At 55.1% G+C, this 70,403-nt stretch overlaps 2 protein-coding genes across 2 annotated transcripts in view; one reads left to right on the top strand and one right to left on the bottom strand.

The window, feature by feature from the left end:
- Window positions 1-13,513: 13,513 nt before the first annotated feature.
- On the bottom strand, window positions 13,514-48,555 carry SLC16A2 (solute carrier family 16 member 2; the record flags this gene model as incomplete). Its single annotated transcript, XM_084213117.1, has 6 exons — window positions 13,514-14,746; window positions 15,990-16,218; window positions 17,349-17,492; window positions 17,877-18,339; window positions 22,154-22,298; window positions 48,168-48,555. 6 exons carry the CDS (start codon window positions 48,553-48,555, stop codon window positions 14,526-14,528), a joined length of 1,590 nt encoding a protein of 529 aa, XP_084069243.1. The 3' UTR covers window positions 13,514-14,525.
- An 18,836-nt stretch (window positions 48,556-67,391) lies between these two features.
- LOC311158128 (actin-binding protein WASF3-like) overlaps window positions 67,392-70,403 on the top strand; it is a gene marked incomplete at both ends in the record, with an annotated part of 7,247 nt that continues 4,235 nt past the window's right edge. Inside the window, one exon of the mRNA XM_084213299.1 lies at window positions 67,392-67,524. Within this exon, the coding sequence (XP_084069425.1) occupies window positions 67,392-67,524 (133 nt within the window). The remainder of the gene's footprint in view (window positions 67,525-70,403) is intronic.

Here is a 70,403-nt window from a genome sequence, read left to right as displayed (position 1 = left end):
ACCCAAAGTACAAATACGTGGTGGCGTGTTAAAAAAAGAGGTTTGCATCTGTTATACCAGGGCTTCCCAACCTCTCAGACAGACTATCTCTTTTGTCTTATGAGGAAACATAACATTGAATTTATTTGATTTATGTCCGGTTTTATTCTCTTTAGCTACAATATTTGAGGCCCTTTCTGAATTTCACTCTGCTGGGAAGGCTGTTGGTTGGGAAGCCCTGAATTCCACTGTGAATGTAACACTTTTCTTTATTATTTTTTTCCTTTTTTTTTTTTTTAACAGTGCTTTACATTTGTTTATACTGAACTTGTTTAATACAAACTGGTACTCAGAGGTTGTTGGACACCGTTTGACCAGGTTTGCCAGCTAACACTTAGGAGGAGTTTGTTCCCTATGTAAGGTGTTATAATGCAAATTTAAATAGACTCAATAAAATGCATGAAGTGTTCATTTTGTGCTGGATCATCACTCCTTGGGTTTATTTTTATTGTGGGAATGCACTGGAGTACACAGTGGTGGATGTGGCAGGAATCTATTTCCTCCATGCACCTTTCCCTTTGAGGCAGAAAGGAAGGAGCTGGAATGGTACAGAATTAACTCCTCAGAAGAATTTATTGCATCAGGACATAAAACCAAAGAAATAAATACCTCTGTGTCCCAGACTTTGTCAATCTGGCAGTGGATAATGCAGGATACAAAAGCAGCATCTCCAAGTTGTCTTGCAAGGAAAAGCTGGGCCTGTGCAGGGCTGGCAGGGCTGAGTCTCCCTGCAAATGCAGCCAGGATTCAGGGAGAGTCTCACATGTGGCGTAAAGCTCTGTCCTAAAATTAGCAGCTGAGGTCTGTGAATGGGAAGGAAGTTTTTTAGGGTGTGGGAAGCTGTATTTATTATCTGTGCTTCCCCCACCTCAATCCCATTCCTCGGGTAGGAAGTGGGAGCCGCTCGCCGAGAGCAGCGCGATGGCATCGGTGCAAAGGGACAGGAAGGTGGCGTGTCCCTGAAAAAGGGATTGGCACCCACAGTTTTGGGTGCCAGGGCAGGGGCTCAGTGCCACAGCTGGGCTGATGCTCCTCTGCACTGCCAGCCACGCTCTTCTCCAGCAAGGAGAAGTTGTGGGCTGCTCCAGGGATGCAGGAGTTGGGATTCTGTTCAGCTTCACTTTCCAGAGGGAGAGCTCTTGGATAAAGGGGGGGTTTCTCTATTCCCACATGCTTCTCGCTCTTTGAGACTTCAATTCAGTCTGAAACTGGGTGTTTAACACCGGCATAGCTTTGATTTCAGTGACTATTCATGAAGTGACTCCCACACTTTGTGTGTCAGGAGCTCTTTGCCTGGTAGCTGTCTCCAACCCCTCGTCTCCCTGCAGGATCTCCTTCAGTTTGGGTAACCCTGGATTTGTTCCTCACAAACTCTCAATCAACCCCCAAATTGTTTAAAGAGCCCAAGCCAGCCTTGGCACTCGTGTGTGGCTGACTTCATCCCTCTGTTTATTTTCTTTAATATATTTGAGGTCTTTGTCCTGACCTGTAAAACTTTATATAACCTTGTTCCTCCCTCTTGGTGCTTAAACTCTGTAACCTTTTACGTTGTCTTACTCCTCCCTTCAGGATATATTTCCATGGCACATCCAGACCTTCTCAGGGGAATGTGTTTGGCTGCTTTGCTGGTCCTGCTGCTGGCTGGGAGGAGAAAGGTTGTGTTTGGTGACCTTGTGCATCCCAGAGCCATGGGGAGGGCAGGAATAGCCACCCTTTTGGGGGCTTCTCCCTTTTCTGACCCCTCCTCGGTGGGATGGAGTGTTTGGAAAGAGAAAGGGGGGAGAGTAGCACAGGCTAGCTGCTCCTCCTTGCCCTTCCCAGCTATTTCAAGTGTGATTGAACCTGTTCTGGGACTTTTAAGACAATAAATCTAAACTCAGCCGTTTTGTGGCTCCCTTAACTCTTACAATAAATCCATATAGGAAAAATTAACCCTACTTTTCAGTCTTAGACTGGCTGGGCATTGTCTGTGACACTAATGAGATGCTGCTGCCACATGCTCCAGCTGTGCCCCTGAGTAAATCCCCTGCTAAGCCGAGCATGTGAAAATCCAGGCGTCAGGTCCCCTCAACAGTGATTACTTCATCCCACGTTTGTGGAGGGTTCCTGGAGCTCTGCCTCCCTACACCAGCAGCGTGCTGGGATTCCAGTGCAAAGGGCTGCAAGGAGGTGCCTTTGTGCTTTGTTGGGTTGCACATGTTCCCTGTGACCCTGGCACAGCCAGGAGAGCAGCCAGCCAGGCTCCTGCTGGCCAGCAGGGATGGCTTCACACTGCTTTCATTTCTCAGGATGCATGTGCAGAATGGGATTTGTCCAGGCTGAAAGTTTGAGGCCGGTGGATTTTAGCTTTGCTTGTTGTTTCCTGTAGAAAATGCCTTGAAGGACAAAGTGCCTGGTTGGGTTTCTTGGCTTTAATACCTTCTTTAATCTTTCCTTTCACAGCATTGAAACAGCTCTGGCACCTCTCCAGACCCAAACCCCAGGGTTTGCCCTGTGTCTGCCGAGCCAGACCTTAGCTGGCCAGTGGGTTTGGAGGTACCAGAGGGTTTACAGGGGTAAAAACTCGAAATAACTTCATTGCAGGAGCCCATAAGGTTCCTCTCCAGAGCAGGGATTTGTGGAATGGAGATGGGACCGCTGTGTGCCTTCCCTGAGCTTCATTCACTGCTCACCATGCAGGTCAAGGGCTGGAAAAGATGCAGTGGAAGAAATAGGTTAATCTCTCTGGGTACTGCTAAACTAAACAAAAGAAATCATAAATAAACTTGAAAATGACTCAGCCTTTGCTGCTGGCACCTTTGGGATGGTTGTGAGTTTATTTGTAAGGATACATCTAAATAAATTGAAATATTTATGGGATGGAAGAGAGGGGGAAATGCCCTGAGAGCCTCTTGCTGCCAGTGCTGGTTGCCCATCTTCCCTAAAAGTGTGACATGGCCAGGAGGGAAAGGTGAGGGTGGAAAAGATGGAAAGGGATGAAGGACAGAGGATAGGAAGGGGAATAAGAGGAGAATTAAACCCAAGGAAAACTAAAGGGTGAAAAAAAATCCTTTTGAACTGTGCTTGTCTGAGTGGGATTAAGCATCAACACAGGTGGAAGAAGAGAACGGGTGAGATGCAAGCCATGGAGAGATGCCAGTGGTGGTGGGGATGGAGAGCAGGCCCAGGAGCAGAGTCTGGGCACAGCCTGGGCACAGCCTGGGCACAGCCTGGGCACAGCCTGGGTCTGTGGGGCTGAGCAGGGGGCAGCAGGCGCTGCTGGGGCCGTGGGGTGATGGATTTGCTGGGAATGCCCCAACCAAGGCAGGGATGATGCATCTGACTCCATGTTCTCAGAAGGCTAATTTATCACTTTATGATACTATTTTCTATTAAGGAATGCTATACTATACTAAAGAATACAGACAGGATACTTACTGAATGCTAAAAAGATAATAATGAAAACTCCTGACTCTTTCCAGAGCCCTGACACAGCTTGGCCCTGATTGCCCAATGAGTGAAAACAGCTCACAGCAGAATGCAATGGAACAATCACCTGTGGGTGAACAATCTCCAAACACATTCCACATGAGCACAACACAGGAGAAGCAAATGAGATAAGAATTGTTTTCCTTTTTCTCTGAGGCTCCTCAGCTTTCCAGGAGAAAAATCCTGGGTGAAGGGATTTTTTCAGGGAATGTGAATGGCACAGTGTGGTGTTGGCCATGCAGAGTAGGCTGGCCTGAGCCATGCTCCAGGTGAGCCCAGAACAGATTATAAAAATCTGTAAATAAATATAACATATAAATTTAAAATATATATAAGCCAGCACAGCCCTGAGCCTGGCCAAGACAGTGTTCACACTCCAAGGGCAATCCTTGCATCCAAAGGGATTTCTGCTGCCACTCTGGGACCAGCTTGGGCTGCCCCCACACCTTGGGAGGGCATTATTTTAAAATATTACATCTTATTTTAAAGTATGAAATCTTATTTAAAATAATAAATCTTATTTTAAAAGAAGATTTTTAAGAATAGTAGTTATGACTATAAAGTTTGGATTAAAAACTAATGAAACTATTTAGTAATTGAATTTTTTGAAGTTTTTTTTTGTAAGATAGATTTTTTTAATATAGTAAACTTTTTTTTTAAAGATTTGAAAATTATTATAGATAGATATGTATATATATAGAGAGAGATATGAGTTTGGATTTGGACACTGAAAGTGTGAAGATGGAGGAAGTGCAGTTGAATGGGAGATTGATTGCTTAGTGTGAAATTTAAAGAAAGAAGTTCATGTTATGTTTGATTTTTTTGTTGGAGTATTTTTGTAATAATAATTGAAGAAAGTTATGAGATTAGTAGTTTGAATAAAAGAAATGTATAAGTAGTTAGAAAATGAAAAGCAGGATTTTGAAGAGATATGTGTTTTGTAGGTGTTTATATAAAGAGGTGGTAAAGCACATGAAAGTTGGTTGTGATGCTTTGTCTCAAAGGGCCAGGGGTCTGTGAACCTGAGATGTTCACAAAGTCTCTGTGCAATCGAAGGATGAGTTGGAGTTCTTCAGTTTTTGGTCTCAGAAATGTGTATTATTTCTTATCTATAAAAAATTTTCCTCCCGCCCACCGAGATCCATCCAGCAGGACAGTTCCAGGCACTCTGCCTGCCCCCAGGGTGGTGTTATCTCTTTATACTAAAAACTGTGTGTGGCATGTTTACAATCACTTCCCAATACCCATCACCTATGTTAGACAGTGAGCTTCTACTCTGAACCAGTCTAAAAGTGCCACCATCACAGCAGAAGATGGAGGGAGAGAAGAAGAAGAAAGGCTGGACACACCCAAATCCCTCCATCTTGCCCCCAAAACCCCCATTCTAAAAATCCCAAAATCTACTTTTTCACCCGGTGATAATTTTTATTATTACACTAATTAAACTGCTGGGGCTTGCAGGTCTTCATGCAAAGCTGGCAGTTTGCTCCACGGGTGATAATCAAACCCACAGGTGTTCTGGGCTCCGTGCCAGGGTCTCTGAGCCCCCTGGCAGGGCTCCCAGCCACTCCAGAGGGATGTCCTGAGTTCTGACAGCTTTGTAATTCGGAAGGGACCTGGGGGTGCTGGTCAACACTGACTGAACGGGAGCCAGCAGGGTGCCCTGGTGGCCAGGAAAGCCGAGGGCTCCTGGCTGGGTCAGGAATGGTGTGGCAGCAGGAGCAGGGAGGCCACTGTGCCCCTGTCCCTGCTGAGGGCACACCTGGAGTGCTGTGCCCAGCTCTGGCCCCTCAGCTTGGGAAGGACCTTGGGACATTGAGCACGTCCAGAGGGGCTGGGAACACAAACCCTGAGAGGAGCCCTGAGGGAGCTGGGGGTGCTCAGCCTGGAGAAAAGGAGACTCAGGGCTGCCCTCATCACTCTCACAGCTCCTGAAAGGTGCCTGTGCTCAGCTGGGCTGGGCTCTGTCTCCAGGCACTGACAGAACCAGAGCACACAGCCTGAGCTGCACCAAGGGAAATACAGGCTGGAGAGCAGGAGAAAGTTTTTTACAGAAAGGTGATCAAGTTCTGGAATGTTCTGCCCGGGGAGGTGGTGGAGTGCCCATCCCTGGGTGTGTTTAACAAAGCCTGGATGTGGCACTGGGGGCCAGGGTTTGGGTGAGGGGTTGGGGCTGGGCTGGACTCGATGACCTTGGAGGTCTCTTCCAGCCCAGCGATTCTGTGATTCTGTGATGTTTATGTTGGTTGCTGATGCTTTGGGTCCCCCTCTTGGCTCTCAATCCCCCTCTGCTGTGCGGTGTTTCCCTCAGATCCCGCCCCGTTCCTGCTGTTCCCCTGCCAGGGGATCAGCGCTTTCCCCCCGGCGTTCCAAGCCCCGGTGCCGCTGTCGGGACGCGGCTCTCCCCGAGCCCGGCGCTCTCCCCGTCCCTCCCCGCGGGCGATGCTCGGGGCCGGTACCGGGCCCAGCCCAGCCCAGCCCAGCCCAGCCCGCCCTGCCGAGCCTGCCTGCGGCCGAGCAGCCTCGGGAAGGGAAATTTCCCACATTTCTGCTCCTTTGAATAACGACAGCCAAGCAACGGCTCTAGGAAAGATTTGCATTTCAACGCGGGGATGATTTAAAAAATCTCCTGCCGCTCCTCGGTGCATCCTTCAAGTCCTTCAAAGGCGCTTGCAAATGGGGGTTTTGCCTTTTTCTTTTTCTATTCTTTTTTTTTTCCCTGAAGGATTATAATATTTAAGTCCTGCAAAAAGAAAAAATATGGAGAAGAAGACAATGAAAGAAAGCAAACCCAGCCCAGAGCCCGCAGGGAGAGGAGCAGTGGCTGGGCACAGCAGAGCCCAGCTCGTGTACACACTGCACATCCATAAATAGATATATTTGTGACTGAACCTACGTGCAAACTTAAAAAAATCAATAGATAGATAGATGCTGTTTGCACATATTGGCCTAAATCATATTTAATTTAAAACTATTAAATTAATATGAAACATTGACATGTGGCTCATATTTGATCTAGAAAACACACATCATTATGTATATTTAATATGTAAAACACACATGTGTTTTGTAGCACAAATATCAGCCATTACATCTAATTAACTTGGTTCAATCCATGATATTTCAATGTTAATGTACAAATAGATATCTAAATACTGAACCGCTGAGTTACAGTAATGAAAACACCCTTGTATTTTGTTGTGGTTTGGGTTGGTTTTTTCTCATTCACAGCCTTTTTGTGGAAAAACTCAGGGTTTTGTCTGATGCAAAATGCTTTTCCCCCCATTTTTTCCTGTAAATTAGGGGAGATGCAGCAGCCTGGCAGAGCAGGAGGAGGTGGCTGGTGCTCCCTGCCCTGTGCTCAGCCAAGATGAGAGGGGATTTCCAGGGCCCCATGCACAAACACACCTTTGGAGATGCACCTATACATCCACACGTGTGTATGTGTGTATATTTATTTCTCTGGAATTTGTGGGGATGGGCTGGGATGAGCTGCTGCTCCTGGGGGTGCTGGAGGAGCAGCAGGGCAGGGTGTCCCCTCCATCACCCCCCCAGTGTCCCCATGGATGCACTGCCCACGTTCACCCCAGCACCCTCCCAGTTCCCCCCCAAGTTTCCAGCCATCCCAAGAAGATAATTTTGATATCAAGCTAAAATTGCCACTTTTCCTGGAGCCTGTAAGCGAAGGGCTGTGCTTCCCTCTCTCAGGAATGGGATGCAGCATTCCCTCTCCTTGCTCCGTCCCTGCATGCACAGCACAGAGTCCTCTGAGGAGCTCACTGCTGTACTCTCATTCCCTTTGAATCTCTGTTTACCATCTCTTATCTCCTGATGGGTTTTTTTTAAACACTATTTGCAGTAAATATCCCCAACTTGAAAAAGAGTTGAGGTGCACATTAAAAAAAAAAAGCCTGAGTTATATAAAATTAATGCACGTGTCAGCTTTCATCTAATGGCAATTAAAGCACCTCATATAAACAAATCATTAATAGAAAAGCCTGGATGAAAGCTGTGTTTTCAGTGTCTCACAGCCTCTGTAACCTCACTCATGAATTATCACCCCTGATCTTTCCCAGCCTTTCCATGTCTTCTCTTATAGACAAAAATGATTAATTCTCTTGTGACCAGGAGGTACCTGGAAGGCCTCGTTGTGCCTCTCACCCCCTGCCAAGTGGAAGAAATAATATTAATGACACTTCCAGCCAGCCCTGGTGCTGTGGCTGTGTGAGAGCCCCCAGGGAGTGAAGAGGCTGCAGCCCCTGGAGATGCTGGGGGGTAAAATCCGGATCCCACCTGCCCCCCCCCAGGGGAATGGAAAGCATCCAGGAGGCTCTGGGCCCATCCTGAGCACCTTCTGGGCACCCAGATGTTCTCAGGGTGGATTTTGAAATCATTTTTACTTCTAAATCCCTCAGTGGACAAGGACCATCTACTGCCAGCAGTCACCCCTCACCAGCTCATGGGAACATCTCCCCTTTTGTGTTCCAGCCTTTCCTCAAGGTGCATCAAACACTTAATAAAAATAACTCCCAGGATAAACCCTTGCCTCTCCAGCCCCTCTGGAGAGCTGGCAGCACCTGGGAAAGCTGCTGAGAGCCGTGACCAGCCATAAGGAGAGACCTGGCAAAACACAGGAACAAATCCCTTTTCTTTTTAAACTGGTTTATTCTACACAAATCTTTTAAACAACGTTCATAAAACATTAATTACAAACATGTGCTAATATGGGGTAGGTTTCTTTCTTTTTATTTTTTTTATTCCAACAATCAGAAATTCACATTTTGAAAGGATAGGCATACTTTTAAGAGACACATTCACTTTACTTCCAGATACAAAAATTTGAGGGATTATAAATCACTTACAAGGAACAGATGTCAAAAAAACAAAAAGAGAAGAAAAAAGTAATAATTTTAAGCTTCAGGATCTGATTTCAGGATTGAATTGGGCAGCTGCTTTTGGACCACTGGCTCTGCTGCTCTGCCCAGGGTGCCCGGCAGGCCTGGGCACCTCCCAGGACCAATTTCAGAGCCACACACAGCTCCTGCTGCTCCAGAGCCTGGAGCACAGCAGAAAAAAATAGGATTGCAAAGCTACCAACGGTGCTGCAGCCTTTTATTGAGTCTTTCTAGTGTGTAGAGACACAGAGAGGGCGCATCCCACCCCAGAAACCCATGGGCAGACTGTTTTCCATCAACAACAGAGCCAATGCCAGCTGTGACAGGGCCTGGCTTTGGAATCTGCTGAGCAGGGTGATGGCAGCAAGCTTGGAGGTCCTGCTTCAAAAACAATTACCCAAAACGGCCAAAATTCGAGCCTCCGCCCCGGCGCTCTCATGTGGAGCCAACTCCAAAATCCACCCATCCGAAAGCAAATATTTGGCTTCATCCTGCTGGATCCCAGGGCAGGGGAGGGGGAGCAGGGTAATTTCCTAATTGCCCTCAGTCTCCCCAGAAAAATCCTGCCTCTGGCTCTAACGGGTTTCGATGGCTGAAACAGGATATGCTGGGAAAGTTCAGGCCTGGGGAAGCCGAGCTCTTTCCCAAAGGATCGGGTTGGCAAACCCCAGCCGGGCTCAGGCGGCTTGGCCGTGGCCCACCTGACGGGGAGCATCACCTCAGTGCAGAAACCTGCTCCAGTAAACGACTCCTCTCACACACCACGATGAAAATCTACGAAAAGGACAGAAAAAGAGCTGAATTCCTTGGTGGAACAGCCCCTAAGGCTGGTCTCTAAAGCTACAGGAGGGGCTGCACTTGCGGGGTGGGCAGAGGTGGGTGCAGGGAGAGCCTTGGGGAGCAGGGTACAAAAAGAGGAGAAACTTTGGAGGTACAAAGCCTCCACGTTTTGCAGCAAACAGGAGGGATTTTTTGTCCTTCCTCTTGGCTGGGAAGGTGGATCCCAGCCCTGCAGCTGTAGGGTTTCATCACCGAGGTTCACGGAAGAGGGGACGCGGGGACACTCGCAGGGTCTGGCCTTGAGGGGAGCGCTAAGGGCATGGCAAAATATTTGCAAAAATAAAAGTACAAAGCTCCCTCAACAGGGGCTGTGCCAGTGGCCCCACCAAAGGCCAGTGATAACCTCCCTGTCACCAGGGCTGAAGTCCACGCAGTGGCCGTGCCAGCAGATAAAGCACCTGGAGCAATGGCACAGGCTCACCCCTGGAGACCAAAGCCCTTTCAGAGCTCCAGCTACCTCTGTGTTTGCTTTCCTGCCAAGGGCTCTCAAAAAGAAAGGAAACAGCTTCATTTTGGTTTGTTACTTGCCCCCTCTCTGTGTCAGTTCCTTGCCTGGTGTTACTCAGAGCACCTTGGAGCAGGATTTAAGGAGCACTTGTCAACCACATCATTGTCCCCAAAGGTTACAAGTGTGCTTGTAAGCACCCAAAAGAGCTCAAGTCCACATTTGGTGACATAAAGGTGGAGGGAGGGAGCTGCTCTGGTTGCCTTGGCTTTCAAAGTCATTCCAATTTTCTGCTTCCAGCTGGAAAAGGAGAAGCAGACTCTGCCAGCTCAGAAATAATTGAAGCTAAAATAATCAAAGTGACCCCAAACAAAACTGTGGGGTGCAGGAGCACACAAAAACCAGCAATGGTTTGCAGTGCAGAATGGAGAGACAGCAAAAGCCTCAGCTGGATCTGTCCCCCTGCATTCAGAGGATTTGATCCGAGTTCACCTTTACCCAGGTGAGGATTACGTGGCCACTTATAGATGCAAGTGTCAGCCAGGGGTCAAATCCAGAGCAGGTGAGATCCTCAGCACCAAATCAGGCTGCCCAGAGCAAATTGCTCTTGGCACCCACGTACCAAAGAGAGCCTCTGCTGCCATGCAGAACATTCCCAGGGCACTGCCGGGGAAGGAAGGGCAGGAATGTCCTTGCCCAGCTGCTGGCCACCACCCTGCTGGCTCCTCCAGGCAGCTCAGCCCAGGGGGTGGTGAAGCTCCTTGAGTGGCAGCCCCAAAGCACCACCATGGTGGGAGGCAGAGCCAAAACCTCCTGAAATTGGGGGTCTCCAAACCCCTCGGTACCACAGCAGACCTGCAAAAGCCCTCTGCTTGGCTGGCAATTAGGATGTGGCCTTCCCACAGCTCCCACAGCAGAGAAATGTTAGGAAACCTCAACCCCAGCTGGAGAGAGGCCAGAATTTGATAAATTTAAGCTCTGTGATTTAGAAACTTGCATTTGCCTGGCTGCAGGACCTCAGGGCAGGGCAAGCTGCTGTGAAGCAGCTCCTGCAAATTGTTCCAAAACTGAAAAAAGCACCAAGCCATGAATCATGGCACTTCCCAGACAGCTCCCAAAGCCCTCCTACCCTTCCCATCACAACCACAACCATCCTGGGAGCCCTTCCAGCTCAGCTGTCCCCCTCCATCCCTCAGCCAGAGCCAGAGGAGTTAAACCAAATGCCTCATTCTGCAGTAGAATAATAATAAAAGGAAAAAAAAAAAAGACAACAAGTTGGTTTTGAACACCCTTAAGGTAAAGATTTAAGAGGCAGCCCCAGCCCAGCCCCGAGCAGGCGCTGCTGGGACATGTCCTGTGCTCCCTGCACACTTACATAAGGCTCTGCACTCTGCAAACACCCAGCCAGGGGCTGCACTGGGGCTCTCCCCCTCCCTTCCACCCAAGGGGCTCAGCTCACTCCCCTTCCCTTGCTGGCTCCCAAAGCCTGGGTGCTGGGCTCCCCCTTCCCTTCCCAGAGCAGGGAGAGGGGCAGGGATCACAGCCTGGCACTCAGGGCAGGGAGAAGGGTGGGTTTTTAGTCAGAAAACTGAGTAAAAGGCAGCCCCAAAGGGGATGGGGGTGTGCTGGGCTAGGACAAGATGACCTTGATGGAGCAGGGGGAGCTTTGGGATGAAGTTTTTTGCAGCAGTTAGGGACCCATTGGCATCACAGCACCAGACCACCAGAGGCTGAGCAGATATTTTGAGAGCAGTGCAACTCCTCCCTGCTCACAATCCCACCTCTCACATACAGAAATTCTTGCAAACTGCCTGATGTTCAAAAGGGCCAAATGAGACCCACAGCAGCAGCAGCAATCTGGCAAACAAGCCCCAAATACTCCCTGTATGTTGACACTGCTCCAACCTTTGCCCTTCCCATTCCCATCTGTGTTTGCTGATGAGGAGACCTTTCATGGCTGCTGTCCAAACCTGCAGAATTTGTCCTTGTGTCCACCAAGGGCAGGATTTTGACCAGACAAAGACACTGAGCGTGGTTTTGGGAGGCTGGTACCAGACATGGGTCTGGGACAGGATGAGGGGTGGCCAAGAAAGCACCTCATCACTCCAGATCTCCTAGAGGGTCAATAATAAAAGCCCTGGGGGGCAGATGTGGGTACCAGCACCCCTCCTGGGCTGACACAGCTGCTCTGATGCCACTGCAGTGTTAAGCACCCCTTGCACTGAGTGGAGGCTCCTCAGGGCCTTTGCAGGCGTATAGGGCAGTGAAGGCAAGTGGAATTCTGTAGAAATTTGGGATTTGAACCATAAATCACCTTAGGAGCCATGGCTGCACCCAGACTTTGCCACACAAAGTCTGGGTGCAGCCATCAATGGGCTCTGCTGTGCAGCCACTCCCTCAGCCCAGATGAGGTTTGGAGACAGCTCTGCTCATGCTCTGCTTGCTCTGAAGAAGCTACTTCTGGAATTTAAACCTCTCATAATCTCTCCTTTGGGGGGCATTAAGGTCCAAAGTATGATTTAATGAGCTTCATCAAATTCCAATGTGAATTAATGCCCCAAAACTCACAGAAGGAGTTACAGTGGGAGTTTTTTATTTCCTTCAGCTGTCAGAGGGCTTTGAAGCTGCCCCACTTCCAAGGCTCCCACCCAAAAAGCACCAGATTAATGCCCTGCCCTAGGCTAAGTCTGGCAGATCCCAGCTGGAGCCAGGGTTAGGTGGTTCAAGCCCTGCCTCCTCCTGCAGCTTCGTCTGCCTCCCATGGCTCCCAAAACTCAATGATGGCTCAGCAGAGCCACAGCAGAGGATGCAATACAGGCCATGAAGGGTGAGAACAGTCAGGGAAAAGTGTATCCAAGAAGGAGACAAGTAGACATCTCATTTTATATCATAAACAGACACGTCACAACACACCAGGTAATTTTCCAGCTCGTACGGGGACAGAAGGGCCACGAGACCACAAGACTTTACAATGCATCAGCCAACAGGGGTTAAAAACAGGGCCAGAGGGACATGCAGGGTCCTGAGCCTATTATGTACAAAAGTCCCACTGCTGCCTGTGGGAGGGGCCTCCACTGAGCCCAGATTTCCACAGCAAAGACATGTCCTGGTGTCACAAACCCCCACACTCGCCCGGAGACCAAGGGATGATTCCCACGACACACGTCCCTCTTCAGACATCTCAGACTTTTAGTGTCAGGTGAACAAAATGAAAATCTGGTGAAGGATGGGTTTGCAGTCAGGATAAATGTGAGTTTTGTTTCTTGCTCTCTCCCAGGTAAAGGTCCCCCATTCCCAGCTGTCTCCTTGTTCACACAGAGACCCACTAGGGCAGGAGAACTTCCCTACTCACTCATTAGCCATGCTCATTAGCAATCCCTGGAGATGATCATAGAATCATGGCATGGTTTGGGTTGGAATGGACCTTAAAGCTCATCTCATTCCAGTCCCTTGCCATGGGCAGGGACACCTTCCACTATCCCAGGTTGCTCCCAGCCCTGCCCAACCTGGCCTGGAGCACTTCCAGGCATGGGGCAGTCACAGCTTCTCCAGGCAATTTGAATTTCTACAATTTTCTGTGGGCAGTGATGGATTCCCGCCCGAGCTGGGGATGAGCTCTGCTGCCACTCAGTGTGGTGGGTACCCACTGGCTGTGTCATTTCCTTGCACTCTCTCCCTCTCCCCCCGGATCAGCACTGACTCTGCACCAGCTCAGTGACAACACACAGGCTACAAGTTAAACGCTACTGGGGCTGTCAAACCCTTTGGAAAACTGGGATTCCCCACCAATACTGACTCATGCTTATTGCTGTATAATACACAACTGGCCTCCAAAAACAGCAGAGGCACCCTCTGCCCTGAGCCAGCAGCATCCCCACACCTGTGGGTGCCCCTGAGCCCAGCAGGGAATCCACCTCCCAGCGCAGAGCTGCTCCATGGCACAGGGGCTCTGTCCCAACCCTGTGTGCCCCAAAGCCACCAAGGTGCCCTTTTTGGTGGTGATCCCATGGATTTGGCCCCACAGAGCCGGGCACTGTGGGCTCTGCAAGGAGCTGCCCCTCTCTTTTGCAGCTCAAAAGCCCAATCATTAATTGCTGGGTGGGAAAACGGAGGTGGAAAGCGGCCAAGGGACCTGCTGGTCTCATCCACGCGTTTTTAAGGCATATTTTGCAGGAAGGGTGTGCTCCCGTGTGACTCCGATGGCTGGAGCCAGCTGAGCTCCCTGTCATCCCAGCTGCAGCTCCCTGGGGGTGTGGGAGAGCAGCGGGAAAGGAGGAAAGAGGAAGATGAAAGCGGGACTCGCTGACATTTATTTGGTTTGTGCATCAGACTAAAGCAGCGTTTCCTCCTTCGCATCTCTGGCTCCAAAACAGCCCCAGGTGCTGGACGGGGAGGGGGCTGTCTCACTTGGATGTGACACCCGAGTGACACTGGAGGAGGAGGAGGATGGACAGCTGCAAGGTTCAACAAGTTCCATCCGTGGCCTGCTTGGAAAAGGCATTTATTAGCTGTAAACCTCTGTCGTGACGTATAGAAAACCGGGAGAGGAGCAGGAGCTCGATCAAGTTTGAATCCTGGCGAGAGTTCTCCTTAGAAAAATGGTTAGGGGGAAAGAAAAAAAGGTGGCTTTGAAATCAAAACTGTCCCAGAAAAAAAAAAAAAAAAAAAAAAAAGAGCATTTCTGCTAGTTAAAAGCCTTTAACTAGAAGAAATGTTTGTGTTTTCTCCTTTACAAACATAGTGCATCTGCGATCACTGGGAATTTCGGTCCGTCTGGGAAAGGGCCTGTGCTGGGGCTATGGAGAGGCTGCTGGTGTCCCGGGAGAGCCAGGAGCGGCTCACATGTGCGCTTCGGAGGCCGGGCAGCCGGGCAGCAGCTCCCCGTTCACCACTGCCTCCGACACCAGCATCTTGTCTTTGCCAGAATCCAGGCGCTGCTTCTTCAGCATCCTCTGGTGGACCAGCGGCACCACGGAGAGCACCAGGCCGCCGATGATGGGCGGCACCCCGGCAAAGTAAAAGGCCGCGTCGTAATTCCCAAAATAATCGTTGAGGTATCCTGGGAGAGAAAAGAGGTGACGTCAGAGCCTCGTCAGTTTAATGAGCTTGTTAGTCTAATGACCTGCTTGTTCCCTCCTTCCAGTGTAGCTTGCGTCACCCACCAGAGATTTGGGGAGATTTGGGTTTTTGAAATAATCTGTTTTTTTCCGTTTGCATATCTTGGAGTTTTTACGCCCTGGATTAAGGGATGTGTGCAGCCAACACTGTGTACCAAGGGAGTGGAGAAGGAAAGCCTCAGCCGTCCTTCCTGTTTCTCCAGAACAGGACACGACCGTCCACATCCCAGACAATCCCAAATGCAAGCTGAGACGTGTTAAACCCAACACCTCTTCCCAGAGGCTTGCCAGCCAGGAGGCAATGGAAAAGTGGGCAGGGGCTGTTCCTCTGCTGATTGTCTCCATCTGGAAGCCCTGCCCCGATGGATGTTTTATCTCCAGCTGTGAAATACACGCTGCCAGTTACAAACAATAGCCAAGCCTTTAAAACCCAACAAGGTTCTACATTTGTCTGGCAAGTTCCAACACAGCCAGGCATCCTTGGAGAATAACACATGGCCATTGATCAGCCCTGGAAAATCCCTATGAGTGTCTCCTGCGTGGATGCTTCCCTGGGGATTAGGCTGATGCAAAGGGCCCCTTCACCCAGCAAGCCCCACTCAGGGGGTCCTGGTGCAGCACCCTCCCAGTGAGAGGTCTGTGAGCCCCATGTTCCGTCCCGAGGGCGTTACAGTGAACTTTGCTGCCGGAAGCAGAGAGATCGGAGGTGCTTATCCAGCTTTGGCTTAGAGCTGCTGATGCAGAGGTCCTGCTGCCCAGGGGCAGCTCTGGCAAAGCCCTCGCTGTTAAGGACGTTGGGGTCATTGCTGTGCTGGAACACAGACCCAGGTCTTGTGGATGCTCAGGTGTCTCCATCTCTAACTTCAATTCCATCTAAAAGGACCTCTTGAAAATTATTATCTGCCAATTTTTAGCTCAGCTGCAAACAGAAATCACTTGGCTCACTGTTCCCCCAATGACCACCTTTCATCAGCCTTCAGAAAAGCCCTGAGATGCCGCAGGACGGGGCATGGAGTGATGCCACCCCCATTCTTCAACCTCCACGTGACCTGATAAGCCAAAAAACTCAAACCAGCGCTCCTGGTCTCACACCAAAACCACCAAAACACCACCATGGGTGAAGGCTGCCACCACCACGTCCCTCCCACCCGCTGGGTCCTGGAGCAGCCCCGTGGCGTTACCAACCTGCAATGGGTGTGCCTGCAGTCATGGGCACAGCCATCAGCCCCATGAGGTACCCTATGGCCTGGGACGCCTGCATGGGCCCCACCAGCTCGAAGGCAATGGGGGCCATGATGGTGGTGAAGAAGCCGTCGCAGAGGCCAAGGAAGAGGCAGATGACAATGACGCCCTCGAAGCCTCGGCACTGGGGGATCATCATGCACAGGAGGCCCAACAGCATGAAGGACGCAACCTGGGGGAACAGAAGTGGGCATGAGAGTGGGGACGGGCAGCAGGAAGGGTCATGGAGATGGCACCGAACAGGTCAATGCCACTGCTCCCTCCCCCGGACCCAGCAAAGCCATCCAGCTGCTGCTCCTGTCTCGGAGAGGCCCTTAAGAATAACCTTTTAAGAAGGGTTAAGAAGGATTAACTGGTGGATTAGCTGCTAGATTTCAGCAGTTTGTTCTTCAAAAACCACAAGGAGGTTAAAGGGTGTCGGTAGTTTGGGAAGAGTGGCTACCATGGAGTCTGATTGCTGAACAGACACCGATCCCTGGGGTCAAGTGTGTAACTCCTCTTACACATTTCTGTAGTCAATTTTCTTCCCTCACAGCAGACAATGGTTGGTAAAGGCTTTATGACTGACAGTTATTAAGTAGAGTGTGGACACCAATGTAGAGAGACCATCCCTGCCCCACTGTGGTTGGCCAGCACGTCCTTGGAGGGCTGGACAACACTGTACCTGCAGGTAAATCACACTGTGCCTGCAGGTAAATCACACTGTACCTGCAGGTAAGTCACACCATACCTGCAGGTAAGTCACACTGTACCTGCAGGTAAGTCACACCATACCTGCAGGTAAGTCACACTGTACCTGCAGGCAAATAACACCATACCTGCAGGTAAATCACACTGTGCCTGCAGGTAAATCACACTGTACCTGCAGGTAAATCACACCGTACCTGCAGGTAAAGGACACTGTGCCTGCAGGTAAATCACACTGTACCTGCAGGTAAAGCACACTGTACCTGCAGGTAAAGCACACCATACCTGCAGGTAAAGGACACCGAACCTGCAGGCAAATCATACTGTATCTGCAGGTAAATCACACTGTACCTGCAGGTGAATCACACCATACCTGCAGGTAAATAATACTGAACCTGCAGGCAAATCCCACCATAGCTGCAGGTGAATCACACTGTACCTGCAGGTAAATCACACTGTACCTGCAGGTAAATCACACTGTACCTGCAGGTAAATCCCACTGTACCTGCAGGTAATTCACACCGTACCTGCAGGTAAATCCCACCGTACCTGCAGGTGAATCACACCGTACCTGCAGGTAAATCACACCATACCTGCAGGTAAATCACACCGTACCTGCAGGTAAATCTTCTTCAGCCCAGGAATGCAGTCGCCAATGCGGCCCGAAACCAAGCGCCCCAGCCCCGACATGGCCCCGAGGCAAACCAGGAGGATCCAGTCCTTTTTGGTTTCCTGGAATCGCTTCTCCACGTATTTGACCTAGGATGGAGGGAAGGACACAAGGACATGAAGCTGCAGTACATTGATCCCTCTCATCTCCCCAAAAGGGATGGGATTTCCCGCAGAGGGCTCATGGATTTGGGCCGGTTGTGTGACCCACTGTCCACCCCACACTGACCTGCACCCTCCACCCACCCCAAACCCACCAGGCCCTTCCTCTCCTGCTACTGGCACAGAGGGCACAGAGAGGGCACAGAGAGGGCACACAAAACCATATCCATCACTATTCCTGTCTACAGGATGTGCACCAGTTTTGAGGCTTTTGGTGGCTCTGTCCCTACTGCCCATCTCCACCTTCCCACCTCCTCCTGACTCTGTGCAAAGGGGCCTCCCTCCCCTTCCAGCCCCAGCCATGGCTCTCACCAGGTTCATGTAAGGTACGAGGTATCCCAGGACAGCAGTAGCGATCCCAAAGGCCCAAATCCGGTAGGTCTTTCTCCGGAAAACCCTCAGGTTGAAATACTTGCGGGTCTGGGCCCAGCACTGCTGCCTCACGCTCCGGCTGCCCAGCTTGTCGTGCCCGTCGTGGTGAGACTCACAAGAAGGCGTCAGGATGGGCCGGTAGGTCATGGACAAGAAGATCTGGATGAGCATTAAGGCACTGAGTACTTGGAAAGTGTGTGCCAGCCCGATGGCACCCCCGACCATCTTCAGGAAGAAGGGCAGCGGCACGGAGATGAGGCAGCTGCCCCCGGCCACGATGCCGTTGGCCAGGCCCAGGCGGCGCTTGAAGTAGTGGCCGAGGATGACCAGCGAGGGCTGGAAGGCGAAGGAGCTGCCACAGCCAAAGAGGATCCCATATGTGAAATAACGGACCTCCAGGGACCTGGAAGAACACACAAGGGAGCGGGGATGTGAGGCAGAGGTGGGGGAGCCTCCTGCCCCGCGGTGCCGCACAGGCCCGGCTCTCACGCGCCGCAGGTACTGCACAGACAGGCCGGCCTCGAGGAGCTTATCCCCTCAGCAAAGCAGGATAATCCTCACCTTACAGCTGGCACATGAAATCTGCAGCAAAACTGAGCTGGGAAGCGCTTCCTGCCACCAGGAGAAGGCAGCAGCCAACCTGGCCTCCTCGGGAAGCTGACCTTACTTCAATGGTTATTCAATTACAGCAAAGATTTTCTAAGGTAGGGATGGTGGGTTATTTTTAGCTAGAATTCCTTTTAGTTTTTCCACTGAAAGGACTAACTGAAAACATTCTCCACCCAGTGTTTGGAAGGAGAAGGCACCAACCCTGCTGGTTATTAGGCACGCAGGAAGGAAATGTGGTGTTTCTGCCCAGGCTCCAGGCTGGTTAATTAAGTTCTTCTTCTTTAAGCTCCTCTGGGAGCTTTAATTAGACAGTTAATAGATCTCATTTGTACCTTACATTGGTGGCTGCGCTCGAAGAGGGAGTGAAGTGGCTGCTCTACAGAGCAGATGGAGAGTGCTGAAAGCTCTTGGAAGGAGCTGCCTCCCAGTTTCCAGCCCAATTTTCCCAACAGAGGCAGCTGACAAAGGAGCCTGGATTTAGGCAGCACAAACAACCTGTTGTGTTTCTCTCCAGATGAAGGAATTTTTTTCTGCGTTCCCATGCAATCCATCCAGCTGCAAAGATCTGCCATGGGATACTGCCTGCGAGGAAAGTGTGAGGAAAACCTTTGGGCAGCTCAGAGCGTTGTACAAGCAGGGTCCGTGCTCCAACCCTCAGAGCAAGACTGAGTGCTGCTCCCAAAGCGAGTGAGGAGACAGCAGCCCACATCTCCCAGAGCAGCTGGAAGTTGGGAAAACCTTTACAAGCACATCATGCCTTCCATTACACGCTCATCCCTCCAGCCTGCCGGGCAGAAAGCAGAACACGGTTGCCGTGCCTGACGGCGCCGACACAAATGACTGTCATGAAAGGCAATTTCCATCCTCTCCAGAGCAAAACCACATCAGAAGCCCCCTCTGTGGGAGCCAGGCAAGCAGCTGGGCCTGGTGGGCCGTGCCCAACCTCCCACACACCGGCCCCGGCCGGGTCACAGCCGCCCTGGTGCCGCAGCTCAGCTGACGCGTCGGATAACTGGAGACAAACGCCACGGCTCCCATCTGCTCCCCGCTGAGGCTCAGACACCCCTGCATGAGCAGGGGCTCCTTTCAGCCATGCTTATAAAGAGCCAGGATTTCCCAGCCTGCTCGCTGGGAATCGGCCAGCAGCTGTCCTGTGGGAAGGGTGGCATCGTCCCCTCGGATCGTGAGGTTGCCGATGGATAATTGTTTCTCCTGGGACAAGGAGGTCTCCCTCCATCAGCTTCCTTTTGCTTCCAGCTCCCAGTGGGGACAGCCCTGGTTCGTCCTTGCTGGCAGAAGTTTGGGGGATTCCTCTGTGCAGGAGTAACTGGGCAGAAATTGTGGAGGGGAAGGAGAAGCAGATGAAAAGGGACCAACCCTCCCTACAGAACACTTAGTGCAGAGGAGGAGGGCTGGGAGGGCACTGGGGGCATGTGAAGACAGCCCTGCTGAGCTGACCATTGTCTCCCATTCCTCATGCTAAACCAACCCCCTTAAACTGGAGGGAAGCTAAAGCCTTAACTGGGATTTCTCTTTTTTTGAGAGCACACAAGATCTCTGGTGGCTTTAGCAGGAGACACCTCAGAGCATGGCAGAAGAGAGGAAAAACCTCACATTGAACCCACTCAGCCTTCCCCATAGCTTTGCTTTTCAGCACACTTGGTTTCTTTAGTGTTTTCCATACAAAATTCCCAATATTTTGAGACAGGAAGCACTGAGCTGGGCGCTGGGGTCTCGCCACACAGTCTTGGTGGCTCAGAGAGCTTTTGGAGCAGCTCAGTGCAGTGCTGGGAACTGCTGCTCCTCCATTTGGACAAAATAAACCCATTTTAGAGAAACTAGGAGATAAAGGGGGGGGGGGGTGAGCCTTGATCCAGCTCCTCCTGAGCCCACCGAAGCCAGGCTGTGTCCCTCTGCATCAGTGCTTGTATCACAGGGGAATGACCTCCAGCTGTGGTGGAGTGACTTGGCAGGAGGGACCAAAAAAAAGCTTATCCATTGTTCAGGGAGAGCTAGAGCCACAAGCCCTGAATTTCAGGAGCAGCCTTCACCACCCGGGTGGAGCGCTGCCAAATCCCACAGGATCCCTGCTCTGCCCCGGCCCCGCGCGCTCGGCTCTGCCCTCGCAGCTCCCCTCGCTCCGGTCCAGCAAAGGGGCTCCTTTCTCCCTTAAAAGGCAGCCAGAGGAATGTGGTCTGAGAGTGAGAGGCAGGAAATGGGGATTTCAGTCCTGTAGCTCTCCTGGAAATGATATTCCTCTCTGCCTCTACTGTTTGATTTTTTTTTTTTTTTTTTGCAGCCCAACACAACAAGCCCCTGGCAGCGGTGTGGTCCCACGAGTCCTTCTTTGCACAGACGTTTTGCAATAGAGGGGGCAAAAAAGTCCAAGCTTTGTTGATTGGAAGGAAAGCAGGATTACATAGGAAGCTCCTGTGATCTGCATGCCAGGGCACAGCTTCCCCCAGGACCCACTGCACCTTTTGCCATTATCTTTGGAAACACAAGGGGTGGCGCCTGAGGAGGAAGCTGCAGACACCGCTGTCCAAGATGGTTTTAGAAACCCAAAAATCCCATCTGCAATTGGCTACAGCCCTGGGTTTGCCTGGGAATCAGAAGTGATCCCCACTTCCAGCATGATGGGGGGGATCCCACAGATGAGGACTTGGGGATCCAGGGAAACAGGGCTGGGACGAGCACAAGGGTCTCACTGAGCAGGAGGAGCACAGCACGGGCAAGTGGCCCTCTGGAAAACTGGTGTGTATTTGCTTTAAAAACCCACTCCTTGAAGCATTTTAATTAAAACAATATTGATTTTAACTGAAATCCAACCCAAAGCAATGTTTTTATTCTGAAAAAGTGGGGCAAATGCTGCTTTGGAGGTGTCTCCATGGAGCCTCTGAGACTGTGTTTAATAAGTGTCACATAAATTACCCCAGAGGTGACCTCTTTTTGCTCCCACAACGATGCCAGCTCCGATTTCTGGGCTGGAAAGACACACAGGGTACACCTGCCACTGGCCAGTGCCTGCCAGCAGAAATTCATGGCATGGGATCAGGCATGGAAAACAAGGAGCAGCAGTGGCCCTGTGCTGCCGCAGACACACGAGCCAGGGCAGGAACACCACAAACTGCTCCAAACCCTGTCTGCCTTCCCCTCCCTGTCTGCCCTGCACAAAAACTCCCTCTTAGGCGTAATCCACCAAATATTATTTTAAGCATTAATTTACTTTCAGCACCAAATGTGAGAATGGTTGCAAAGGAGAACGGTTTTCTCTGTGAGTGCCTCTCTGGAGCTGCCCGTGAGAGGCACACCAACCTCTCCTGCTGTTTTAAAGATCAAAGGAGGGACCTGAGTGCTGAAATCCCCAAAAATACAGTCCCTTGCTTGGGTAAAATTTGCTCTCTTTTTACCTAAGGACACAAGGTTCAGTTTGGGGGGGAACAGGCTGAGCACACGTGGGCTGCAGGGATGCCAGGACATCTCTCATGCGGATGGGAACCACCAGCTTTGCCCCCAGAGGCAGCAGCAATGTGTTGGCAGGGGGATTGCAGGGAACAGGGAGGAAGAGGAGCTCTCCAAGGAGCTGGGTGTGCCTTCCACAGCCTTACTTGGTGAAGGAGCTGGAGAGGAGCCCGATGAAGGCGATGGTGGCTCCCATGGCCGCCGTGGTCCTGCAGCCGATGCGGTCAGTGAAGATGCTGACGATGGGAGAGCAGAAAAAAATCATTCCCATGGCCAGGGAGCCGACCCATGCTGGGGAGAGAGAGGAGAAAGGTGATGGTCAGGGTGGAGCACACAACAGGGGCAGGGAGGAATCAACCAGGGACCAAGCACAGCTTTGGAGGTGTCTTGGCAGAGAGGCAGCCCTAGCACACAGTTAATTAGCTGTGTTAAGTGCTGTTAATTAACAGTGCAACTCATAAATGACACAGAGACCTGGTGGCACCACAGATGGGGCATGATGATGGAATATGGACAGGTTTTCCTTGTATTCCTCTCTGCTGGGTTACTGTGTCCCAGGGAAGGCACCAAGTTTCACAGCTCTTTCCAAACAACCTTGGCTGCACGTGGGAAGATGCCCCACTGACAGCACTTCCATCGGGAATCTCCACAGCCAAAAGTCCCCTGAGCTCTTCCAAGCCCTTTGCTCCCCAGCCTGGGCTCGGGAGAGGTTCCTGTCCTGAGCTAGAGCCCTGCATTCCCAGGAGCACATCACCCACCCCCCCTCACTCCCCAGAGTCAGCACTCCTCGCCTTCCCCTCTCCCCACGGTCAGTGAGGGTTCCTCATTGCAGCTGAGCTGATGGAGACACATGTTTATCCCAGGTTAAATTCCACCCCTGACCTTGCCAGGCAATGCCCAAGTGGGACCATCATGCTCTGTCTCCTTCCAGGCCACTCTGGAGAAAACCACTGTCTGTCTGTCTGTCTTTTTTTTCCCAGAAATGTTAATTATTCACAGATATTTTTTTTTTTTGGCCCACCATAGAATCGTTAAGGTTAGAAAAGCCTTTCAAGATCCTCAAGTCCAACCATTCCCCCAGCACTGCCAAGCCCAGCACTAACCCATGCTCCCAAGTGCCACTTCCACACGGTTTTTAATTCCCTCCAGGGACAATGATTCCATCACTGCCCTGAGCAGTCTGTCCCAATGCTTGACCAGACATTTAGTGAAGAAATTTTTCCTAATATCAAACCTAAACCTCTCCTGGCACAACTTGAGGCCATTTCCTCTTGCCCACCATCTTCTCCCTGCCCTCCACCTTCTCCTTTTAATGGTTTATGGGACTGTTTTGAGGAGGAAATGCAGGATTTCAAGAAAAGCAATGTGGGAAGGAAAAGAATTTCAGTTCTAACAGCTCTGAGGAGAAGGAGGAAGTACCCTGGGTGGTGTGTGGGGCAGAGTGGGATGGACAGAGGGACAAGAGGCTTCAAACTCTACCTGGCACCAAAGTGGGGGGACCTCCTGGAGCATCTCCAAGCTCCAGGTTCTGGCTCTGGTTTGCCAAGCACAGCCACAGGACATGTGGTCCTTTAACCTTTTTTTAATCCCTTTTTTAGGTTTGGGGTTTTTTTTTCACCCAAGCCAAGGACTCTGCAAACCTTTTCATCGCATCTCTGCATAAAAACCCTCATGGTCCTTCCAGAGCCATAAGAGCTTCAAAAAATAGCCAGGTCCCTATTAAAAGCAAATCCCAGCTATAGAACAGCCTCTCCAACCTCTGCCTTTCACAAAAGGACCACACAAAGAAGCCCTCCCCAGGCTAGGAAGAGCTGACCCTTCCAAATTAATTATAAGTTCACAAGTACCCAATTTACTTCAAAATCTTCCTTAATAAATGCAGAGTGGAGCAATAACATGAAAAGCAAGGGCTGAGCAGGAACCTCGTGGGACTGGCTGGGCTCTCTTCTCAACTGCAGGCAAAAAGATGGGAGAGGGGAAGGGAGAGGACCCCCCTCTCCAGCTGATTTTCTTGGTTACAAACACAAGGCACAGTGTAACGAAAGTCCCTCTAATAGGATTAGGTGGCACGGATCCAAAGAGCCGTCCAAAGCAGCTCCGAGAGGGGGTGAGGGGTGGGAGCCACGCCAGGATGGGAAAGGCTCGTTAAATTGGATAATATACTTCCAGAAATGTTCCTTCTACTCCCGCCAAGGCAGTAAAACGTTAGATGGCCCCGTCATGTTTGAAGTTTGTTATTTTTGGAAATTACTTTAAGAAACGCGGAAATAAAAGCATAAAGTGGAGTATTAAATTTAAAGGGCCAGATTCGGATCTTAATAACCTGGGGATTTACATGCAAATAGGCAGGATCAATCTCTGGCCCCAAAAATGCACACTCACCTGCAGAGATCAAAGCAAACCCAGGGCAGGAGGCTCAACAACGGGTGCTTAAAAGCTCCTCCAGCTCTGGGTTTGTAAAAAGGAGATATCTCTCAATTAAAATTGGTAAACACACCAAAAAAAAAAAAAAAAGAAAAAAAAAAGAGTCCCGTGGCAAATTGCTCTACCTTAGAGAAAGGGCTTACCACAAGCAATGAATAAAAATAGGCTTGGGGAAGAACATCCAGTTAAAATTAGTAAGAACAATAGCCTCACTTCCAGAGCGGGGTTTTGTCTTCCCAGCGCTTCCCAGCGAAGCCCCGGGAAGCCGGGAGGGCTGGGCCAGCTCCAGCGCTGGAAGGAAACCTCGGCAAAACCTGGGGGCAGCACAAAACCGCCTCGGTGCCGGCTCCCATCCCGGCGTGATTCACACCAAAACACCCCTGCCAGAGCGGGGGAACAGTTTCCCCCTTGTTTTATCCCCAGTGATCTCCTTTCACCTGGGCTGGGGCAAGGATGGAGGGAGGTGATGGCAGAAAAGCACAGGCTGGGAAAGAAATGAGCTCAGGTGAAGCCTATCCCAAACCCACTCCTTTGGGCACAGTCCTTGGACCAACTCCAGGGAAAGAAGGGTTTATTTTGGGCAATCTGTGGTGTTGAAGTTTCTCCTGGACTTTGCTGGATGTGAAGGGCAGAGGCAGCCGTTCCTCCAGTGGAAACCAGGCAGGGCTCAGCACCTTCCCTCCTACAGCTTCTCCAATGCTGCAGAAGCTACCTCTTGGTTTAGAGCCACAGTGGAAAAAAAAGGGGGGGAATTTCTGCTCCTGATTTCCAGAGGGTTTGCATGGGATGGTTCATTCCCAGCCTGGCCACACCTCCCACCCTCTGTGGCTGATAAGCTGGGCGAGATATGGAAACACACAGACAAGCCCCCACATGAGGCACAGAGGCTTATCAAGCACATCCTAAAAGAAGCTATGGAGAGGATCCAGCCGAGGATGGGGCTGGAAGGAGCTCAGGAGCTGCCAGAACTTTGACAGGGATCGGGTTAAGACTTGATTGTGTTTTAGGGTGCTGTGAGTCCAACCAGCTCCTGGGAGCACCAGCTGAAGAGCCTGGTTTTGGAGCTGGGTGCCATGGGGGGACCTGGCTGGTGGCAGGGGTGTCTTGACAGAAACAACTTGACAGATGACATGCAAGAGATGTCTTGACAGAAACACAAAATGCTTCAGAAATCATATTTCTAGATTTAAAAAAAAAAAAAGAAACAGCAAAAGGCATGAAAGCACTCTGCTTTTGGTGAGGGGAAATGCACATGACTTCTGATTTGGGGGTTGCTGATAGGAGAGGTGACTCGAGGTGTGTTGTCCCTCCCTGACAGCCACCTCTCTGCTGACCCTGTTTGGCACTGAGAGTTACATCGAGCCCAGACCTGTCCAACCCACCACAGCCCCTCCTGAAGGGATTGAAGAAGCTGAGGAGCCAGGACCCCCTCCCCACCCAGGGCACACACCCTGTCCCAGGGGGCTGGGGGACAGCACCAGCCCCAGCTGCCACCCCAGCCCAAGCCACCTGCAGAGCTGAGGAAACCTTCCTGGTGATCCTAGGGATGCTCTGGGCTAGGGGAAGAGCTCAGTGTGGGGCTGGTGCTGCTTTGCTGGAGAAGAGTTGTTGACCAAGGAGAACATTCCACCAGCAGCTCTCACACAAAGGGGAAAGCTCCAGCAAAAGCTCCACAAATTTTTCCTTCCCACCTTGACACAACAAAGGCAGCCAAGCTGGTGGCCCATGGCTGATCTAAAGTAAGGTGGCCTTCAACATGGACAGGGAATGCAGTGGTTGAAGTTCTCCAAGGGGAACAGTGATTCAATGGTCTAAGAGATCACAGAATCATAAAATCAGAAGGGTTGGGGCTGGAAGGGACCTTAAAGATCATCTAGTTCTACCCCCTGCCGTGGGTAGGGACACCTTCCACTATCCCAGGGTTCTCCAAGTCCCATCTAAGCCTGGCCTTGGACACTTCCAGCTGTTGCAACAGCATGGCCAGGATGATCCATCCCCCCCAACACCACCCACCGTGGCTTCAGGACAGAGGGAAAACTGGTGAGGTGACCCCTTTGCCGACCAGCCCCAGAGCACCAAGCTGAGCACCAAGCTGTGCCCATAGTGGAGAAGGGACCAGGAATGCTTCAATCACCTTCTCCTCCTCCTACCGGTGGGTGACAAAGCTCCTGGGGACCCTGAGGCAGATGAGGGGGGTTGGGGGGCTCAGCTCCCCCTGCAGTGGGGCTGGTGATGCTGAGGGGTCCCTGAGGGCTGTGAGCACCATGCCTGTGTGTCCATGGTGGGCAGAGCCCCCAGGGTCAGTCCAGGCGGTCCCACCTGGATACCAGACCAACTTTCTTTCCAGCAGGACCATCCGACAGGATGACAAGCTTCCCCCATTGCTGACGTTTTCCTAAGCAGAAAAAGGTTTCTGGGACCAGAGCAAGGTAGGAGCCGGAAGGTGAGAAAGGAAGAAAATCTCACCACTCTGAGATGCAGATCCAAACCCCGCTGGTATTTAGCTCATTGTTCCAAAATACATCATTAAAAAATCAGACTGCAGCACTTGAAGCCAAACCTATTTGTTCCTTTAAAAGCAAATCTCCAGGGAGAGAGGAGGAAGGGACGTCGCTCTCAGCTGTGCTTCCCCGCTGACCCACATACCCCGGGCTGGAGGGATCAAGGGCCAGGAGGTGACCTCAGATCCGCCGCTGGAGGAAGTGTCTTCCCTCGCTTCCCGCGGCTTCTCCCGCTCGCGCCGCGCAGCTGGGACAGGGGACGGGGACAAGATGCACGGGGTCACCTTCCCCAGGCACCTGGCATTTCTCAGAGGAGAGATGAGGCAGCCACAGGTAATTCACCTCCTGCACCTCTCCTACAAGAAATAAATCACTTTTTGACTCGTTCCAGGCGCGGGGAAGCTCTGCTGCCATGACAAACATCGTCACGCACCTTCACAGCCCTCCCGAGCCCTACCTGGCTCGATTTTGGGGCGGCTTGGGAGCCCAGGCAACCTGGTGGCCCTTCCCAGGCAGAGGCTGTGAGGGAGCAGGCAGCTGTGCCCCCCTCGGGGCAGGGCTCCCGCCGCACATCTGGAGTGAAAACCAAGCAGCTGTTTCATCTCGTGCCCTTGGAGAGCCATTTGCGTCATCTCCTTGTGCTCTCAAAGTGAAGCCTGAACCGCTCCCAGTGGCTCAGCCCCATGTGCTCAACACCCCCCGCGGGCTGAGCCGGTCCCAGGGATGAATGGTCAAGGCTTAAATCAAGGCAGATGCAAAAGTCAGAGCTGAGGAAGCCACCACAATGCACGGTGGGATGGGAAACTGAGCTGGAGAGCAGCAAAACGGAGCTGAGGAGTTTGAAACCGAAGCTGGGGAACCCCAAATTAAATCTGGGGAGCACCAAACTGAAGCTGGGGAGCAGAAACTGAACCTGGAGAACACCAAACTGAAGCTGAGGAGCACCAAAATGGCCCACAATGAAGCTGTGGAGCCCCAAACTGAAGATGAGGAACCCCAAATCAAAGCTGGGGAATCCCAAACAAAACCTGAGGGACACCAAACTGAACCTGGAGACCACCAAACTGATATCCACAAACCAAAGTTGTGAAGCCCCAAACCAAAGCTGGGGAACATAAAACTGAACCTGGGGAGCACCAAACTGAGATTGAGGAGCAGCAAACTGAAGGTGAGGAGCACCAAACCAACATCAGGACACACCAAAGTGATTCTGAGGAGCCTCAAAATGATGCTGAGAAGTCCCAAACCGAAGCTGGGCAGCACCAAACCAAGTCTGAGAAGCACCAAACCAAAGCTGAGGAGCCCCAAACTGAGGAACACCAAAGTGATGCTGAAGAACCCCAAACCAAGGCTGGGGAACACCAAAGTGATGCTGAAGAACCCCAAACCAAGGCTGGGGAACACCAAAGTGATGCTGAAGAACCCCAAACAAAGGCTGGGGAACACCAAAGTGATGCTGAAGAACCCCAAACCAAGGCTGGGGAACACCAAAGGGAAGCCAGACTTCTCTGGATGGGAGCTGGTGGTGGCAGGGAGTTGTGGTGGCAGCCACTGTGCATCATGTGCAGCTCAAAGCCAGCTAAACTCATTAATTGTATAGCAAGCCCTGCTTGGTACCATACCCTAAAGCTTCAGAACAAAGTCCTCCTTTATCAGGTTTGGCTGACTTCTCCCCCCCACCCCCCCCCCTCCTTTGAAAACAATTCCACAATAGCCTGAAAATTGGAATAAATGGAATTATTCAGAGGAATTATTCAAGGCCAGGTCTGGCTAAAGACCCTTTCAGTGCCCTGTTCATGGTGGTATTAGGAGAGGGTAAGGAAATATGTGAATGTTGTAGAAGTGGAAGCTCCTGTCATTGTGCCATGATCCCATGGCCATGGATAAGGCAACAGCTTCCCAGAGATCAGACCAGGCAAGTGCCAATCCAGTCTTTGCCACAGGGGAGTTTTAAAACAATTTTGAGCAGGTTCAGGAGCACAGAGCACTGGAGCAGAGCAGGCTGGGAATGTACTTTGCTTTAAAACCCCACCACACCTCTCCTGGTTGTGTCTCTCTCTGCCTCCCCTCTCCTCAAGGACGTAGGGGACTTTGAAGAGACGATGCCCAGGCCACCTCCTGTAACCACTGAGTGACAGATCTCAGCTTATGTGAGAGAAAAGTCCCAAAATGAGCTGCCCTGTGGCCACACTAAGTAGAGATGGAGACAAATCTGTGGTTTCACTTGGCAAGCAGCAGGCGCAGAGTGTTTGCCTGGGGTTCCTGCACTCAACATCCCAGAAAAACTCAGTCCCAACCCCATTCTGCATCCATTTCATTCCAAACCCATAAAACTCAGCCCTGGCTAGAGCAAAATGGCGTTAGAGCTGATTTCTGGGCTGCATCACATCCTCCCCATTCACAGCCTCAGCCTCGGAGGCTCCAGAGCTGCTCCAGAAATGCAAATTCTTGTGAAATCCGTCCAAAAGCAACAAGGCAGCATGTGCTCTGCAGCTGAAACCCACCATGTGCCCAGGCGGGAGTTTTCTTCCCAGCACTCCACTCCACAGGCCAGGAAGGTTTTTCTTCTCTGCGTCGCCTCTGGCTTGCAATTTTTGAGGGATGATTCACCTACCACACACTGAAGTTACCCAACAAACAGGAGCTGCAGCTCCTCAACGTGGGCCACGTCCCATCCAGACGTCTTTCCATGACCAACACACCCAAGGAGGCCGAGGATCTGGTTACTCCAAGCTCTCCTGGTGTTGTGTGAGTCCAAGGGACGTTGGGTTGGACCCTGTTTGCCATGTCCCATGTCCCTGCGTGAGAGCCCAGGGCTGTTGGGCAGAACCAGTGCCCTCCCTCAGCTCCTGCCCAAATGAACTGGCAAAGGCTCTTTAGCCCTGGGGGGGGAAAAAACAAATCCTGGGGATGAGCATCTCCCCCCTTTAACTGCGCTGTCAAACGCCTCGCCAGCCCCTGGCTGAGTTTTCATCCAGCAATTTTACGAAAAACAGAAAAGTTCCATTTTAATTGGTGAAAATTCCCTCCTCCCACCCGCGGAGCACCAATCTGTAATTAGCCTTTCATGTAAAACGATGTTTATTCCTGACGGAGTTTGTCTTGGCACAAACACGCGCTCTGAAATGTGCACACATTTGAAGACTCAAACCCTGCATTTAATTCTCTATCTGCTTGTTAATGCTCATTGTTCCCAAGCCCCTTTTCAAAACACACCCACAGGGAGAAGAAAGTATTTTTTATATATATACATAAAAACCTCCTTCCAGCATCAGGACACCAGCGGCGAGCACGGCACCGGCCCAGGGTCCCGGCGCTCTCCCAAACACACGGTGCCAAGACCAGACCTCCTGATTTTATCCATCTTCCCCTTTCTTTAACACAGGTTTTTCTCCTCAGCTGTGATGCCCCTCAATGTTCTCCCTGCAATACAACTGAAGGATGGGAGCTCTGAAGTCGGAGGATGGGAAAAGCATCGTGGAGAACCCATCAAAAGCACCCAGCTCCGTTTTGGAGAGCCTGCCCTCACCAGTGGAAGCCAGAACCCAAGTCTCATGATCCCTGGGCTTAATGTGGAGTGATTTGGGAGTTACACTCTCCCAAATCTCCTAACACAGCAGTCCCCAGGACCTCCTGGCTGGGACTGGGTGACCAAAGCAGATCAGATCCTCCCCCTCTGTCCAGCTCCAGGTGCAGACAGCAGTGAGAGCCCAACAGGGGATCCTGAGTGGCTGCCACTGCCATTTCCAACAGGGCAATAAACACAATATCCACCTTATAAAATGAAAGGGACAGCAGAGGTTTGGGATCAGGGACAGGGCAATATCAGGGTTGCAATTAGGGTTTGAGTTAGGGTCTGGATCAGGGTTAGAGCTTAATTTAGTGTCAAGGTCAAGGGACATTGCTCTCCCCAGCCTGATGCATCCTGGTAGGCTGGGGTTTCCTCCAGGCCCCTCACCCTGAGTTTTTGGGGAAAGAGATCCCACTGCTGAAGCCAAGCAGGTTCCCAGGTGATGGCAATGATTAACTCTGGTGGGACGCTGTGGGTCAGCTCTGGCCCCAGACACCGGCTGCTGCACGTCCAAAGCTCTCTCTTTTTTCTTTGGAAAAGCCATGACCTGACCAAACTTCACTGGGCTTTGACTATGATTAACCTCCTGCAGTCACCAGTGCAAGGTCACAATGCCTGGGAACAGCTCAGCCCTCACACCCCACCACGGCCATCCCCTCTCCCCAGCAGTGAGGTGTGACCCCTCCTGCTTCTCCAGCCCCAAAATGTGTCATCTCCTCTGAACCCCACCGTGGCCACCTTCTGTTACTGGCAGGTTTGAACTGGTAACCAGTTCCTGTAGCCACAGACAACTGGGAGGACTGTGCAGCTGAGGGACCGGGGTGGTGGAGCCTCATCCCGATGCTTCATCTGCTCACAAACAGGGCAGGAGGGATGGAAGGAGGAAGGGAGGGAGGAAAAAGGGGAAGGCATCTGCCAGGATATGAGCACCAGCACCAGGACTGGGCCAGCAGTGCTGGGATGTGTCTCAGCCAGGGCCAGCCACCATTTCCCAGGCTGTGATCCAGGTGAGTGTTGCCACATTTGGGGGCACACCTGAAAGTCCTAAAGGGCTGGAGTGTGACTCTGGGAGCAGTCCCTGCCCTGCCAGCTGCCCAATGTGAGTGGCTGCCATGGCTTTTTCCAGCTGGAGCATCTCAGCCAGCCTTGTGATCCACCAGGACAGGGAGCCGTGCTCCCACTGGAGCAGCCTGGCCAGCCCTGGGATCCACTGGGATGTGGAGCTGTGGCTCCCAGCCAACCCAGCTCGGAGCAGATGGTGAAGCAGTGCTGGCTCACAAGGGGCAAAGCCAACAGAGCTCTTCACACCAAGGTCAGGGGTTCATGTCCCAGCCAGGCACAGAATCCATGGGCATCCCTCCAGGAGCCACTGTCCAGCACTGATCCACCACTGCATCTCCATCATACCTGACACACAGGATCCCAAAAATCCCCACTGTTGCTTCAGGGTGAGAACACCTGGAGCATCCCAAGCCCTTGATGCCTTGGGGGAAGATGGGACGGATCCTGGCCACCAGTGGGAGGCAGGTTGGGCTCCACTCACAAACAAATCCGGTAGCCCAAGGCTGCTCCATCCTTGTGAAATCACTGGGCACTTTCTGCCTCCTCTGCCCCGCTCCCACCAACCCCTCCTGGGCTGTGTTTGGGAACCCTCCTCCCTCCGCGGTGAGACAGGGATGAGAAAGGAAACTTTTTTCCAAGCTGGAAGAGACAGAAAAGTTTCCCTCTTTGCCAAATTTCTCCCAAGCCATCTTCTGTTTCCCATTAACAGCGAGGAGAAGAAGAAGAAACCCTACGGCCCAGCTCCATGCTCCTCCCACCACAACTCCCATGGGCACTTGTCAACATCCCAGTAAAAAAAGGAGAATTGAACCCATGCAACCTGGCTGGCCGTGCCCCAGGGACCCGCGGAGCGAGGGCCGCCGGCGGCTGGAAAACAACCCCCCTGCTCTGCTCTTACATCTCCCCCATGGAAACTTTTCAACTCCAGTCCCTGGCAGGAGCCAGGCTGATCCCAGCTGAATTCCTTCCACTTACCAGCAAATAAATAGCAGTTAAATGAAAGGAAAGAGAAAAACACCCTTTTTTTCAAAGGGGAAAACAAAGAAGTCAGGGAAAATAAATGGAGGCGAAATGTTGGGCTGGTCACAGGCTCACGAAGATCTTTTTCCTTCCCAGCTGGGTACTTGACAGCCTTCCCTTTCAGCTAATTAAGGGACACTCAGAAAGAAAAATACTTCCAGCCCTTTGCCAGCCCTGAGCATTAAGGGGAGAGTCCCAGCAGGCTGGACACCAAACCCAGGAGACCTGGCCACGGCTCCTCACCCGCCCAGGCACTGGTTTTAGACAAATAATTGCCACTGCAGGACATCTGTGGCCTTCTCCCAGCCCTGGCAGACTCCTGCACAGCCTTTCCTCCAAACCCTCTGGTGGTGGACATGTCCAGTCTTGGAATCATAGAATTATTGAGTTGTTTAGGTCAAAAAAGCTCTCTGAAACCATTGAGTCCTACTGCTAACCCAGCACTGCCCAGCCCACCCCAAGTGCCTCATCAACAGGTCTTTTCAATCCCTACAGGGTGTTTAATATATATATTAATATATATATATATGAACCTTCCCCTAGGCAAGGGCCAGCTTGAACTCCAAGTATTTCTCCCAACTAACACCTTCCCTGCTGCAAAATTTCCAAGCATCTCTTTGCACCCTGCCCCTCACTGGACAGAGAACATGGTTAATTGCCCTAGGTTCTGCAGCTTTTGAGGGAGCTGAAGGCAGTGATGCACCTTCTGTGTCCTACCAGGAACAACCCCAGCCCAGGTTTCAGCACTGCATATTCTCCCTCCTCTCCTCCACATCTCCCAGTCAGCCCAATCTTTTCCCATTGCGTGGTAGATGGGGATGGGGATGAAATTGTGTCGGGGCAGGGTCAGGCTGGACATCAGGAAAGGTTCTTCCCTCAGAGGGTGCTGGGCACTATCCAAAGAATGGAATGCCCGAGGCTGCCTGAGCTCCAGGAGTGTTTGGACACCATTCCAGGGCACCAGGGATGCCCAGGGTGGGATTGTTGGGGTGTCTGTGCAGCACCAGGAGCGGGACTGGAAGATCCTTGAGGGTCCCTTCTAACTTGGGATATTCCATGATTCTATTGTCCTATGAGGTGGGGATGGGGATGGTGTGGGAAGAGCCAAACCTCCCAAACACCCATCAGCCAAGGCTGGGGCATCCCCAGGATGAGCAAGGTTGGAAGAAAGCATCCCTGTGTTTTTCCCAGTGCCAACCACACTTCACTGACCCTGCTGGCTCTGTCCTGTAGCATCATCTCCAGAGCCACCCCCACCCACAGCCACCTCCCAAAGCAAAAAAATACTGTGGCAACTTCAGCCTCAGCCCCACTGGAACAAAAACCCTGAAATGGAGAGGGCTGGGATTCCTCCCCCGTGGCACCTGGGCAGAGCCACCCACCCCAATATTACCAAAATATTTCAGTTATGTTACTTGTTTTCTTCCACCCAACACAGCCCAAATTTCCCTGAAGACAAAGCCTCCCCAATACCCAAAGATGCAGGGGGCTGGAAATATGAAAGGGAAAATCCTGGTGGCTGCTCCAGGTGCTCTCTGAGGGGAGGCCCCTCCCCAGGCTGGGCCAGGTGGCTTTTATGTTGTTTTGCCCCCAGGGTTCACTCACAGAGGAGGTAACACCTCCCTCCATGGCCTCTTCCCCAGACTGTCCCAGGGCTCAGCCCCAACCCTCCCGTGGCACAGGGGACACGAGGTGATGGCTGCCCACACTGGAGAGCCCCCTCCACTGAGAGAATATCTTTAACAAATGAAATAAATGAAGAAAAGCTGGTTTTGAGCAGGCTGAGCAGAGCCCTGGGCCCTTCTCCTGATGGCCATCAGGAAATTATTTCTTGTCCCAACGCTGGAGAGTTTCTGCAGCACAGAGCAGCACCTTTGGATTGTGCTCCTGGAGCCTAGGGACCAGGAAAAAGATCACAACACATCGCTGAACCAGACACCCAGAGGGCGAGAGAAGGGTAAAATATCCATGTGATTTTAATCTCTTGGAGCTTCCTTACATTAAACACAACATTTGAAAACAACTGGATATCTCAGAAAAATAGATCAAGCTGTCATTAAGCAAATCTGGCCGCTAAAGGAAAGTGAAAACCAGCAGTATTTTATCTAATTACTATTTTTTTTTTTTTTTAGCCCAGCAAGAAGCAGGTTACACCCCTTTGCCAACGGGCTGTCACTTTTGGCTGACCTGCTCTCATTTGAAAGTTTTTCAGACACCGGGTGGCTTCGGGGAAGGGCCAGCCCTGCCCTTTGGGCTGCAGGCAGGAGGGGCAGAGGCACAGCCAAGGCAAGGGGCTCACAGCAGGATGAGCCCCTGCTTCCCATCCCCACCCTGGCAGCCCACCCTGAGCCCTGCAGCTCCTGCTGCTGCCCCTGGGACCGGGATCTGTCATCCATAGACATAAATATGCTTGTGTGGATCTGTGCACACACTCACATCTGCATATAAATTAAAATCCAGGCCCCCGAGGCTTGAGCCCACACGACAGCCACAGGCAGGGCTCCCTTGGAGCCACACAATGTTTAACAGAGAGAGGGGAACTGGGGACAGCCCCAGCCACTCCAGGTGCCCCGGTGGCAAAGGGCTCTGGAGGCAGGTGAAACATTAATGTGCCTTCCTGAGGAAAAGCCTTTGCTTTTTGCTGCATCAAGGGCTTTGAAATGGGAATAAACAACAGGGCAGGTTAATGAAGGCTTCTGTCAGTTACTGGGGGAGGTCTGGTCCTGCCAGCCAGGGTTAAAAGCCTTGCATCCCATCTCTGTGGCCAGGGAGCCTCCACTTCCTCCCCATGGAAATACGGATTTTTGGGGCGAGGGTGGGAATGAAAACCACCCTGTCCCCACAAAATTACCCCTGTCCCCACAAAATTACCCCTGTCCTGCAGGTGCCAAGGGTGGGATTGCTGGAGGGAACACGCCCCACAGCCCTCAGTCCCGTTCTCAACTGCCTGAGCTGCCACTTCACCCCTCTGTGCTCAGGGGCACAGGGAACAGCAGGCACTGAGAGGATTCCGCAGCGTGGAGCTGAGCCTGCCGGGATTTTGGGGTATGGAGGGATGTGAGGGGCCGTTCCAGCCCTGGAATGCAAAGCCCCAAGTGTGGGGTGGGTCCAGCCCCTGTGCTGTCCCCAGCAGGGATCCGTGGGGATGTGCTGGGGGACACCAGCCCGCCCTGGACGCTGCTCCTGAGGCATCACCACATCCCTCAGCCTCGGCAGGGACCCTGGCACGGGGCAATCCCTGCCCAGGGGAGCTGGCACACACCTGTGGGGTGGCATTAAGGACAGGGCTGCTGGGTGCCAACAGCCAAGGGAAGAGCAGTGACACCACGAGAGATCCTCCCGACAGGGCTGAGCACAGCAGCCACACATCACCACTGTGTGGTGTGCGCCCCAAAATCCCAAATCCCAACTGCTCCAGCTGAAGTTGTGGCAAAAAGTCATGAGTTTTCCACTGGCCAAGGACTGGAACAGCAAACACGGCCGAGCTGTGCTCCCCACAGCAACCACGGGCACCTGGAGCTGAAACTGTCCCCTAAAACCCCCCTGCTGCAGCAGTGATGCACCTGGAGAGCAGAAGGCTCGGGGTGCAGGGCCCTGGGTGCATCCACACTGGTCTGGAAGTGTCCCTGAAGCTCCAGCCTGCCCAGGAGCCGGGAGAGGCCCAGAGGAGGGAGGGAAGGGGGTGATGGAGGAGCCGAGCCCCGGCAGTGCCGCTGTCAGCCCCAGGCCTGTCGGGATCTCAGGAGCTTGCAGAGCCGGGGAGAGGCTGCTTTGTGTCTCCTCTGCTAATGAGACTGATACCAGCTGCTCCTCGTTGAACCAGTCTGACCATCGGGCCCAGCCAGAACTGATTCATTCATAAGAAAATGGGAAAGGAGATTGACTCGTCACCCTGACTAATGGGGAACCCGGCCAAGAACCTGCTGCTTCCACAGCAGCCCCACATCCTGCTCGCTTCTCCATCATCCTGCCCACCTCCAGCGCTCTGGGGGAGCTCTGGCCCGGCCAGGAGGGTGAGAAAGCAGGAGTTATCTGCTGCAGAAAGTGTCAGCCTGGCATTTTGCAATAGCTGATTCCTGACTCGGAAGCAGAGGAAGCATTAAAGCCCTCAGAGACGTCGCTCTCCACGCCGCTCTGCCTTGCATCATCTCCCCAGCAGCTTTTAGGGTTGTTTTTTATCTCTGTCCTCCTTCTTCATCCGGCAATAAAAATCTAAACAACCGCCTTTGTGGAGTAGGAAAAGTCAGCCTGCTGTAAAAATTGTTTTTTGTGGGGTTTTGTTTTGCGTCATTTTTGTTTATGAGGTCAGTGGAACACAAACTGTGGCAGGGGGAGGCTGCAGATGGTGGGGCTGGGAACCCTGGGGTTGGGAGGATGCTGTCCCAAGGGAAGAAAAGGAGCTCTGCAAACCAGGCTGGGGCTAATCTTATCTCCAGATGGAGATTAGGATGGGCCAGCAGGAGTTAACAGCCAGGCACCGGGGTCAGAGCAGGACCTCAAGTGCCTCCTCTCCGGCTCTTTGGTTCACGCTTTGGTTGATGAACTGAAGCAGGGCAGAGTTTAACAGCTTTAAAAAAATCTACCATGATTTCTTCGCTTTGGGCAACACGTTGGATTTTGTATGAATCTCCCTTAATAAAGGTTCTCTCCTAAAATGCAGATCCCAAGAGAGTTTCAGCTCTCCCAGTTAAAAGCCTGTGACACCATCCCTTGCCCCCAGATCACCTGAGTTTTCATCACCTGACCCTGCAGACATCAGGACAAGCGAGGCAAAACTTCAGTTCTTGGTGAGAAACCCACCCTGGGTCTTGAAAATCCCCAATTTCAAGGCAGAAAAGCACCAGCCAGGCCAGTTTGGGTGGGGAAATGCCCCAAATCCTGACACTGGGAGTGCTCATCCTCCTTGATGGCTCCACAGGGAGACTGGAAAATGGGACCACGTGAGTCAGAGACAAGCAGAGCTCTGGGTGTCGCAGCCAACGTCTCTCACCTCTCCCACACCACCCCAGCAGGCTGCAGAAGAGTTGCCAAATATAAAATTTTCATTTTCCCATCTGGGTTCCAGGGCGGTGATGGAGCATTTTGCACGTGACACCGAGAGTGGAAATGCCTGGTGCAAAGGGCTTTAGGATTCATTCCCAGCTGTCCCTCCCAAGGGCACCCAGACCCTCCATGCCCTCGTGCAGCCATGAGTGGGCACCCCACACCTGCTGAGCAGGACAGGAAAAACCTGCAAGGGATGGAAATCTCATTCCCAAGGTGCAAGGGAAAAGCTGTCCATGAAGCTGTTGACAACATCCCTGTCAGTCCTCACCCCTTCCCCTCCCAGGCTGGGTTCTCACCGACTCTGGAGAAGCTTCCCTGGCATCAGGACAGCTTCTATTTGATGCTGAATTTCCCCCTGGGTAGGGGAATGGTGGGAAACGGGCAGGAGGAGCCTCACAAAGACCTCCAACCTCCAGCAGTGCTGAGGCTCCAACGAGTTTATATTGAAAAAACAAATATAAAACCCAACACCACCAATATTCCCTCCTTGGCAACGGCCTATCCTGATACCACTCCTATTATTGTACCCTGCAATTAAGTGATAAAGCTGTAATTGCCTTATCTGATGCTGCTGGGCACAGCAGCAGAGCAGGAGCTGGCCTCGAATTCACCACCCTGGGTGTTTTAAAGCCTCCCTGTCTGAAAGGATTCTCCTCTCCTGGACAGATAGGACCCTACAGCAGCTTCCTCCCCCTGAGCCTGGGGCAGCAGCATCACCCCTGTGCCTGTGCCCTGCCCACTGCCAGCCCAGCCCCAGGCAGGACAGGGAGCACACAAACAGAAGGGGCAGCTCTGAGTCCTGTCGGGCTGTGGGGAGGCAGAAGCAGAGGGTGGAGGGACCAAAGCACATCCCCAGTAATTCCCCCAGCCCTTCCCACAGCCCTGCTCCAGCATCCTGGGGAGCAGCACGAGGCCAGGCAGCTGGGAGAGCCTGCCAGGGCCAGGGCACTGTGAGAGCAGCCCTTCAGTGTGGGGTCCAGCTGTACCAGTGGGACTGGAGCACTGGATTTAGAGGAAGTGACCCCAGTTTTCCAGCCCGATGCCTTGGCATGAGCAGCAAAGCCACACCCAGCTGCTCTCAGGCCATAAAAAGCCCGAGTTGTTATTTCCATTCACATGTTCATCGCCTCTGAAGGAGCTCGGATGGGCTGTGGCATATTCCCAACATCACCAGCCCCGATTTCAGCTGTTTTAAAGTCTGGTGTGCCCTGAAACCCGCTCCTTGCCATTCCTCCAAGCTTTTTACTATTTGCCCTCAACACCACCCCTGACCCTGGGAGCCGCCACCAGAACCTCGGGAAAGAAAACTCCAGAATCCTCCCCGTGTGAGCATTTCCCAAACGTGCCCCCATCCCCTGGCCAGTGAAGGGCAAAGCCTCCGTGCCCCTGCAGCCCAGCCCAGGGCCAGGGCGAGGGGCACCGTGCCCGTGCCCCCCTGGCAGGGTGGGCAGGCTCCCGCCGGGGAGCAACCACAAGAAAGGCCCGGGCGATTTGCATCGTTAGCATTCTTTCCCTTTTAATAACCCAAGGTGTTACCAGCAACACTGTTACTGATTTTTATCTCCCCAGCGCCTTTTAAGAGCTCCAATTTGTTTTTCTTGGAGATCTCATTTTGTTTTATTAAAGCTGACACCGAAGAGGGAAAAGGAGACATTCTGGGCCCAGGATGAAAATATCCCGTTCAGAAACCCCAGATTATTTTCTTGGAAACGCTTCTACGTTGACTTTAATTAAGCTCTCCCCGGGCTCGCGAGCTTGGCGTGCTTGGCTCTCAGGCAGGTTTAATCCCAGACAAGCTCCCCACACCCCCAGCTGTCCCCTCTCCCACAAATCTTAAGAAACAAACTGGGTTTTGCTCAAACACACGGATTAATAGCTGGCCCACCATCAAGAACATCCTGACGTTGCCTTTTCGTCACCGGTCACGGCGTAAGCACACGGCTGCAACCGCTCTGCTCGCCTTGCCAGCAGACCCAAAAAGCAGCTTACTCCCTTATTTTTTTGTTCTCCTTTATTTTATTATATTTTTATTGGCACTGCAAGGCTCGAGGGATGCATCTCTTGTGCCTGACCGTGCCCCAGAGCTATCAGGGCAGGCAGGGTGGCCGCAGCCTGGCTCTGGTGACCACCGTGCCGCTGCTGAGCCTTGCGCCAGGCGCTGCTGTAAAATCAATAATCACTCTCCCCTTCCCCACCTTGGTAGAAGGAAGCTCTTAGGGATGATTGCAAACACTCCAAAAGTTGGGAAATCCCAGGAGGGAGCTTGTCTGGGCATCATCTGGTGCAAGCCCATTATGTAATTACCGTCAATCTTTAATCACAGATGATACTTTTCCATCGGACTCGAATCAGACGGAGCACGGGAGGCACAATCCTCACTGAAGGAGCTGCCTTAGATGTGACTCCTACCTCACTGGGCTCCAGGTTTATTCCCACCTCACTGAGCTCCCCCTGCTTTGCACAGGTTTTGTCCAAAAGCCCCCTCTGGCTCCCTGGCAAACACCCATATCCCCCCAAGAGGGAAGGATTTTACCTCCCTTTTACACACAGGATCTGCGGGCTGACCAGTTAAGGCCAAGATCTTGAAACAAAAGCTTTGTTTTGGTGCCTGGTGTGAGATGACCAAGAAAATGGCCTTTGGGGATGCCACTGGGCAGGGTGCCCTGGGCTCCCTAGCTCAGCTCCAGGACAGGGTGGTGGGTGGGCTCTCAGAGCAGGGTCCTTGGCTGCAGGCACTGTGGTAGGGTTGTTTCTCCTCCTTCAGCAGGGCCCCGGTGTTTGCCCGGGGCAAAGCCCAACAAGTCAGCCCATGCAGGGAGTGCCTGAGCCCTGCAGAGCTGGGGCTGCGTGCCCCGAGAGACAGCTGCTCTGCAGGGAATCCTGCAATGACTCGGGTTGGAAGGCACTGCAAAGATCCAGGTCCCACCCCACGGCCATGGGCAGGGACACCTTCACTGGACCAGCTCGCTCAAAGCCCCGTCCAACCCAGCCTCGGCAAAGCAAGCAAACCCCATCATGAGCTGCCAAATCCAAACTCAGAGCCAAAAAATCCCAAAGATGCCGAGCAGCAGGGTACCCTGAGCTCGTCTCCTCCAGTGTGAGGTTTTGCAGACCAGATTCTCCCAAACCCATGCTGCCGGCAGCGCTGACCCCAAAACCCCTCCCCACCTGGCTCTGGGTGCTGCACAGGGACGCAGCTCCGGGAGCTCCGTGGGATGCGGTGCTCCTCTGCCTGTGCCCTGCGGGGATGGAGGTGCGGGATAGCCCCGAGGGGGAGCTGGGGCTGCCCTCCTGCCGCTGTGTCCTCTCGATGATCCCACATGGGGCCGGGAGGTTGCTCAGAGCACTCTGGGCTGCTCCTCGCACAGAGGCCAGCGTGGCACTGCACGGCACGGCACGGCACGGCACAGCTGCCAAGGATGCCCGAGGTGAGTTCCAGCTCAGGGCTGTGACCTGGCAGCCCTTCCCGAGGGTTTTCCCCCGCGTTTCACCCCGCTCCAGCTCTCGACGGATGCGCTGGGGACACGGGGCAAACTCGTGCACCAGGTAATTTCTTAGGGATCTACACCTAAAAGCGTAAGGGCGGGGGAAAAACGCTGCAAACGTGCGGGTGGAATGCAGGGCTGTGCCACCCTGCCCGCGGGCTGTACCGAGGGAGGCCGGGGCAGCGCGGGAGCGGCCGGAGGGAGCCGCGGGCGGGCGGCGCGGCGGGCAGGGCGTGCGGGCAGCGCCGCGTCCCGCGGCCCCGAGCTGGCAGGACCTGTTGTGCGAGGTGCCGGGAGAGGCTGGGATGGCTCTCGCCTGCGAGCGTGTTGCAGCAATTCCCAGCGCACGTCATGCGGGTTTTGCAACCGCCCCAACTGTCTCGGGCTGGATGCGCCCAAAGGGCCCGCGGAGAACCGAGCGCTCCGGGCACGGCACCGCCCGGCGGGACGGCTGGGCACGGCCCCCGGCCACGGGCAGCCTGGCACACGCCTCTCCGCCAGCCCTTTATCCGCAGGGCTGAACGCCAAAGGGCAGCATCTCCTTCCCTGGCAATAGGGAATAATCAATCCTCCGAGGAAGAGGAAGGGAAAACCCAACAAATCCCTGCTGCCGTAGGTGCAGCGGCATATTGGCACACGTGCTGGACTGGCGTCCACTCCTCTTTCTGCCCGTTGCCAGGGTGATGCTATGGGATGCACAGGCAGGAGGTTGTGGAGATCTGGGGAAAAGTGATTCCTCAGGGAAAACACCGGCTGCAAGATGTGGGTGCGTGGCCTCTGTCTCAGCTGGGAAAGTCTGGCATCCTCCTCCATGCTCTGACCTGCTCATAAGAAGCCCCTGAAGGGTGATCATTCCTAAAAAAGTGAGTGGGAGAGACCGAGGTATTTGGTGACGTGCCAGAAAATTCCGTATGGCACCCGGACAGCAGCCAGCAGTGGGCAGAACACCGGTGTGGCTGGACTCGGTGATCTTAGAGGCCTTTTCCAAACTATTCCCTGATTGTGGAGCCAGGACAGAGTCTCATTTGATTCCAGAGAGGGGGCACAGCTTTGGAAGTCCCCGTGGCATCACCCCAAATGCTGCCGATGTCCCCAACAGCCGCGTGCCACCTCATCCGGCCGCACTGTCCCCCTGCTGCTGGTGTGTGCCACAATGGCTGAGGTCCCCAGGAGTGAGGGGGATAAAACAGCCAGAGGCTCCTCTGGGCTCGTATCCAGATGGTGCCAAATCCTGCCAGGGTCCCACCGGGGTCCCCTCCCTGGCAGCACGGAGGAGCAGGGCGGGATTGCTGCCCCCCAGGGAATTTCCCCCGTGCGCACCATGGGCTACGAAACTCAGCCCTGGGAGGCGAAACCCAGGAAATTCCTCCTTCCCCAAACCGCCCTACAGGGAATTCAGGTCCACATCCACCCATCCTGGTGGTCCCCATCACACCACCAGATCTTTTGGGAGACTGATACTGGTGGGATGGGGTGACTGACAGTGCTGCCTCACAAGTGGGACAATCCCTGGGACAGACGTGTCTGGAGATTCTGGATGAGCAGGGAGAGAGCCAAAGGGCTGTCACCCAGGGCAGGTGACAAGGCCCACGTGAGCCATGCCCAGCCAGCCCCTGGGCACTGCCAGTGAGGTCAGTGGTGCCTCCCAGCTCCGGGGTTTGGCCCAGCCTGATGGGTTAGGTCTGGTTTAAGGTGTTGGATGAGAACCATCCCAGCTGATGGGCAGCTTCCAGCTCCTGAGGGGTTTTAAGGAAATTAAAGGGTGACTTGTCAAACTTGTGGATTTCTCCTCAAACAGGAAATGAAATGGTTCCTTTGCCTTGCTCTGCATCACACCCCATTGTCACTTGGTGCCACCACATCCAGCCCTGTGACCTGCAGCACTAACCCCTTCACCCTCCAATCCCTCCTCATCCTCCTCCTGCTCCCAGCCCAGTCTCAGTGATGGATTTGCAACTCAGCACCTTCAAAATTTAACCTATGACCCAAACCCCACAAAGTGGGGGTGGTTTTGCTCATTTAGTTGCAGCTAAAAGGACCAAAAAACTCCAAGCCAACTGCACAACTCCATGTCCTACTTCTTCACAGGCCACAGCGAGGTCACAGGAGCTGCCACCACTCAAGGACAATGGCCACCAGGAAATACAGCCTTACATCTTCTTGGCTGGCTGGTGGAGGACACTTAAAAGTAAATTAAAAACCACTAAAATGGCAAATGTGCTGGCTGAGAGGGCCCCTGCAGTCTTGAAAAACAAGAACCTCCCTTAGAAACAGCACTCCGGCCTCCTAATAACCTTAATCGCTCCCGACAGCCCCAAGAACCAGGTTTAACAACATGACTGGGCTTTGTTTGCTTTTCAGGCTGCTTTATCTCACACAGCACCTTGCAATCAGCTCAGGCAAAACCCCAGTTCCTCTGAAACTCCCCCCTGCTTCCCTGTAGTCACAAACTCCAGCTCCCAAAACAGAGGCTGGGGCAGAGCCTGGTGCTGGCATCCCACCATGGGAAACCCCCAGTAAATCTGGGAAAGCTCTGTGCTGCCCTTTGTACTCCCCAGCTTGCAGGGCAAGGTAATAAAAACATCTTTTTTATCTCTTTTTGCTGGGTTTACATCCCCATCTGGGCTATGTAGATATTGCTCATGTCAGTGCATCCCTCCGTGGGGTTAGAGGAGGGTTGGGAGCCTGGATGGACACGGGAAAGGCCCCAGGAATGCTGAGCTCCACAGCACCCTCAGCCAATAAAGGTGTGAAATGGCGCCAGAACAGCCCCCTGGTAATTGGTAAAAGCTCCAAATCCTGCAGATTTGGGTAAAAAGGTGACAACCACAGTGTCACCTTCAGGAGATGGGAGCCTGCAAAAGGCCAGCAATGGACAATGACCCCATCATCCCAAATTAGCTGGGATCATTTCCAAGGATTACCTCTTGCAATCAAAGCAATGTGGCCAACAGGCTGAGGGAGGAGATTCTCCCCCTTCTCTAAAGGGGCTTCAAGGGAGCTGGACAGGGACAGGACACAGGGAATGGCTCCCACTGCCAGAGGGCAGGGATGGATGGGAAATTGGGAACTGGGAATTGTTCCCTCTGAAGGTGGGCAGGCCCTGGCACAGGGTGCCCAGAGCAGCTGGGGCTGCCCCTGGATCCCTGGCAGTGTCCAAGGCCAGGCTGGACACAGGCTGGGAGCAGCCTGGGACACTGGGAGGTGTGCCTGCCATAGCAGGGGTTAGAATGTGGTGATTTTTAAGGTCCCTTTCAACCCAAAGCACTCTGTGATTTATCCTTACATTGGGATTTCTCTTCCCAGCTCCTGAAGCTCCAGACACGCTCACCCACCCACAGAATCTTCTTCAGCCCAGACAGGAGTGCAGGGCTTCTCCTCCCCCTCTTTCATATGACTGTTAGCATGAAGTGCTTTATTTTCTCCAAAAAAAAAACCAAAACAACCCCTTGTTCTCTCTCACCAAGCCATCACTACAATGCTGGAGTAAAAATCGCCTTTTCCACCTGTGTTCACCTGTCCTAAGGATGTGAAATCAGCACAAAGAAATTCCCCAGCAAAACAGATGGGAATTCAGGAATAAAGGTGACATCAGCCCTGCCTTGGCCTCAGGATCTGGTCCCTCAGGGACTGTGGTCCATTCTCCATTCCTGCTTCCCTAAGCACAGGGAGTTCCAGCAGCCTCTGCTCCCTGTCTGGAGCTGGGCTACAGGGGAGAGCTGCTCCCCAAATTCTTGCACACAGATCAGGGGATGCTGATGGACTCAGAGATGCACTCAGAGGAGCTGCAGCCAAACAGACCAGCTCCTCAGGCCATCTCTCCAAAAGCTTTCAGTTCCATTTCCAGGCCCCAAAACATTAAATATTAAACAAAGAGAGTTAATCTATACCTGGGATATTGACACAAAGCAGAGGAGGGAAGAAGAAAAAGATAAATAGACCTTTTTTAAAAAAAAGCCAAAATCTATGTGCCTCTGCAGGCTGTCCCACTGGGGCTTTCCAGACCTCGGGTACAGCACCAAGGATGTGTTTGGAGGAACAAGAAGCACCAAGAAATGTAGTTCTCCTGGCTGTGCCCAGGTAAATAGAGCTTCCTCTGGGACCCTCCTTGGCTGGGGGCACAGCCCTGGTCAGGGACAAGGCCACCGTGGGGTCCCCTCTCCAAGGCTGGGGCACATCCAAGCAGAGGCAGAGCAGACACTGAGGTAAGAAAGCTCACGCCCAGTGAGTGCTCACCAGGACTGTGCTGCCACTCAAAAGGGCTTTTGGAGCTGAGGAAGATGAAGGGGCTGGGCTGGCTTATCTGGCCCTTGGCTCAGTGTCAGCCCTGTGGCACCAGCACTGGGACAGCCACGGATCCGTGGATCCCTCAGCACCGGAACGAGCCCTGCACAACCGGAGGCAAACGTCACCGCTCATCTCGCAGCAAACACCCTCAAGCATCACTCAACACCTCTCCAGCAAAGCTGCATTTTTTTTTTTTCCCTGGCCGAGTGCTCACATGTATATTATTTTTTTTATTCCGGTCTCAGCATTCCTCCGCTCCCCCCGCAAGAAAACAAAGGCAGAGCACAGAGTGTGCCTCGCGAAGGCCCCGGCGCGGCGTCCCGCGGGGCAGGGGCACGCGGTGGTCGCAGCAGCCCGCCCGCCCCGGCCCGCCGTGCTTGTTGACATAGGCAGCACAGTATATTTCTTTAAAGAGGGGAGCCTATGCATTCGATGCATTGCTGCCACAGGGTTTGTTTTCAAAGCCTGACCCCAGACCTGAACTCCACGGATCCTGCGTTTCTCAAGATCAAACGCAAGAAAACGTGACCAATGCAAACAAGAAATAAACCTTGATAATTATAGCCGGGGCGGCTATTGTTTAGTGCCGACTAGCACCCGCTTCAGCATAAACAGAACCCTATTTTTAAAGGGATGCCTGACCAGCTGACAGCATTTCTCCCCATTTTGCCTCCAAACCCCCTGTTTGATAGAAACCCACCTCCCTGAGACCCGGAGGAGGTTTAAGAGCACAGACAAAAGGCTGAGCCGTGCCCACAGCCATACTGGATGCCGCTGCCGGAGCGGGGAGCGGATCCTCGTCCTCCCAACCTGCTCCCTGTTGGCGGGGGATGAGGGGCTCCCTGGGGTCCGGCTGTTGCCTGCAGCTGGCGGGCTCCGAGTGACGTCGGAGGACAAACAGACAGCACCGGTCTTTTCAGGAAGGCCACATCACTTAGCGCTTGGAAAGGAGCTACGATATTTTCCTGATTATGTTTGCACGCAAACGAGCGCCGCGGGGAAATTATGCAATGCTGAGCGGGGAGGGGTGGGAGCGAGGGAGGAAGGGCTGGAGGGGGGCTCCGGGCTGCACCCCGCTGCCCTCAGCCCCAGCCGGTGCAGCTGCAGCCCCGGAGTTGCCGCAGATGGATCCGCCACCGCCGCCGGAGCCTGGGCACCACGACCTCAGTTATTAACGGCCTCTTCATTAAGCAGCCAGACCAAAATGCAGATATTCGTCAGCCAGGCAATTTAATTACCCAGCCTGGGTTCACCTCGCACACCCACACGCCTTTCTTTTTCGAGGCCTCTGTGCGGTCATAGCCTTAAATAAATAGATGGCAGGAGCAGGAGGCAGATGCTGACTCCTACAACCTCTGTCTTGGGCACAGAGCCTTTAAACCACCAGAACTCGCAGTATTTAATTTCTTTTGTTACCGCTTCTACCTTTAGAGCCCTGCCTTAGGCTTTCTAGATACAATCACAGGCAGCAGGAAACAGAGAGCTACACTATGAGCTTCCTGGGCATCACATGCGCACGCACACAACACACACACACTCCCAGCCCATCAATCACCCTAATTACAACTGGCCACACGTCCGCAGCTCGCTGTGGCACTCCGTTAGTGCCCGTAATTACACGGTCCCATCGTTTCCCTGGTAAGAGTATCACGGAGTTAATTTGGGATTCTCCATGTGGTGGATCCCGTAATGAATTTCATCCTGGCGCGCTCCCCGCCGCACTCGCCGGCCATGCGCCAGCCGAGGGAGGGAGCGCGGGCAACGCCGGTCCCCAGACAAGGCTCCGAGGTCCTCACACAGCCCTGGCACTCATCGCTCCCCAGCACACTCCTGGCTCCTGGCTGCTGCCCACATCCCACCCAGGGTCAGGACAGCACCACAGGCAGGTCCCCTCGGCGTCAAGTGCCCGTCGCCACCTGGCAGACGAGGACAAGGTGGGCCACGGGTGTCCATCACGAGGATGGATGTGATCTTCCAGGGGGACAGCAGGACCTGGGACAAGGCTGGGCCTCCCAACACTGGTGTCCAGCTGGGACCACCATGCCGGCAGGCTGGTGTCCCTCTGCCAAGTCTACTTCAACAGCAGAGTCTTGGCAGCAAGGAACATCCCTTTTCTCCATATTAACCCTACCCAGTCTGCACCCTGGCCGGGCCTGTCGGTCCTACCAATACAGACAGCTGGGTGCAGCCCATGGATCCTGCTTTTCAGGGATGTGAAGTGCTGGAGACCCCGCGCTGCCCTGGGAGTGACCGCGCAGGTGGCGCTGCCAGCCCTGCCCTGCGCCGGCCGTCCCACTGAATGGACACGGCTCGGAGGGAGCGCGGCAGCAGGGCAGATGCTCTCCTGGAGCCACCCCCGCCCAACAAGGCAGCTTGAAAAACCCATAAAATAGAACAATAATAAAGAAAACTAGAGGGGGTGGCTCACACCCAGCAGCTGATTCACCAGCGCTGCTCTGCTTTACCCCAAGACACACCGGCAGGACAAGCTAAGGGCGTGTTTTCAGCCGAATTACTTTTAATTGAGTACATCGGAGCTTAGAAACACATGATGCTGTCGGAGATAAATATAGCCACGGCTACGAGGATAGAGGGGGCAGGGAGCAATCGAGGTTCCACACAGCCGAGAAGGAGCTTCCAGCTCCGGGAGGCAGCGCCGGCCGCGCCGCCGCACCTTTCCCCGTTCCGCTCGGGCATCCCCGCTCCGCTCGGGCACCCCCCGCCCGCACTGCCCGCTCCGGGGAAGGGGCCGCGGAGCCCATACCTGTTTTAAACTCTAGCGCCGGATCCTTCTCCCCCTCGCCCAGGTCGCTCTGCAGCATCATGTAGAGGATCCCGAAGGAGTTGTGGATGCCGAAGATGGAGCCGTTGCACCAGGCGGCGGCGAAGACCACCACCCAGCCGAAGCCGCCCTCGGGGGGCTGGAAGGGCGCGGCGACCCCGCTCTGTCCCCGTTCAGCCGCGGCCCCGTCCCCGGCCCCAGCCCCGGCCCCAGCCCCGGCCCCGGCCCCAGCCCCGGCCCCGGCCCCGGCCCCGGCCCCGGGCTCGCTCTCGCCCGCCGCCGCCGCCGGCACCTTCTCGTCGCGTTGCGCCATCGCGGCCGCGCTCCGGCCGCCGCCCGCCGCCCGACTGCCCCGCAGCCGGTCCCACATGCCCGCCGCCCCCCCCGGCCGGCCCCCCCGCCCGCCCCCTCCTGCCGCAGCCTCACTCCCCGCCTCCCCTCCGCCGCCTCCATCCTCCTCCTCCTCCTCCATCGCGCCGCTCGGCCCCCGCGTCCCTACCTGCGGCGGGGGCCGCCCGCCCGCCCGCGCCCCCCTCCCGTCCCCCCGCGGCGCTCAAAGGCGGCCCCGGGCCCGGCCGCGGCCCCGCATCGCCCGCCGAGCCGCCGCGCCGCCCCCGCCGCCGCATCCTGCGGCGGGCCCGGCCCGGGGCGGGCCCCCGCCAGCGCCGCCCCCGCGGGGCCCGGCGGGGCGCGGGGGGCGGCGGGGAGCGATGGGGGAGCCGCCGCCGCCCCCCGGCCCCGCACGGTGCCCCGGCTCCGGGGCATCCCGCGGGCGCGGCCCGGGGGCTCTCGGCGGCCCGGCGGGGGATGCTGCCGCTCCCTCCGCCCCGCAGCGAAGCCCCCGGAGCCGCCCGAGCAGGTGGCAAACAGCCGGCCAGGGGACGCCTTTCCTTCCACGCCGGGCGTCCCGGTGGGATTTTTGGCGTGCCCTATCCCGAAAAGTTGGGAGCGTTTGCGTGACACCGACCCGGCTTCGTGCCGGGGGAAGCCGCGGACATCGCCCGGCTACGGGGGCTGTCCCCAAGGCCGCGGGTCACCCCACGCTGCCTTCTCCGGCAGGGAGAGCAGCGGCCACACAAACCAAATGATTTCGGGAGCTGTTCCCTCGCCTCTGCCTTGTTTTGCAGCAAGCTCTGCCTTTCCCCTTCTTTCAATAAATAATTACAAACCCACCAATATATTAAAGCCTGTCTTTTCACACGCTGAAGGTATTTACACTTTCATATATGCCAAGTCTGAGTTATTATTCTTTCTTTCCCCTAATGGCTGTGTCAGTGTCAGATTCCTATCAGAGTAAAATAATACATCCCAACCTCCCGCTGCTCTTTCTTTACCTCCAGGGATATTAATTACAGGGCAGGGTGCGGAGCCGGCAGGGAGGCGGCGGCAGGGCCGCACTATCTCCCTGCCTCTCCCGAAGCCGGAGAGCAGCACCCGGCCAGGGGCTGCGGCTTGGGAAGACTTTTGTCTACGTGCCGCGGCTCGCCGGGCTTGGAGAACCCCTCTGGGACAGGGCTACAGCCAGAAAAACCTCTCCTCGGCCTTCCCGCCTGCTCCCGCCGGCAAATCACTGCCAGCTCTATCGCCATCCGCTTCCTCCCAGGCAGAGGATGAGGAGCAGCGGCTCTGAGCAGCCTCTGTGAGCGATGGCGAGAGCCGGGCTGGAGGGATGCGCCCATGGGGAGCGCGGTCTCCTCCGCTCGCCTTCCCTCCTGGAGCCGCGCCGATGGATGAGCCCAAATCGCCCCGCCCGGTGGGCTGCCCGCCGGTAACGCCGCGCTCAGGTCAGCCTCGCTGCTGGAGGAACTGCATTTTTATTTCCCTTCCTCTCTGGTGGAGTCTCCTCCCCGGATCCCCATCTCCACAGCGCGGCCGGGGGAGGCTCGGGAGCTTTGGAAGCATCTTCCACTGCCCTCTGCCGACACAGCGAGCAGCTAAATTTTAATTTCCACATCACCAGAAAGCTTGCTCAGGTTCCCGGCCTGCTGGTTTTATTTTGTTAAGCCCCTGCAAGCCGAGAGAGAAGGGACGTGGGGTACCCCGGGTGGTGGACGGGGAAGCTGCCCCCCAAAATGTTAATTCTCCACAGCAGCAAAGCAAGGCTGGATTAAAAACAGCAGTGAGAGAGGTGGGAGAGCCCTTTGCCATGGAAATCACCATGTTATGGAGGCTCCTTCCCTCTGGAGCTGCAGAAGGCTCTCAGAGGGGGAAACAGGAATTAATTCTACTTGGACCTTGAGCCAGACACAGAACCCAGGGAGCAGAATCTCCCCTGGATGTTGGCTGCATGCTGCCTGGACAGAGCATTTTTTGGCCCAGGCATCACTGGGCTGGACTGGATCAGTGAGACTGAGGAGTAAAATCCCAGAAGGGGCTGAAAAAGTGGGGGGTTAAGAGTCTGGGCCAGGTGAGAGTATGGAGGTTTCATCAAGGAGGGAGATGCAGCCTGGGAAGCTCTGGGAAATCCAGGCAGGAGCAGCTCTGCCTGCTCTAAGAGCACAGAGCATCCCACCCAGAGGCTCTGCGGCTTCATAACCACAAGATGAAAGAAACACTGAGGAAAACCAGATAAAGCTGCTCTTCCCTGGTTGAACTCCATGCTGAAACACCCTTCTGTGTCTGCCACATGGTTTCCCTCAAAGCCCCGAGCTGCCAGCTTGGTGAGGGATGCAGTGGATGGCAACAGCACCTCCAGGCTCTCCAGATCCACATCTGGCATCCCTGGAGAGCTGGCAGGGAGCACCTCCTGTCACAGCTGACGAGCAGCGTGTGCTTGGCTCCAACCCTGGTGCCAGAGGGATTGGCTCCTGCTCAGTGTGTGCCTGGTTGTGCAGAAGGGGAGGAGGAATGGAAATATCTGTGCAAACAGCTTGGGAAGTGCTGTGGGAGGACGTGGCCTGTTGTGGAGAACACAAATCCCCAGTGGCTTTGTAACCTGGCTTGGTTTTAGTGACATAAGGATGATGGCTTCAGTTTCAGCTTTCGTGTTTTCCAGACTCTGTACTGCATTAGTTCATAACTCTGAATTTCATATGAAGTGTCAGCAAGTTCTCCTCACAGCTCAGTCACACAGAACAATCCTTTTCCAGCCCCAGAACCAAGGACACCACTGCAGCTTCAGGCCCAAAAAGTGCAAACAGCAGAGAATTGAGGAGAGCAGTCTGGGAGGATGGGACTGCATTACCTGGAGCTGGAATTGGACAATGAACCCCAACATGGAAATGGACCAAAACTTTTAAAAGTGTGAGAACTCATGACCCTCGTCCAGCTTGGGTGCAGCCCTGGCTGGGCTCTTGTGCTGTCCAAGGTGAATCCTTTGGAGGCCTTTTAATAAATCCCTGTTTTATTCCTTTAACTCTGCCCAGCCTCTGCTCTAGGCAGCCTCTCAAAGGATCAGGGACTTGTAGAGTTGTCCTGAGGACAAAACCTCACTGACAGCATCTCCTGCAGGGCCAAAAGCTCTGGGAAAACATCTCTAGTGGTGAGCAGCTCTCTGCAGAGACATTCACATGCTGGGCACAGCCCCTTCCTGTCATTAGCCGTGTTGTTTTCTTTAGATTGGAGCTGTAGTTAAGACAGCTGCTACATCCAGCCTGGCAGAGACACTGTCCCAGTGGAAAAAGGAGCTCAGGGGCAGCCCTAGGGACGTGGCAGAACTCCCTCCCTGGCAGAGCTACCAGAATGCAGAGTGTGGAGCCCAAGGCTTGTGCCAGGGAGAAGGCAGAGACCAACACACTGCAACGTCCTTCCTCTGCCTGACCTTCCCAATATTGGGGATCAAAAATATCACAGGTGACATTTTCCACCTTTTTGGTGAGATTGAAGTCGATTCTACTTAGTTTGGCTGAAAAATGAGGCGACTTGGAAGTGCTGGTGCGAGCAGTGGTTTTCAGGGAGCCGTGTGCCACCAAACCCCACCCTTGGCTTCATTTTGGCAGTGGAAATCACAACACTGTGTCCACTCCAGTGGTGCCAGGCTGGGTGGGGAACATGGTGCTGCTCAGACACTGCTGCCCTACCTGGTTTTTCATGCAGCTGAGCAAAACCGCTGTTTCTGGCCCAAACAGAGGTCCAGAGTGGATCTATGTTGTATTGAAGGGCTTCTGCAGCCACTCAGCTGCCTGCTCACCTTCAACCATCCAGCTGCAGAGGTGTGGAGGGCATTTTCTGAGCGTGCCTCACCGGTTTCCCATATTTCCTTTGAAATAGGAGCTCCAAGGGCACGTTCCTGTGGGGAAGTGGAAGTTCCTGCCCAGCCCCACCAACCCCAACCACTGCCACGTAACCCCACGGGACCTCGGCGCGAGGTGCCAGAGCCGCTCTGCTGATGGCAACAGCTCGAGCCGGCACACAAAGGAGGCAAGGATCCAGCTGTAAATTAATATTTTATAGAACACCAAGAAAAATCAGAGAGGCTAATTACAGCGATAATCATCGCGGCCCCGAGGCATTTCCATGGAAGTCAGGAATTACCCAGGATTACCTCAGCAGCCCGGCGGGAGGCAGGCGTGCGGCGGTGCCACGGCACCCGGCACCTCCTCCTGGGCCGGCCGGGGGTCCACGACCCAAAACAAAGAGCTTTGGCAGCCTCCTGGCATCCCAGTCCAGCTGCACAGCTTGGGCTTGCTGAGCTGGCTGGGATGGGTGGAGATGGAGGGTGCTGGGTTTGGGGCTGGGCGCTCCCCTGGCCCCGCTGTGTCTGTTTGTCTGCAGTGTCCCTGATGTGGCAGCCACCGCTGACCTCAGGCTGCTCAAAACTCGGAGGAGTTCAGGGAATCACTGGCAAAAGGTTTGTGGATGTGCCCCCAGGATAACTTTTTCCTATGGTTCATTAATTTACTGTTATTAACTGATATTTGCATCGTTTATCCAGTGATGGAATGAATTCCCTTGGGAAAGGGTGAATTCCCCATCAGCTCCTCACTTTGGAGGGTGGGGGCACTGCCCAGCTCCAGCACTACACAAAGTTGGCTCGTGGCAAGCCTGGAACATCTCTGGGAGCTGCATGGCCAGGAGCTCTGCAGGCCCCTGTCCCACACAAAGGGACAAAGAAGCCAGCCCTGACTCCTCCAGGGGAGAGCTCGGGGAGCAGAGAAGCCTTGGTGCAGCTGGTTTGTGCCCCTGAGCTCGAGCAGAGGACACTGCTGGTCTGACACCCAGAAAAAACTCAGGCAAAACCCCCCGTGTGCTGTGCAGAGCTGGGAAGAGCCTGGACTGAGGCTGGCCCTGGGCTGGGGGTGCTGAAGGTGCTCAGCTCTGTGGGTGCTGCTGTCTGCACCCTCCTCTCTCCCTGCCCTCTCCCTCCCAAGCTGTGTGGGGCACCCTGGGCACGCTGCCTGTGCCCCCCAGGCTCGGGTGTGTGTGTGCCTGAGAGCACCCAGGAATGCAGGAGCTGCTCTGGGGGCTCCAGGGGCTGAGGCCCGGGGCAATTGTGCCACCCTTTGGCTTTGCTCCTGGCACCTCGAGGGTTTGTGACGTGCTGAGCTCTCCTGGCAGCACTGAGAGCCCCGGAGCTGCTCCGAGCGCGGGCTGGGGATCACCGAGGGCTGGGGGTCACCGAGGGCTGGGGATCGCCGAGGGCTGGGGATCACCGAGGGGTGGGGGTCACCGAGGGGTGGGGATCACCGAGGGCTGGGGATCACCGAGGGCTGGGGATCACAGAGGGCTGGGGGTCACCGAGGGCTGGGGGTCACCGAGGGCTGCGGGCAGGAGGGGGCAGCTCTGTCCCGGGGCACGGCAGAGGGGCTGCTCACCCCTCCGGTCCGAACTGAGTGCCCAAACTCCTGCCTGGTGCTGTCGCAGGCTGTGCTGTCCTGGCAGCAGCATCCGCCCCCTCGCCCTGACCGGCTGCACTTCTGGCTCTGCTTGGCTCACGGAAAACTTTTACTCCATTTCTTGAGATGAGAACAACTCTGATGGCACCAGCGCAGGGACAGGAGCTTGGCCAAGGCAGTCCAGGATGAATCTGAAGTGTCCAGCCTGAGTGTCAGGAAGGTCCCTGGGGACACCGGCAGGAGGGAGGGAGGGTGCAGCAGCCGGGGCTGGCGTGGGCTGCAGGGCTGCCCGAGCTCCTGGGGCACGGCAGGGCTGCCCGAGCTCCTCGGGGCACGGCAGGGCTGCCCGAGCTCCTCGGGGCACGGCAGGGCTGCCCGAGCTCCTCGGGGCACGGCAGGGCTGCCCGAGCTCCTCGGGGCACGGCAGGGCTGCCCGAGCTCCTGGGGCACGGCAGGGCTGCCCTTACACCGCTGCCTGCAGGAGAGACGGGCTCCGGGCTGGGACACAGCCTTGTGCCCAAGGTCCAGCCTAGTGAGCGCTCCGGAGATGGCAGCCGTCCCTTTCGGGGTGCCCTCGCCCCTCATCCATGCCGGTTTTCTGTTCCTGACGAGCACCGGGGAGCATCCTCCCGACGCGCTGGGGATGAGGAGCTCTCCCCGCTGCCTCCTCGCTGCTGGATGCGGCGCCTTCCTGACAAGCACGGCTTAATCCCGCCCTGGAGCGCTGCGTAAAGAAATCAAAGCGTGAGTCATCTCCCTCCAAACCTCAAACCGTGTCACAGATTATCCCTCGTGCTGCTGAAGTTCTTTCTTCCCCCACAGCCTCAGTGCGAGGGGGAGGCAGCGTGTTTCCCGCATGGCAGCTCCAGCCCAGCTCCACCACCTGTCTCCGCTGGCTCGCTCTGCCCTCTAGGAGCGGCTGCACTTACAGCAGCTGTGGAATCACGGCATCGTGGAATCGTTTAGGGTGGAAAAGCCTCCACCGAGTCCAACCATCGCCACAGCACTGCCAAACCAAACATTAACCCGTGTCCCCAAGTGCCACATCTACACATCCTTTGAATCCCCCCAGGGATGGTGACTCCATTGCTGCCCTGGGCAGCGGTGCAGGGTTGGACAGCCTTTTCCATGAAGAAATTGTCCTTAACATCCAATCTAAACCTCCTCTGGCCCAGCCTGAGGCCATTCTCTCTCCTCCTGTCTCTGTTCCCTGCGAGCAGAGCCCAAACCCACCACTGCCTCCTGTCAGGAGCTGTGCAGAGCCACAAGATCCCCTCTGTGCCTCATTTTCCCCAGGCTGAGCCCCTTTCCAGCTCCCTCAGCTGCTCCTGGGGCTCCAGCCCTTTCCCAGTTCCATTCCCTTCTCTGGACTTGCTCCAGCCCCTCAACGTCTCTCTTGAGGGGCCCAGAAGTGCCCCCAGGATCTGAGGATCGATTTCTGTGGGTGCCTTGCTCTGCTGCACCCCCAGCCTCCAGCCCAGAGTTCCCTTTGGCTGCCTTGGCTGGGGATTTGAGGAAGGGCTGTGGGGTCGCTGGAGCCTGCCGTGGTTCTGCTGGCATCCTTGGCACGGGCATTCAGCTGCCCTGGGCAGAGCTGTGTGGTTTTCCTGCAGTCTCAGCCCCTGAAGGAGTAATTCACCTCTCTCCTTTGCCAGCCAGCAAAATCCCTGCTGGTCACTGGGGCAGGAGTGTGGGCACAGCCTGGGATGGGTTTGGTGTGGCTGGAGCAGGCTGAGGTGGGGTCAGTGGAAGGTGTCCCTGCCCGGGCAGGGGTGTGGGATTGGATGGTCTGTAAGGTCACTTCCAACCCAAACCATTCTGGGATTCAACTGCCAGGCTGGCATTTTGTTAGACCCCCAAACAGATGAGGCTCCTGCAAATGTTTGCACTCAACGTGGTCCAGGGCTGGCACTGGGGCACAGAACCATGGCATGGTTGATGCTGGAGGGCATCTTTAAAGGTCTTCTAGTCCAACCCCCTGCCATGGCAGGGACACCTCCCACCATCCCAGGCTGCTCCAAGCCCCATCCAATCTGGCCTTGGACACTTCCAGGGATCCAGGGGCAGCCACAGCTGCTCTGGGCACCTGTGCCAGGGCCTCAGCACCCTCACTGTAAAAAACTTCTTCCTCATATCTGGTTTAAATTGACCCTCTTCTATTTTAAAACCATCACCTACTGTCCTGTAACAACAGGTCCTGCTGAAAACTTTGTCACCATCTTTCTTGGGTCCCTTCAGGCACTGAAAGGGCCTCTTGGGTCTTCCTGCATCCTTCCCTTCTCCAGGTGAACACCCCCAGCTCTCCCAGCCTGCCCCAGAGCAGATGGCTCCAGCCCTCGCGGTGTCTCTGTGGCATGACCAAGGAGAGGACCCCAAATCCTCGGGCAGCAGCAGCTGGTGACAGTGACAAGCTGGGGAGGACCATCCTTTCCTTGGGCCTTCATCAGTACCCCAGACCAACCCCTTGGCCTGGGTCTGATCCGTGGGGAGACACCCAGGGACCCCACAGGACACAGAGGAGGCGTGGAGGAGATGGTGGCAACACCTGGAGCAGGCGCTGCCCGAACTGCTCCCTCTCCGCGGAGCGCCGCTTCCCCTACCGGCATTTCCAGGGGATGCTCCAAAGCCGCGGCTCGCGGTGCGGGGCTGGGCAGCGGCGGGGAATGAGGGATTTCTCGAACCCCGAGGCGAAGTTGTAAGGGCGGCTCGGGGGTGCCGGGGCTGGCTTGGGGTGCCGGGGCTGGGTCTGGCTGCCGGGTTCACTCGGGGGTGCCGGATTGGCTCGGGGTGCCGGGGCTGGCTCGGGGTTCCGGGGCTGGCTCGGGGTGCCGGGCTGGCTCGGGGGTGCCGGGCTGGCTCGGGGTGCCGGGCTGGCTCGGGGGTGCCGGGGCTGGCTCGGGGTGCCGGGCTGGCTCGGGGGTGCCGGGCTGGCTCGGGGTGCCGGGCTGGCTCGGGGGTGCCGGGGCTGGCTCGGGGTGCCGGGCTGGCTCGGGGGTGCCGGGCTGGCTCGGGGGTGCTGGGTTGGCTCGGGGTGCCGGGGCTGGCTCGGGGTGCCGGGGTTAGCTCGGAGGTGCCAGGTTGACTCGGAGGTGCTGGGTTGGCTCTGGGTGCCGGGTTGGCTCGGGGGTGCTGGGTTGGCTCGGGGGTGCTGGGTTGGCTCTGGGTACCGGGCTGGCTCGGGGGTGCCGGGCTGGCTCGGGGTGCCGGGCTGGCTCGGGGGTGCCGGGGTTGGCTCTGGGTGCCGGGGCTGGCTCGGGGGTGCCGGGCGGGCTCGGGGTGCCGGGCGGGCTCGGGGGTGCCGGGGCTGGCTCGGGGGTGCCGGGGCGAGCTCGGGGGTGCCGGGCGGGCTCGGGGTGCCGGGCTGGCTCGGGGGTGCCGGGCTGGCTCGGGGTGCCGGGCTGGCTGGGGGTGCCGGGCTGGCTCGGGGTGCCGGGCTGGCTCGGGGTGCCGGGGCTGGCTCGGGGGTGCTGGGGCTGGCTCGGGGTGCCGGGGCTGGCTCGGGGTGCCGGGGCTGGCTCGGGGTGCCGGGCTGGGGCGCGGGGCGGAGCGGGGCGGGGGCGGGCGGGGCACATGCGCCGTGCGCGCACTGCGGAGCGGCGCGGGCAGCGCGGGCAGCGCCGGCGGAGCGGGGCGCGGGGCGCGGGCAGCGGCGGCGGCGGCCGCAGCCCCGCACGGCCCCGCACGGCCCCGCACGGCCCCGCCGAAACACAGCCCGGCCCCCCCAGCCCGGCGGAGGTGAGCGCAGGGGATGCGGGGATGCCGCCGCGCAGGGAAAGCGGGGGGTGCCTGTGCCCGCAGGTGCGAGCGCGCAGGGGGGGACATCCCTTCGCGGGGCACTGGGGGCTCTGCGGCCTTTTGGTGGGGGTCTCCCACACCTTTTCATCCTTTGGGGGGGCGTCGTTGCGTGGAGGGGATCTCCCACCGCTCTGCATCCTGGCGCGGGGGGTGGGTGATCCTCTGCTGCTTCACATCTTTCCGGTGGGAGGGGGGGTTCTTGCGGGGGAGGGGGTTCTCCATCCCTTTGCATCCTTTCGGAGGGATCCTCCATCCCTTCGCATCCTTTCGGGGGGGGGGTCTTCCGTCCCTTCGCATCCTTGCGGGGGGTGGGGGGGAGGGCCGCTCTGCATCCCCGTTTTGCTGCATCCCCCCCAGCTTTGCATCCGTGCACGGGGGCGGGGGGCTGTCCTCCATCCCTTCGCATCCTTGCTTTGGGAAGGGGCTGTCCAAGCTGCCTCTCATCCTCGCGTGGGGGGTCTCTCCACTTTGCAGCTATTCATGGCCGGGGGGGGGGTGGGGGGGTGGGGGATCCTCCACGTTTTGCACCTTTGCCTGGAGGGGAGGGGGTCAGGCTGCTCCGCACGTTCCCATGGCGAGGGGAGGGATCCCGGCAGCGCTTGGCACATTTGCACCGCGGTGCTCCGGGCCTCTCTGCACCCTTGCGCTGAGGAGGGGGGGTGTGTGCTGTCACTTCGCATTCCTGCATGGAGAGGGAGGGGGACCCGCCTGCTCTGCACCTCGCATGGGGGCGGGGTGGGGGCGGGGGGCTTCACCTGCCATCCTTGCCATCCTGGGGAGGGAGGATCCTTCATCTTCGCATCACTGGGGGGGAAACACTGGGCCCACGGTTGCCCGTGCTCCCCCACCCAGCACAGGGCAGGGCTCATCACCCCTGGCTGGGGAATTAGGGGGGTCCGGGGGGCTCTGCAGGCCGATGTGAGGCTGGGGGTACAGAGGGGACAGCGCTGAGCAGGGCACAACCCGGTGTCACCTGTCATGCATGGCCCCCCTCCCCATCCTGGTGCCCTCCCAGGCATTTGGAGCCCCGCTGGGTTCAGAGCCCCCCTGGTGACCCCCCCAGCCCGGGGCACCCCCGTGGGCAGAGCTACAGGTGGGCTCAGAGCCCCTCAAAGCTGCCGAGCCTGGGCCTCCACGCTCAGTGATTCAGCTACTTGCAGGGAGCTTTAATTTTCTCGCTGCAAACTCGAGTTCTTGCTGCCTCGTGGTGGTGTCAGCGCGATGGATTACCTGCGGGTTGAGATGCTTTCTAAGGGAGTAGGTGGCTGCTCTGTGTGGCCGGCACAGCGGAGCCGGCGGCCGGACACGTTGCCGGAGGAGGGGAGGGGAGGGGAGCGCCGGGATGTGCGGGCAGCTCGGGAATGGCAGGATTAATAATTCATCTTCCAAACTTCAGCGTGCCAAGGCACACCCCTCACGCTGCAGCTCATTGCCTGGGTTTTAAAGAGATTGCTGGTATCATTTTCTTTTAAAAAATGGTGTTTTGGCGGTATTTGAGTACGTCGGTAGCTGCCAGGGTGGCGGGTCGCGGAGCTCGGTGAGGAGGGCAGGGCGATGGCAGCATCAGCCCAGCACAGGCTGCTCTGGCAGGCAGAGGGTTAATGTGCACCGGGCTGTGCTGTCGCAAACGCGGAGCAGGAGAAGGGCTCTTACCCAGAACGCTGTGATGCACTCAGACCCCAAATGTCCGCTCCTCTCCCCAGGAGCTGAAGCCCACGGAGAAAACTGGAGATGAAGCATATTTTGCTTTGAGCTGTCATCTCCCTTGGCCCAGTTCTGAACCAAAGATGCTCATCCTCCATTTTATGGCGGATGACAAATCAGCCGCCGATGCCAAGATCTTGACAAGTTACGAACAACAGCCCTCGAGCCAGAAGTGTTAAGAAATAAAAAAAGAAAAGCAAGAACGCTTTTTTTTCCCTTTTTCCCTTTTTTTTTTTTTTTTTTGCAGAGCTGCTCATCCAAAAAGACACCCTCTGAGCTGCACCCCGCGGGCAAAAGCCGCGGCATTTCGCAGGTCTCTGAGCAGCGAGACTGCAGCCAGCTCCAGGCTGGCATCTGCCCCCTCTTCCCCACATCCCCCCGGAGGTTTGTCGGGTGCAGCACCGGTGGGAAACCCCAGATGGACGCGCCGGGGAGCGGCAGGCAGAGCCCAGCCCCGCAGGGAGCAGCCTGGGGCTGGCTGGGAGCGCTCTGCCAGCCCTGCCTGCGGCTGTTCCCAAAGGCAGCGGCTCTGCAGAGAGCCCCTCGCTGCTGGCCGAGGGTTTCCCCGGTTTATCAAAGCGCCTTCTATGCTGGGGAGAAAAAGGCTGGTTTGTTCAGCAGCCTCCTGCCCGCACAGCCCGGCGGCGAGCGAGGGAGATCCTTCTGGTAATGAGCTGGGCACAAAAGGGAAAAAAAGCTGTCATTGAAGATTTTCCTTTGGTGATAGAGTCATTAAAAACAACACATGATTCCTGGGCCAGCAGGGATCTTTCGCAGCCAAAGCAGAGCTGAGATCGGCGCTGCGTTCCCACAGCCCCGGCCCCTGACGCCTCCTCTGAAGATCAAGGCAGTGCCGCTGCTCCCGGGCATTCCCCGCACGGGAACCAGGCGTGAGCAGCCCAGGGATGATGGAGGAGGGTCGTGCACAGTTTCATCCACAACTTTCCCCCTCCTTTTCCCCTTCAGCATTGGGGTATTGGGATGGATGTCTCTTTTTTTGCGTGGATTTTGTGTGGACGCGGATGCTCTGATCTGTATCCACAGCAGAGATGGAGCCAAGGGTGAATGGGAAGGACCTGGAGAAGTGGCCTCAGCTCCATGACCAGTGCCAGGGGACACTGAGGGCTCCCCATTTCTGAGAAATCAAACAACAGAACCCAAACTCCGTGTTAAGTGAACCCCAAGGAAAGCTACTGCCTGCAAATCCACTTGCTAGAGATGGGGTTGTTCAGCCTGGAGAAGAGAAGGCTCTGGAGAGCCCTCAAAGCCCCTTCCAGCAGCTAAAGGGGGCTTATCAAAAGGAGGGAAAGGCTTTTTACACGTGGAAACAGTGATAGGTCAGTGGGGAATGGCTTTGAACCAAAAGAGGAAAGATTTAGATTAAAAGTTAGGAAGAAATTCTTGGCTCTGAGGGTGTTGAGGCCCTGGCACAGGGTGCCCAGAGCAGCTGTGGCTGCCCCTGGATCCCTGGCAGTGCCCAAGGCCAGGATGGACTTTGGGGCTTGGAGCAGCCTGGGATGGTGGAAGGTGTCCCTGCCATGGCAGGGGGTTGAATGAGATCATCTTAAAGGTCCCTTCCAACCCAAACCCTCCTGTGATTCTATGATTTACAACATTTGCTCTCATCTACCCTAAAAGAAACATCATTTAGCTAAAACCCCTCTGGGAGCCTGTTTGTTTTAAACCAGACCCACAGCAGGACGAGGTTCCTGCACTGACCCCGGGGTAACAGGCAGCTGCTTTTTTGGCATCCTCCTGAGCAGGGCCGGTGCTGCAGAGCCAGCTCGGGCAGTGCTGCTCCTAGAGCTGAAACATTTTCCAGCAGAAGGAGGGGGGAAAATCCCCCAAACCAAACCACCAACGGTGGCATTCACTAATCAAGCTCCCGAGGAATATTTTTAGCTGATGATTTAACGTTGTGTTGCACTTTGCTGTGAGGTGTTTGCTCGGTGCAGCCTCCTGGAGCTCGCACGGGAGGGGCCGGGGGGAGGCGGGGACGGCGCTGCCCGGGGGGACACGGGGGGACACGGGGGGACACGGGGGGACACGAGTCACGGCTGGGGGACACGGGTCACGGCTCTCTCCCCTCTTTGGCAGCAGGGCCCGGCTCTTCCCCAGCTCCGCCCAAATCTGTTCCTGGCCCGCAGCAAAAATCCCTCTGTGCCACCCGACCTCTCCGCTCGTTTCACAGCCAGCCTCAGCCCCGGTTTTCCGTCTCCCCGGGCTGATATCCTGGGGATGGGGGACAAAACCACCACCCCACACCCTGGGGTTTTCAGTCTCCGAGGCGTTTTCCCACCTGGTGCTTTGCTGACCCTGCCGTGGGGCTGGGATGTTATCCAGATGTTGTCCTTCACCTCGGCAGCGCCAACATCTGGCAGCTTAGATCCTCGGGGTCCGTCGGGGCAGAAAAGCAGCTCTCGTTTTGTAAGAGGGTCCAAACCCAGGAATTTTGCATCCAGCCATTGCTCCTTATGTTCTTTGCAACAGCTTTCCACGTGCATAACCCTGCCTCATCCCCTCCCTGCTCCCAAAGCCCCTCTGTCCCAGAGTGGGGTTTCCTTGGCCCCAAATAATTTCTAAAGGCAGGCTCCTATGGGATGCAGGGCTCTCAAGGAAGGGGCAGGCAGTGGCATTGCTTCCCCCACGCCCAGCAGCCCCCAGTGCCACCCTGAGGGTTTACCCTCACTGAACCCTGCCCTCTGCTTTATTTGGAGTGAGGGGAGCGCTCAGGATCCAGCTGGTTTTAATATATTTAATGAACCTTTGACAACAGCTCTGGAGCAATGGTCACCTTCCCAGGCAGCAGTGACATTTGTCATGCTGGTGCTGCTCTCAGGCATTTGGGCTGCCAGCAAATGAAGAATTGGTGGCAGATGCATTTTGTAAATTAGAGCAGCGAGTCCTTGTGGTGCAGCTCCATTTTGTGGGAGGCAAATCAGCAGATCTGGCCCAGCTCTCCCAGGCAGGTTTTCCCCTGCACCACAAAGAGCCACCTGCACAGCTTTTCCTGGCTGGATTTCTCCTGAGACAACAAAACTCCTCTAGGCTCTGCTCTCCCCATGGCCCCCACTGGTAGGAAAGCAGGAGTTTAGGGTCACCTGGACCAGAGGTTGTCCCCAGCCATGAGGTGGCTGCTGGTGGCCTCTCTGCCCTCTGCAGTTTGTCCTGTTGCTCTTTGAACCATCCCACACTGGTTTCCACCACGCTGTGGCAGAGCTCCACAAATCAGCACCTCGAGAAGCTGCTGCTTTCACACCTTCCACCTATTTCTGGCTGCTCAGAAGCATCACACACCCCCAGATCCTTCCCAGCCCTCTTCTCTGCCAGATCCATCCTGCCAAACTCCGCAGGATGAGCTCCTTCAGGCACCTGCAAGCCCCACTGAGCGTCAGCTCTGCCTCTTGTCCTTTCCCTGACTTCAGATTCAGGGGTTTTGTTGCTCCTTTCACTATTGCAGGACTGCTTGGTGCCTCCCACCTGCCCCAGCCCTTCCTCACCTCTCCATTCCAAGGGTTCTGCACCAAAACAGGGTCCTGAGCAGCCAGCAGGAGATGTGGCACTTCTTGTTTGTTTAATATTCACTTACAAACTTTTTTTGTTCAAGGTTAATAGGTTTTTCAACATATCTCTTGGTTTTTTTCACTACTCTGGCTCCTGGCATCGGACCAAAGATTTGCTGCCTTGCAACAGCCTCCAGCTCCTGGCAGTGTCTGCTCCCCAGGGCTCAGAGGGACCCCAGGAAGGCCAAATTGAGAAAGAGCTTTGATTGCAAGGGCTGAGCAAGCAGACTGCCCCAAAGCTTGGCCCAAAACTGAGCTCAGGGCAGGGCTGACCCCAGCTCCCAGTCTTGAGGTGTTTGCTTCAGCACACACTTACCCACATCCTCCCCAAATCCAAGCTTGGGGCTTTTCCTGGCTCTGTGAAGAGTGAAGGAGGTTTTCCTCATTCCTGCTGCTCATGCACCCCTGATCCCATCAGAAATTGGAGCTGGGGATTGCAGCTTGGACATCCTGTCCTGCAGGGCTGCCCACATCTGCCATGGCTCCACTCCCACTCCAGTTTGGACCCTCTTACAAAATGAGAGCTGCTTTTCTGCCCCAATGGATCTAAGCTGCCAGATGCTGGTGCTGCTGAGGTGAAGGATAACATCTGGAAGGAGCCAGCTGCAGGGGTCACACCCCAGCCTGGTCTGCAGGGACAGGGACAGGGACAGGGACAGGGACAGGGACAGGGACAGGGATAGGGACAGCCTTTATTGCCCAGAACTGTTCAGCAGCTCTGCTTTTGGGGTGCTGCTGGCAGTTTGTTCTTTTTGGGGAAATCAGCATCTTAGGGCACAAGGAACAACTCATTTCTGTCCATGTCCTCCCCTGCCTGGTCAGCTCAGCTGGGTGTGATTCCCTGCCAAGCTGCACCACAGGTGGGAAGCTGCTGGGTGTCTCCCCTCACTTGTGGCATTCCCCAGTACAAGATTTAGGGCTATTGTCTCTCTCCAGTCACAGGGGAAAGCTGAGTGATGGGAGAATCCCCACAGTGCACCTGAAACCTGGTCCCATTTTTCCTGCCTTCACCCTCCGAGAAATTCCTGCTGAGTTTGTGAATCCCATATTCCTCCTCCTGCATCCTGAGGGCTCCTGCCTTCCTTCCACTCAGGACACAGTGAGATTTAATCCATGCACATGATCCTGGAGCCTGCACCCAGACCACCCCTGCCCTCGGGAGCCTCTTCCTGAAGGTCTGAGGAAAAGATTTTGCCACCCAAAATCATCCTCTTGGAGTCCTGGAAGTCACCTGTGATGGCAGGAGGAGCAGGAGGGCACGGCTCAGCATCCCCTGCCGAGGCTCTGGCCGGGCTCAGGGCTCAGGATTTGTGTGCAGCCTCTTGGTAGGTGAGCAGGATGGGCCAGAGAGGACAGAAATGAGGTGCAGCCTGTCCCCACCCAGAGAACTGGACTCAGGACAGGCCTAGAGGTGAGAGGTTTTAGGTGAGCAGTTGGGATTTCAAGGCAGAGGTTTGGTGCTGTTGGTGCAGCAGGGTGAGAGAACTCCTGTCAGGGGAGGGCTGTCCATGGGTTCTGATCCCTTAGGGGAAGTTGGAAAGCAGCTTTTCCTGTGATTCGGTCAAAATTTCCTTTACAGGCTGTCCTTGCATAAAAATGTGCCAAACTCCTCCTTTGGTTCCTTCTGCTGCAAGCTCTGAGTCCTGTTTGGCCTCTTTGGGGTGAGATTAAAGGGATTTTCCTCCTCCAGGGATGCCCTCCCATGGCACAGTCCCAAACGCTGCCACCAAACCCCTCACCCACTTTCTGCCTCTCTCCCAATCTGCCCCTGCTGGGACGTTTCAAACCACAAAATCCCTTTTTTCCCTTCATTCTGCTCCAGGCTCCCCGTGGGGGCTGCGGGCTCAGGTGGCCCCGATTCCCCCCGGGAATTTGTCCCCTGCGCAGGGACAAAGAGCCCCGGGTGCCAGGGCAGTGTCAGCGGCCGTGTCCCGTGGCTGTGGCCCGGAGGGATGCTGAGAATGGCTCTTTGTTCCCTGTCCCTAATTGCTGCAGCTCGTTAAGGGCTCTGCCCCGTGCCCTCCATCCCCGGGACGTGCCAGGGCTCAGCCTCTGAGCGCAGCTTTTGGGGGGACACATTAAACCGGCTTGGGGTGAAGCTGCCCCAGCTCTTTACTCACCCTGGGGGGCTCGGGGTGCCCAGGAAGGGGAGGGGGTTCTACATGGCCAGAGCAGACATCCCTGCAAATGCCGGCACACAGGAACAAACAGAAATCCTGATTTTGGGGAGGTGGGGACGACACCCCGGCCGTGAGCAGGGGGAGCACTGGGGGATCCGGGGTTCGCTCTGAGCCCCGCACAGCCCCGGCAGAGCCCAGCCCTGGGGAAAGGCTGCGGGGTCCTCCATGGGGGGAGCTGGAATTTGCATTTGAAAGCAGCGGAGGAGCTGCTGCCGCTGCTGGGAGCGCCGGCCGGGCGCTGTCAATGGGAAACTGTTCTGTCTGACGCTGCCGGGGCCAAAAAATGTGAACTCTGCACATGGCTGGCTCCGCTCACGGCCATCGGCGGGAGCTGCTTCTCCCGGGCTGCCAACATCCAGGGGGAGATGGGGCGGGTGGGGATGTGGAACAGGGGGGATTCTGCCCGCTGGGAATGCTGCTGGTGCCCTCTGGTCCTTATCAGCACAGCCACCAGATCGCCTTTGCTTCGGGAGCTGGGCTGAGCCCGGGGGCACTCGTGGAACCCTTGTGTGAGCTGCCTGTCCATGTCTCTGTCCCAGTCCCAGGATAATGAATGTTCATTTTTGGCCTCTTTTCCCAGCCTGTTTCCCACCACCCACCCTTTACATCAGCGGGGTACCCCGTCCCCAGCACCCCACAGCCCATGGTGCCCCCCCTTCATCCTTCCCTGCAGCCCCCATGGGTGCCCTCAGTGGGGTGAGGCCTTTGGTCTCCCTACATCTCCTTAAACCCTGCAGAAAATGAAGCACCCCCAGTTCAGGGGGGACAGCGGAGCAGGGGACACCCAGAAATGCTGTGGGGGCACACAGGATCTATGGGGACACCCAGAGATCCTGTATGGGCACACACAGGAGCTGTGGGGCACCCAGGGATGCTGTGGGGACATCCAAAAATGCTGGGGGGGCACACAGAATCTATGGGGACACCCAGAGATGCTGTGGGACACCCAGAGATGCTGTGGGGGCACCCAGGGATGCTGTGAGGGCACCCAGAGATGCTGTGGGACACCCAAAGGTGCTGTATGGGCACACACAACAGAGGAGATATGGAGCATCCAGGGATGCTGTGAGGGCACCCAGAGATGCTGTGGGACACCCAAAGGTGCTGTATGGGCACACACAACAGAGGAGATATGGAGCATCCAGGGATGCTGGGGGGCACCCAAAGGTGCTGTGGGGGTGCCCACAGGAGCTATGGGGGCACCTGGAAATGCTGTGGGGACACCCAAAAATGCTGTGGGGGCTCACACAGGAGTCATGGGGCACCCAAAGGTGCTGTGGGGGTGCCCATAGGAGCTATGGGGGCACCTGGAAGTGCTGTGGGGGCACCCAGAGATGCTGGAGGGACACCTAAAGATGCTGTGGGGGTGCACACAGGAGCTGTGGGGCACCCAGAGGTGCTGTAGGGCTCACACAGGAGTTATGGGGCACCCAGGGATGCTGTGGGGGCACTCAGGGATGCTGTGGGGCCATGCAGGGATGCTGTGGGGCCACTCAGGGATGCTGTGGGGCCATGCAGGGAGCTGGGATGAGCTGGCCACAGCAGCTCGTCTCAGTGTAGTGTGAGCACAAATAAAACCCTGGAGAGGCTGCAGTGAGCTGGAAATAATGGCATTACCAGCGCTCCCTCGCTTCTCTTTGGGCTGTGTGAGGCTGCTCGGGGCCAGCTGGAGGGCTGCAGCACAGGGCAGCGTGCTCCTGGTCTGAGCAGCTCTGGGGAGGGAGTGGGGAAGGACACGGTGGCACAAAGGTAGGGACAAAGTCCTCAGCTGTGTGCTCGCAGTGTGCACCCAGCCCTGCCTGGGAAAGTCCTGCTGTGCCTGGGTGTCCTGGGGTGGGCAGGAGGAGCCTCCTGGAGCCAGCTGAGGCAGTGTGGGGGAACAGCCAAATGGGGAAAGCTGGGTATTCTGATTTTCATTGTGATTTTGGCTTTTAATCCAAGTGATTAACGGGAAAGGACCTTCAGTTTGTCCAGTCTCAGGGTTTCTAATTAAACCAGGGAGATTTGCTTTCAGCTTCACCTGTGTGTTACTTGAAAAATGCTGAAAATTGGTGGGGCGGGTTCTGCAACAGAGCTGGTAAAAAAATTAGAAACATGGAAAGCTTTGTTCAACCTCACCTGTGGTGTGACCTCTGCTCCCCCCCGTGTCCCCCCCTGCTCTGCTGTCCCAGGAGAGGCTGAGGGCTCGCCATGCCGCTGGTGAAGAGGAACATCGAGCCCCGGCACCTGTGCCGGGGGGCCCTGCCCGACGGGGTGACCAGTGAGCTGGAGTGTGTCACCAACAGCACGCTGGCTGCCATCATCAAACAGCTGGGCAGCCTCAGTAAGTCAGGGCACCGCCACCGCCGCTGGGGTGGGAATGGGATGGGAATGGGATAACAGTGGATGGCACTGGGATGGCACTGGGATGGGAATGGGATGGCAATGGGATGGCAATGGGATGGGAAGAGGATGGCAATGGGATGGCACTGGGATAACACTGGATGGCAATGGGATAACACTGGATGGCAATGGGATGGCACTGGGATGGGAATGGGATAACAGTGGATGGCACTGGGATGGCACTGGGATGGGAATAGGATGGGAATGGGATGGCAATGGGATGGGAATAGGATGGCACTGGGATGGGAATGGGATGGCAATGGGGTGGCACTGGGATGGGAATGGGATGGCATGGGATGGCATGGGATAACACTGGATGGCAATGGGTTAACAGTGGATGGCACTGGGGTGGCACTGGGATGGGAATAGGATGGGAGTGGGATGGCAATGGATGGCAATGGGATAACAGTGGATGGCACTGGGATGGGAATAGGATGGCATGGGATAACACTGGATGGCAATGGGATGATAACAGTGGATGGCACTGGGATGGCACTGGGATGGGAATGGGATGGGAATAGGATGGCACTGGGATGGCAATGGGATGGCAATGGGATGGCAATGGGATGGGAATGGGATAACACTGGATGGCACTGGGATGGCAATGGGATGGGAATAGGATGGGAATGGGATGGCAATGGGATAACACTGGATGGCAATGGGATGGCACTGGGATGGGAATGGGATGGCAATGGGATGGCACTGGGATGGGAATAGGATGGGAATGGGATGGCAATGGGATGGGAATGGGATAACACTGGATGGCAATGGGATAACACTGGATGGCAATGGGATGGCACTGGGATGGGAATGGGATGGCATGGGATAACACTGGATGGCAATAGGATAACAGTGGATGGCACTGGGATGGGAATGGGATGGCACAGGAATGCCAGTGGGATGGCACTGGGATGGGAATAGGATGGCACTGGGATGGGAATGGGATGGCAATGGGATGGGAATGGGATGGGAATGGGATAACACTGGGATGGCACTGGGATAGCACTGGGATGGCACTGGGATGGGAATGGGATGGGAATGGGATGGGAATGGGATGGGAATGGGATAGGAATGGGATGGCACTGGGATGGCACTGGGATGGGAATGGGATGGGAATGGGTTGGGAATGGGATGGGAATGGAATAGCACTGGGATGGGAATGGGATGGGAATGGGATGGCATTGGGATGGGAATGGGATGGCACAGGAATGGCACTGGGATGGCACTGGTATGGGACAGGGATGGTACTAGGATGGCACTGGGATGGCAATGGGATAACACTGAGATAGCACTGGAATGGCACTGGAATGGCTCTGGGATAGCAGTGAGATGGCACTGGGATGGCATTGGGATGGCACTGGAATGGCACTGGAATGAGACGGCACTGGGATGGCACTGGGATGGCAATGGGAAGCCAATGGGATGCCACAGTCACTCCCACCAGTTCCAAACACAGAGAAACAGGGGTTGTGTGAGAGCCACGTGGGCTGCAGCCACTCCTAACTCAGTGGGAATTATCCAGCTTGTTGAAAATAGGAGGATGCTCCTACTTTTTAATTTTTATTTATATATATATTTATTAATATAATTTTATAACTTTAATTATTTATATAATATATATATATATATATATATATATGTTTGGTTTTGGGGTTTTAAAAAATTATTGATATATATACATATATAGGTTTGGTTTTTAGTTTGGATTTTTTTTTGGTTTTGGGTTTTTTGGGTTTTTTGGCCAAGCTGGAAATGAGGACTTGGTGACATTTTGAGACCCATTTTCCTCCCACAGCTGGTCTGTGCAGTGGGGGATGGAAAGCCTTCAGGAGCCCCTTGCTCCTCCACTTGGCCTGAAATAGGAAGGCCAGGTGAAGATTTAAAATACCCCAAGCTATTCTTTTCAAAGTTGGAGCATTTTGAGGAAGAGAGGTCTCTATCAAAGGTCTGAACCCTCAGCTGTTCCCTGCCCTGGGACTGATCTCAGCAGGAAAGGAGCACATGAGAGCACTGCACACACCAGGGTGAAGGTTTAACAGGGGCAACCTATTTCATGCTGAATATCCACTTAAAATAGAAAGATAAGCTGTCCAGCCCCCCCTCCTTTTCACACACCTCCAGGAGCAGATTCTGCTCTAAAATACTCCCAGAGAAATAACCCCAGTGTGTAGGGAGCAGCTGGAAGTGCAGTGGCTCACACGAGCAGCACCACGTCTGCTCAGGCTTCCAGTCCAGGGAAAAAGGGAATCAAACATGACCGAGCTGCTGAGTGCCCTGAGGAGGTTCTGAAAGTGCCCTGATCTGGGGAACTGATTGAGAGGTGGGACTGGAGGAAACCCTGAGGATCTGGGGGATGGGATGGGCTGGGCTGGGCTGGGATGGGACAGGTCCTGGAGCCTACAGGTATCAGCAATGCTCTGCCAGACACCTCACTCAGCTCCATGATAGGAATGACCCCAATAAAAAGCTAAATAACCCTAAATAAATAACCAAAAATAAATAAGCTGTTGTAGGGATGCACTGATAGATGCAGGAAAAGAAGTGACAAAGTGAAACAAATTGCAGATCCTCCCTGCTGTGGCACTGTCCCCACTGCCCTGCTCTTGGCTTTCTACCTGGGCTGAATTTCCCCAGGTCTTGTTGAGTGATTTTGGGTCATTTTTTTGCTTGATCTGTCCTGGTGGGTCCAGGGGCTCTTTGGGGTACCGTGAATGTTCTGTGCCCCGCTGGGTGCTGCTCTCTCTGGAAAGGGCTGCTCCTTTGGGCTCCCCTGCCTCCTTGCAGCACTTTGGGAGAGGCTGAGGCTCAGCTCCCAGGAAT

Source organism: Fringilla coelebs, assembly GCF_963513975.1.
Source record: "Fringilla coelebs genome assembly, chromosome: 11".
In the NCBI taxonomy this organism is placed as follows: domain Eukaryota; kingdom Metazoa; phylum Chordata; class Aves; order Passeriformes; family Fringillidae; genus Fringilla; species Fringilla coelebs.
The sequence above is the reverse complement of the archived record's forward strand: the minus strand, read 5'-3'. Positions and strand labels throughout refer to the sequence as shown.